The sequence below is a fragment of the Chenopodium album genome, chromosome 2 (genome assembly GCF_948465745.1).
Source record: "Chenopodium album chromosome 2, dcCheAlbu1.1, whole genome shotgun sequence".
Lineage (NCBI taxonomy): Eukaryota > Viridiplantae > Streptophyta > Magnoliopsida > Caryophyllales > Amaranthaceae > Chenopodium > Chenopodium album.
In genome coordinates, this window is record NC_137835.1 from 30,727,643 (window position 1) to 30,799,731 (window position 72,089).

The 72,089-nt window shown below is 37.0% G+C and overlaps 1 non-coding gene across 1 annotated transcript; it reads left to right on the forward strand.

Moving 5' to 3' along the window:
• Positions 1-51,371: 51,371 nt before the first annotated feature.
• On the forward strand, positions 51,372-51,477 carry LOC145606958 (small nucleolar RNA R71). Its single transcript, XR_014105467.1, has one exon. It is a non-coding gene; the product is annotated as a small nucleolar RNA R71 (small nucleolar RNA).
• Positions 51,478-72,089: the final 20,612 nt, after the last annotated feature.

The window sequence follows — 72,089 nt, forward strand, 5'->3', positions numbered from 1 at the left end:
GAAGGGGAAGCCTTCTTATACTTTTGAGATTAACCGTCAAGGTGAAGTTCAACCACCTCACCCTTCACCACAACCTCACCAATCTCCTCAAGACCATTCCCCCCATCACCATTCACCACACTACCCACCACCTCCACCCTTCACCTTTGGCGTACCCACTTCCTCGGCCGACTATAACGTCGACCCCAATGCCCCTTATGAATTTTTGGCTTTTAGGAGCCAATTGGACCGTATCGAGATGGGGAAAGGGAGAGTTGAGGGTATGATGCAAAACCTAGATTCTAGGTTAAGCACCTTGGATGGTCGGGTAGGACACATAGAGAGGAACCTCGGGAGGGGTCTATACCCCATGTACGATGATTATGCACGCCGAGGGGCTATTCCCCCCAAGGAATTAGTTCCTAATTGGTTCCAATACCCCCAAGGAGGGTATTCTCACCCCAGTGCATATGGTACTTATGTGGACTACTCTTCAGTCCATGGATATGGGGGTGACGCTCCTTTTGGGGGTATGGGGGGAAATGTGAACCCTAACTACTTTGCAGATGATTTGGGTTATGGTGGTGCTGGACCGAGCCAGGGTGGTGCCGGCTCGAGCTATGGAGGAGGATATGAGAGGATGGATGACGATGAGGAGTAGCTTCTCCTAGCTACCCTCCCAAGTCAATGAGGGCATTGCTTGATTTAACTTGTGGGGAGATTTCTTGTATATATTGTAACTTTCTTTCTCTCTTCTTTATTTATTGCTTTCCTAGTGTAGTTTTTATTGCTTTCCCTTATGAAAAAATACAAAAAAAATTTGAAAAATAAAAAAATCCGAAAATACGTTCCAATGAATTATAATTCATGCTTCCGTGTGTCCTGTACTTAGAAAATATTGTTTTGATTCTTGGTATATGATAATGAGCTTTGTGAATTTGTTGATCATGATTTGAAGTTTTATGGTTTGGATTCCTAAACATGCGTCAATTTTGCCAACTATTTGTGAATATAGTGCTTGACTAGTTGATTTGGTTAGGAATGTGTGATAGTTCCATAGTTCCTGGTATGTCAATGAATTTGAGTATTGGTTTGCAACTATTAGTAATGTTTATATAGCTCAATATTATGCACATTGAGGAGGACGAAGGCATTTGTTCTCTTAGGAAGCCTTCAGACGTTATTAGATACATTTGTTCCCATCTTGTTACCCATGTTGTTGCTTGTGCCCTTTCATTGTTTATTTAGCCACATTACAAGCCTATATGAGCCCCATTGGTTACTAGTCCCAAGCTTGGCTTGGGGGAGCTATTAGTTGGTGAGGTGAGGGAGTTGTGGTGTGCACATTATTTGCACAATGTGGGAATAAAAGAAGAGTGATTGTTCTTTGATTTTATGATTGGAAAATATTGATATGTTGTGTTACAAAGTTGAAATTTCCAATATGAGTTAAAAAGAAAAAAAAGAGCAAAAGGGAAACTTTTTTAATGTTCAAATGTTCTATTTGAAGGTTGTTCAAGAAGAAGAAAAAAAAAGAAAAAAAATTCAAGTTTGAAAAGAAAGAAAAGAAAAAAAAAGAGTTCAAAGTTTGTATTTCACTCAAGTTCTACATTATCATATTTTTATGAGTGAAATTTGTAAGTGTTGGGATTGTTTATATTGTTTGGAGTTGTATTTTGTGGATTCTTGTTGGAGTTAGTTAAGTTGATGGAGATGTATGATCATCATTTATTTTGATCATGGGTTTGTTAGGATTTGGCTCCCTTAATGCATAGTTTTTCTCTCACATATTCCCAAATTTATCCTACCCTTTACCCTAGCCTTACATTACAAGCTTTAAAGACCTTCCGACCTTTGTGTATAGAGTTGTGTGAATGTGAAAGTGTTGTTTATCAATGCAAGTTATGATTTGACATATTTCGAGTCGACTAGTAGGTTGAGCGTTCATTGTTTTAAACACACGAGAGTGTGAGATGGGTGGGCATTGTTCACAAATAAAAGGGGTTGGTTGGAGAGCGATCGAGTACATATTTTACTTGCCACATAAATGAGAGTTGAGTGCGTGAGCACTAGTTTTGATTTCTATATGCTCATGTGGTTTGCTTTACTTGACAATTGTTGGGGATGAATGATAATTAGATGTATGAGATTGATTGACATTGAAGCATGTTCATTAGATTTATCTTGAATCGTTTGTGCTTGATTTTGTTTATTGGGATGAGGCATGTTTTATATGTTCATTGATGAGCTCTTTGCTTAGGGCAAACAAAGGTTTGGCTTGGGGGAGTTTGATATGTCCAATTTATATAGCGTTTTACCCCCGTCCCGCGGTCATAATTAGTAGTGTTTTTGGCTCCTTAGAGCCACTTTTATTACTAATTTGTGTTTTCTAGTGTTTTCGTAGTTTTAGTTGTATTTTACAGGAAATTGCACTTTTGAAGCATTTTCCCGGGTTTTTATGGATCAACTACGGAAGCTAGAAAGACACGGCCACTTTTGAAGCCCAAGATTGGTGAGAGCCGATGATTAAGGGCTCGGTATGAGATATCGGGGCTATTGGATCGATTAATCAAGACCCGATGAGGAAAATTAGATTGGGCCGAGGAATTGGGCTCAATCAAAATCCAAGCCTCGAAGAAGAAGACCGGGCCTGATCGGGCAAGCATACGCCCGATCAGGCGGCTGCGCGCATAAGGATCCTCAAGGAAGAGGCGCGCCCGATCGGGTGAGAGTAAGCTCGATTGGGCGCGGCACACTAGTATCGGGCAAGGCAAAAAGGCGGGCCCGATCAGGCGGCCCTTCGCCCGATCGGGCGCGTTTTTTTCTCAGAGCTGATTAGATTAGTTTTAATTTTTGTTTTGAGGAATGTTTAAGTACGAATTATGTACGTAATTTTGGATTACCTTCTTCTTTAGATTTTCTCTCTCTACTTAGGATTTTTCTCTCTCTTAAATTCTCTCTCAACTTTTGTTCCTAATTACTTTCATTAATCCAGATTTCTTTTGGTAACAATTTCTTCTCTTTTAATTTCAGCTATTTTATTTATTTCTTTGATTATGTTTTGCATTATTTATTTGATTAGTTTAGTTATGATGATGCTTGAGTAGTTTTATTTCTAGGGTTTATGGGGATCTAATAAATGATATGAAGGGGTAATTTTGTGATTGTTAATTATCAATGCTTGGTTAATTTCCTATTGATTGATTTAATGCTATGCAATTAGGTTTGGCCAGATTTAATTAGATGATTTTAGCAATATTAATTCGAGATTCGATAGATGAGAATTGATGTTTAGGCTTCGTTTCAATAGGCGGATTAATTTATAAATGGTTAAATCGAGATTCGACAGATGAGATTTAATACCTGTAGACACCCATTTGAGTCTCCCCAAAACCAAACCCAGTGATGAGTACCTTTCACGTCGAATCATAATCGAATGAAGTGAAAGTGTGGAAAGTTAAGTGTTGCGAATAGTTTTAATTCTTTTCTCTTCTCTCTGTTTTTGAAAACTTATTTTAAGAAAATAGTCAATCCAGTTTGGTTGGTCCATGATAAGGATCCAATAATGGTGTAGTTGGATGGGGTTTGAAAAGACCTTTCCAACGATATACTATAAGCCCAATTCCGATGAATATCGAGGAAGTTATGGCCAAAATACTAAACTGGGCCCGATTTGGTTTTTATATGCGGCCCAATGATCTAGAGGAGGGCCTATTATTAATTATCATTCCTAAAGCTATTAGGATTGATTATAGTCTTTTAGAATACTCTAGAAGGTTCTTTTAAATCCTAATGGAGTTAGGATTGATAATTATGTTTCAAAGAGTTTGAAATTGAATAAAACTACTCCTTGTAAGAATCCTTGTTTTGTACGAAGTGGAATATATTCAGATTTTATTTTCGTGCCTCATAATATTTATCCAAATTTTATATGGTTGGATAGATCTTGAAATTATCTTTCCAATGATATATTATAATATTAAATCCGAGTTATAACGAAAAAGATATGAATGAGACATGAAACTTTATCCAAAACTGACACCCTTCCACTATTTTGGCAATATCTTTTTATCTACAAAATATTTTAATCTTATTCTAATTGGGTTGGAAATTAGACTTTAAGAGATTTCTAACGACATATTATATGCCTTATTTGGACTTCCGGATCAAAATATATGATAAAAACAAAAACGCGTGAATTTCTGAAATCAGCGCCACACGCCAGCCATTGGCGCCTGGTGCCAATTAGCGGGTGCTGGCGCCAGCTCTGTTTTAGGTGCGCCAATCTCGTTTTGCGTGCGCCAAGTGCTCTGTTTTAATATTTTATCTTTTTGGCTGATTTCTTTATAAATAACGTATTAAAAACTCCGTTTTCATTCACCTACAATAAGTTTTCATTCGCAATCATTAATTCTCTAATTCTCTCTTAATCATTCACCAACTCTCATCAAGATTTTCTTGATTATTCTCTCTCTCTTTTTTTTTTTTCTAAACTAGCCTTTTCTCAAATACAAAATTCCGCATTCGCAAGACTTAGATACACCTAGCCATATTCGAAGTTGCCTTCGCCCTAGACGTGAAAGGTTTAATTTCTGAGGGTTTGGTCCCAACTCTCTCTTTCAATTATTTAATTTAAGGAAAAATTGAAAAGAATAATCCTACCTTTCGCCAATCTGCTCAAAATAATCCCACCTTTTCGAATTCCAGAAATAATCCCATCTTAACACCCCATCTGCTCAAAATGAACCTTTTTACTTACAACCGTTTAAACAGGTAAATTAAAAAAAATAAAAAAATCCCAAACACCCTAACCCAGCCCACCCCACCATTGGCACCGCCCCCATGACCACCCCCTTCATCGCCACCATCACCACCATCACAACTCCCAGCCGGTAGAACAGCCGGACCAATCCCCCTTCTCCGATTCCCTCCCCTTTTCCGTTCCCCTTCCACTTCCCCTTCTCCGATTCCCTCCCCTTCTCCCTTCCACTTCCACTTCCTCGATTCCTTCCCCTTCCACTTCCCCTTCCCCTTCCCTGATTCCCTCCTCTTGGTGTGTGAAGTAATTTGTCGTCGGCCCAGAAACTCCGATTCGAGTTCGACGCCAACAATCACGAAATAATCCCACAAATCAACGCCTTCAATATGAAAAAAATTAGCGCCGAAATTTGCTGCCTAAATCGGGGGTGGAGGTGGTTTTCGTGGGTTGGGTGGGGAGGAGGTTGTTTTGCTGTAGATCCACACGCCGGCCGACTTCTATTTCTTCCAGTTCAAGTGGGGATTTCGAGTCGGGGTTTCGGGTTGTGATGGTGGTAAGGGACGGCAACAGGGGTTGTGATGGAGGTGATGGTGGTGATAAAGGGGTGGCGGCAGGGGTTGTGATGGTGGTGATGATGGGGTGGTCGTGGGGTTGGGAGAATTTTTTTTATTTTTAATTGTTTTGTTTTTTTTTAATTATTTAAAATTAGGACAACCAATTAAAAGGTGACAAGTGTCAAGTCACCTTCTAAAACAGGTTACTAATTTCATAATCCGGTAAAAGGTTCATTTTGGGAAGATGGGGTGTTAAGGTGGGATTATTTCTAGAATTCGAAAAGGTGGGATTATTTTGAGCAGATGGACGAAAGGTGGGATTATTCTAGTCAATTTTTCCTTAATTTAATTGCTTGTTTATTATTTTCCTTGAAGTTACTAACGTGTGTATTTTGTTATTAGAAAGAGGTACGAGACATCAAAGTAAGTGCTTTAATGGTTTTAATTGATATTATGATGTAGAAATCATGTTTACATTGTTATTATGATATTCCTAGTAACATGTCTAGGGTAATTTTAATATTAAATATGATTGTTACGATGCTTCCTATGTTCTTCCTAATATTTATGATTGTTAGTATCATGTTAGGGTTAAAGATTTGATTTTTAATGCTTAGTGACATGCTAGGGTTTGTTATTAATATTGTTAGTATCATGCCTAGGATCTTGCTATTTTTATTATGCTTTAATATTAACATGAACATAATTATGATTATAATTGTTATAATTTATGATTATTATTATTTTGATGATGATTATTTTATTATGATTATAATTTTGTTATCGCTATAATAATTATTATTATGATTAATATGGGTGTTATCATGATGATTATTCTTAATTATATCTGTGATGATTATTTTACTTATGATGATTATTATTATTATAATTTTATTGTTATGATATTTATTATTATCATGTTGCTTGATATTTATTATTTATCGCTTTATCACACCTTTTATGTATGTTTAAAGGGAATTTTTGTACTTGTAATCACGCTTAATGAGATAATTAATAATCTTGTTTAGGGTTAATTTGATTATAATTAAACTGATCGCCAATAATAGATTTATTTGTGCATTAATATTCAACCAACATAGATTAAACAGGTTTAGGGTTAAACCTATTGATTGCATGTTAATCAAAAAGCGCACATGAATACGATCAGAATAAAGTAGAGGCCTATTATTAGGGCAGGTTCAATCTCTTTTAGGTTGGATTTGTACCTTCATCCCCGAACCCTTATTTGGTTCTAGACCTTATGGAGTTGACGATCTCTTGGATCATTAAGGGGTGTAACCTTCATCCTGTGAACGGTTTACAAGTTCCTAAAAAAACTTGTTGGCGACTCTTTTGCTCTATCTTCTTCCTTTTTGGACGCCACCGTACTTTAGTGTATTATCACAGTGGGGCTCAAGATAGGGGTTTAACGCTTGAAATTATTCCCTACAATACCTATAAATTAACTCTGTGATTATAATACGTAGCGAAAGCCCTTTATAATCTGATTAATCAATGCTTGATGATTGCTTATTATGATTTGCCCTGGAATATTGTTTATTAGTGAACCTATGCTCTAGGTCTTTTAATATTTGATTTTCCCCTACTTTATTTCTTTCGACCTTATTCTTCGTAGTATAGAATTTATTCCCAAAAATATTGGTTACTTAGATAATTTAGATTATAATAATTAATTAGGAGTAGAAAGACTTGTTTCCCTGTGGAGTTCGACCCTACTTCCCTATCTACTTTAGTTAGAGGACTTAGGTAATTATTTTTTATTAGGGTATACGACTTTACCCTGTCAACGCCTGGTAGCCAGTCGGACGCTTAGAAGTCTAACAAACTAAAAGAAAGCCATTCTGCTCAGCCGGCAAAAAAGAAAGAAGAGAGCAAGAAGAGAAAAGAAGTATGGGCGATTAGTGATTCTGACCAGCCATCCCAGAAGAAAAAGAGAGAGTTTAAACCGTAAGTCCCTAGGTACGAGTTTAACAAGGACTGCAACTCCATCTTCATGGAGATAAAGGACCGGCTGACTATTGAGAAGCCGAATCCTATGAAGAGTTCTGTCCAGTAACGAAACAAGAACAAATTCTGCCAATACCGTGAGGAAGTTGGCCATGACACCAACGAGTGCTTCAGTCTTCAACAGGCGTTGGACCGTCTGGCTGACAAAGGGATGTTAAAGTCCTACATTTCTAAGTCCAAAGGGACTAATAAGAAGAACAAGGGGCAGTCGTCCAAGACACCTCAGCCTACTAGTATTTCGGACACCGACAAGGAGCCGGTCTACACCATAACAGGCGGGTTCTCATGTGGTGGCCCTACCATCCGGGTCACCAAGAGCCATCTTTGAAATATGGACAAGGATGATGATGAGCAGGCGTTAGCTAGCTTCTCCTTCCCAGACGTTCTGATCATTGAGAAGGACAGGGGCAGCTTCCGCCGTCCGCATGACGACCCGGTCTTCATTGAATGTAAGGTCGCCAACCAGCTGGTTGGGCGAATCCTTATTGACATCGGGAGTTCGTTGGACATCATCAGTATTTGGTGCCTGCAAAAAATGAAATACAAAATCAGCAGCATGCATCCGGTTACCCACCCCTTGGTTGGTTTTGGGGGTGGGATGGTTTACCCAGTCGGTAGGATCGACTTACCTATCCGGCTTGGAGAAAAAGGAAAAGGACAACACCTGGTCGTCAAATTCTTGGACGTTGAGGAGCTGATCGCCTATAACATCATCTTAGGTCGTCCAACCCTCAATGAAACCAAGGCTATAATCATCCCTTCTCTTATGCTCATTAAGTATGAGAGGGATGATGGCTCTGTTGGTTCCCTGAACGGGGACCAGAAGACGGCCCGGGAGTGCTACCTCTCAGACGTCAACGATACTGTGGCCCAGACGGCCAGGGGCAGAAGCCAATAGACCTTGATAATGTCAAGGATGCCAACCCAGCCCCATTAGCAGCCGGTATGAAAAGAAAAGCCGCTCAGCTGGTGGAGGTGAAGAAAGAGAAAAAATAGCAATCACTGACCGGAGAGCGGTCAGACGAGCTCCGTCCCCAGCCAGCCGGAGAGCACATTGATCTCGCTCCGGATGAAATCCGTCCAAAGAGAATTGTTAAGGTGGGGACGACTGCTTATGCTAAGATGGGTGCAGACTTGCACCTTATACTGAAAGAGTTCAAAGACATTTTTGCCTTTGAAGTGGAAGAGATGCCAGGCGTCAGCCCAAATCTTGCCGTCCACAAGCTCGCCGTTGATCCAAAAAATAATCCTATTCGGCAAAAGAAAAGAAATCACGGCGAGGAAAGAAGTCAGGCGGCAGCTGCCGAAGTCAGAAAGCTGCTAGACGTTGGGTTCATTCGGCCATGTAATTTCCCCGACTGGGTGGCCAATGTTGTGCTTGTAAAGAAGTCGAATGGTACCTGGCGTATATGTGTGTTGATCACACAGACCTCAACAAGGCGTGTCCTAAGGATAGTTATCCTCTTCCAAAGATCGACAATCTGCTCGATTCTACAGCCGGCCACGCCTTGATGAGCTTCATGGATGCCTATTCCGGCTTCCATCATATACCTCTGTGGAAAAAAAGATCAAGAGAAGACGGCCTTCGTCACTGATCAGGGGTTATTCTGTTATACGGTGATGCCGTTTGGCTTGAAGAATGTGCCTGCAACTTTCCAACGGATGATTAATACGGTCTCCATTAATCAAATTGGAAGGAATGTGGAGGCGTACATTGATGACATGATAGTCAAATCCAAGCTACAAACGGATCATCTTGCTGATCTTCAAGAAACGTTCACCACCCTCAGGCGGCATAAGGTCATGTTAAATCCTAAGAAATGCATCTTTGATGTTGAGTCTGGGAAGTTTCTTGGATTCTTGATTGATCAAAGGGGGATAGAGGCTAACCTCGAAAAGATGCAGGCGGTAATTGACATGAAGTCACTCCGTACTGTCAAGGAAGTTTAAAGATTAATTGGTTGTCTGGCGGCATTGGGGAGATTCCTCAGCCGGTCAGGTGACAAATGCCTTTACTTCTTCCAAGCAATCAGGAAGAAGACTAGATTTGAATGGTGGATGATGCTAAGGTGGCCTTTCAAAAACTGAAAGAGCACTTGCACTCCTTGCCGAGGCTCGCTAGTGCTCTGCCTAGAAAGACGCTGTACATGTACTTAGCCGTCTCAGATTATGCTCTCAGTGCCGTTCTCCTTGCTGAACGAGACGACGTCCAGCTCCTGGTCTATTTCATTAGCCATGTACTAAAAAATGCTGAATTCCGGTACCCAATGGTTGAAAAATTTGGTCTTGCTCTTTATATGGCATTCAAGAAGTTGAAGCCTTATTATTTGGCACATCCGGTGGTGATCTACACCGACCAGCCACTCAAGTGGCCTATGTCCACCTTGGAGTCATCCGGAAGAATGGTAAAATGGGCTATTGAAATGCAAAGTCTTGAAATCACTTACAAACCGAGAAAGGCAATGAAAGGTCAGGCGTTTGTCGACTTCATTGTATAAATGACCCGTCCGGTGGCTCCGGATAATCTTGACCAGATTTGGAAAGTGTATGTAGATGGGAGCTCTACAAAAGAAGGTTGTGGTGCAGGCGTAATCTATGAATCTCCGGAAGGAGACAAATATGAGTATGCACTACGGTTCAAGTTTCAGGCCTCAAATAATGAGGCGGAGTACGAATCCCTGCTAGCCGGAATCCGCATGTGTAAGGCAGTAGGGGCAACAAAAATTGACGCGTACTCTGATTCTCAATTGGTCGTTAGCTAGTACGAAGGTCCATATGAAGCTACCCATCCGATAATGATCAAATATCTTCAGGCGGTCAAGGAAGAGGCTGGGACACTTGAAAGGTTCACTTTGAGCCAAGTGCCCAGGTCCGACAACGACCAGGCGGATGCCTTGTCCAAATTGGCATCCTTCGCCTGTTGTGATACGCCTCGGTTAGTCTTTTGGGAAGTTGTTGAAAAAAGAAGCATATATGAAGAGCCCATTGGAATTCTGGACCGAAGCTCTACCTAGATGGATGACATCCGGGCTTTCTTAACAGACGTCACGTTCCCTGATTCGCCACAGGAGGCAGCCGTCATGAAGAAGCGAGCGGCGAGTTTCGAGATGAGAAACGGAGAACTCTTCAAGGCGGAGTTTCTGAAGCCTCTTTGAAGTGTGTTACCCCAAAAAGGGGAAGGAAGTTCTCAAAGATTTTCATGCGGGATACTGCGCCTCCCATATAGGCGACATATCCCTAGCCGTCAGAGCCAGGCGACATTATTTTTGGCCTACTCTTGAGGCAGACGCCAAAAAGCTAGTGAAGAAATGTGACAAATGTCAGAAATTTGGCAAACTTATTCACCGCCTGGCTACTGATCTGACGGCAATCCAGAGCCCAGTCCCGTTTGCTAAATGGGGCATGGACATTCTAAATCCTTACACGCCTGCACCAGGCGGAAAATGCTACATACTAGTGGCTGCGGAAAATGCTACATACTAGTGACAAGGGATGCCATCTCTTTCATTTGGAAGAACATCATCACCCAGTTTGGGGTGCCTATGTCTATGGTGTTTGATAATGGCCCTCAGTTTGAGACGCCTTAGCTCAAGACTTGGTTGGGAGATCAAGGGATCTCAAATTGTTTCGCATCAGTCGGCCGACCCCAAGCAAACGGCCAAGTTGAAGCCTTCAACAAACTCATCTCATACGACATTAAGAAGAAGATTGAAAGAGCCGGTGGTTTATGGGCAGAAGAATTAATTCATGTCTTATGGGCCATCCGGACAACAGCAAAAGGGGCAAGCGGTGAAACCCCATTTCTCATGGTTTACGGTGCCGAAGCCGTCTTGCCCATTGAACATTAAAAACCGACTCTCAGAGTCATGCTTTATGATGAAGAGGCAAATAGGGAGGCCATGGGTCTGACATTAGACTCACTCCCAGAACGCAGGGGCAATGTCGCCTTGCGTCATGAGATATACCGTCTGAGAATGAGAAGAGCCTACAACAAGAAAGTGCACAAGCGCCCTTTGAAAGTTGGTGACTTTGTGTTACGGAAAATGGAGGCAACCGGTAAGGCCAATGAGCTTGGAAAGCTGAATCCTAATTGGGAAGGCCCCTACCGGATCTATGAGGAAGTTAGAGACGGCACCTACTGCCTAGAAACTCCAGACGACAGACGCCTGCCAATAACTTGGAATGTAGACAATCTGAAAATGTATTACTTCTGAGTTGTAAATTTTTGTAAACAAGAAGTCTATTAATGCAAAATCGCCTTTTGTTTTCAATTATGTTATTTCCTTTTTTAATTTTAAAAACCGTTTGGGAAATGCTCAGATGGTCTAATTGTTGAACCGTCTAAGTTTGAAACTTAGTAGAAAATTCAATGTCCAAGTGACACGAGGCCACTGGCTAGTTAAATAAACTAGGCACAAAAACGCTTAGTGGCTATATAGCCGGTCTCAACCTAGACTAGAGGCCAATGGCCGAATGGTTGTCTATTTCATAAAATCGCCTGTCCCAACATGGACAATGGCGTCTGGCGACACCCCTTAGGGTGCGATCGTCGCAGAGAGCAGCCTACTTGTTTGCTCTACGTACTTATGCAGACGACAAAGATTGAACGACCAAATTGGTCAACTCATAGTCGTTTGACCAGAATAGTCTAAAGAACGACTAAGTTTTCGGAACACCGAATGTCTTAAGACACCAGTCAGTGACCGATTGAAGTTCTTACTTAGGCTTTTCATTCCAAATTTGCACACTCTGCTATTGGGGCACAAAGAGTTGTGCAATGGCTATACAACCGTCTTGAAAAAGACATGAGGCCAATGGCCGGATGGTTGTACATTTTCATAAATTCGCCTGCTCCAATGAGATATATGGCATTCGGAGACTCCCCTCTGGGTTCAATTAACGCAGAAAGAACTCTATCGTTTGCCTTGCGTACGCATGCAGGCGACAAAAATTGAACGACCTCATTGGTCAACTCATAGCCACCTGACCTGGGTAATCTAGAGAAAGACCAAGTCTTTGGGAACCGGATGTCTAAAAGACATCAGTCGGTGACCGACCGAAGTTCTAATCTAGGTTACCTTCTAAAATTATACAAGTTCTCCCAATGGGGTAAAAGGACATTAAAAGTGTAATTGGATTACAAACACCCCAGGCGGCCACCTGCCTCATGTCATATGAAGAGACAGGCTGCTATTCGCCTCTTGTAATCATCTCAAACGGTCTTTTTCGTCTGGTTAGAAGGCTGGAATGCCTGTAGTTTAGACAGCTGTGCACTTGGTTTGGGGCAATCACTACTGTGATTAATTGGCTTGCAAACATATCATGCTCTTTAAAGAATCAGATGTTCCCTAGCCAATCAATCGACTTAAAGTTGAAACAAACCACACAGCCGCCCAGGGGCAAGAACAACCGAATTATCAATTGCCGCATGCTTTTCATAAGTTAGGCAAATTGCAAAATTCAAACGCAAAATGATAAAATGATCAAAACCGACTCAGTCGGCACATTCATTAAAATCTACCCAACCAAATGGTTGTGGTAGAGCAATGTTAACCGGACCCCGTCCGAGAAATTGAAGCAAATTGTCAATTAACCGGGCTCCTCAGCCAGTAAAAACAAGAAATAATCGGTACGCAGGTCGGAAAGAAAGTTGATTTGGCATACAGCCGCTGAACTAGAAAAAATTAAAAATGGCATACTACCGTAGAAATCATGGTTGAGCCATAGACGGGTCCTCCTAGTCATTCTTCTCTTCATCCTCTTCTTCAGAGGGAATCTTATGCGCTTGACCATGGACGGGATGCTCAGGCTCTGGAAGCTCAGTATTGGCCCAAACTTCGAAGGACTACGACTCCGGCTCGCCCTTCTCTCTCAGGTATAAAACCTCCTCAGCATGCTTGTGAGCCAGTGCCCAGACGCCGTACTCCTTCTTTGGGTAGAAGGCGTTCCAGGCAATCCTCATTTGGGCATCATTATCAGCCTCACTTTCGGTAACCAGGCGCTCTTGTTCCGCCTGTAGGGTCGCCGCAAAGTTCAGCTGCGGCTGAGCAGCCGCTTCCTCTAGCTTTTTCACATGGACCTTGAGATCTATGTTCTCTTGGGAAACACCCTTAAGCTTGATTAAATCCGCCTGAGCCTTGCCTAGGTCCTCCTGAGTCTTTTTGAGCGATGTCTCTGCGTCGCTGGCCTTCTGCTAAGCTGCCCCCCAAGTCCGTCTTTAGCTGCTTAATCCTCGCCGCCTATGTCATTATCGTGGCTTTAGTCTTAAGTTCATTTATGGTACAGGAGTATAGAGCAACGTTGTCAGCGTCTCTAGCTGACTTATTGGCTCTCTTTACCTCATCCTGCTTGCGGGATTAAAGACGTTTGAGACCGTCTACCCGTAACAGAGCCTGCAAATACAAATCATGTCAGATATGCAGGCGCAATAAAACTTGGAATTTATCTTCTTTATATCTCACCTCAGCCAGAAGGGACAAAATGCGTTCAAGAGTGAACGTCTCTATCCCAGGGATAACGTGTTTGTCCCTCTTGCGGACGACATCAAGCATAGCCTTGGCATGCTTCTGGACATCTGGCCAGTGGAGAGATTGATCTACACCACAATCAACATTTGATGAGTGTGAAATATAAGCAGCACCAATCTGTTGTCGACCGTCTGAGGAAGAAGTCTGTTGCGAGTGGGATTTCACTCGCAAAGACCACCCTAACTCAGGCGGGGACTCAAATGGGTTTGCCTTACCTTCAAAGGCGGCGTGGTGAGAGCCATTCACAGGCGCTGTAAAACCTCCGCCTGCGGACAGAGGGTTGGCAAGGTCAAGACCAAGGCTTCCGCCTATAACCTTAGTCTTCCCCCCAATGCGCATTTAAGTCTTCCCGGCTTTGGCTCCAGGAGCCACTGTGGAGGCAGACTTCTTGGACTTGTTGGGGGTAGAGGCGGAGTCCTCCCTTGCCCGTTTAAGGCTATTCTCAAACGTTTTCGGGATCTCTCCTCTCTGCAAAAAGAACCTGTTAGATATACATCTGGTAAAACAACTTACAAAGTTAATTACAGGAAAAAGAGTCAGGCGCCTTACCTTAGCCCTAATCTCGGCTGCCTGTTTCTCCGCAATCTCTCTGCGGATGGTGGCTGAGGACCGTTTGGGTGTTTTCTCATCTGAGAGCATTGCTAAAGCTTCTTCTGCAAAAAGAACAAGGAAATCAGTACTTACACAACAGCTCTGACATAGAGATAGTACGTACGGTCATGATGCTTAAGCGCATACGTTTGGTAAACATGGTGCTGAGTCCACAGGCGGACAAATAGCAGTCGTCTCTGAACCAGGCGTTCTTAGGAATCCAGTTCTTTTTAACTTTTATTGATTCCCCGATTGAGAGGGTAGCAGTCTCAAGACCAAAAAAGTTGGTCTATATTATTTTGTCATAATCTTCATCCGGAATCCGGGGAAGACATCATTTCTGGCCTAACAGGTCGGGCTTCTTATTGTACCGGCGGAGCTCAAAATTCTCTCGCCGACTGGGGGCAGACAGAAAATAGAAGCGGTGCTTCTAGCCATCAAACTTGGACACCTTGTCCAGAGTCATCATATATTGAGGATGCGTGGTCAAAGTATACCACGCCCTCAAGCCGCCTGGGTTGCGGCTAAGATAGTGCATATGGGCAAAGGCCTCCCAGCCGGGATGCATCCCTTGAAATTCGCAGGCAGCAACGTACCCCAAAATATTGGCCCAAGAATTGGGGGTTAGTTGCCACACTCCAAGGCCGTAGCCTCTCAAAATTGCCTTCACCGCCTCGTGAAGAGGAAACCTTAGCCCGGCCAGGAACGCCGCCTCATAACAACCAAAGTACGCGTTGGAATTCCTATCATAATCCTTCCAGGAGACGGTGCCCTCCTCAGGCGGCACCCGGATGCTATATTCGCCTCCCAGCGGGCGCATGAGTTTAAACTTCTCCAAGTCTTTTTCCATATTCGCCCTATCTTTGGCAGAGACATGGATTTTGAAGGGATCGTCCTTCTCACTCCATTTTTTCCTCTCCTCCACCTCGCTATCCTCAAGCGGTGACATAGGTTCGTCACTGCTCTCGGAGCTGGAGGCAGAGCTCTCTCCGGACGACTCCTCATCCTGCGAGCAGGGCATAGAGACAGCTTCCTCACCGTCTCCCTGATCGCATTCGTTAAGGAATGAATCCCCAGGGGTTGAAGGGGCACGCGAAGGGGACCTCTCAGCAGCCGTCAGGTTTTCCCTACCTGACGTCTCCCCCTCAGGTGGCTAGCCGCCTGAGCCCTCACTTTTGTAATCAGGATCTGGGGCCTTCTGCATTATCCGAGCCATTGTGTCCTACACAGACACGTAGACAGTCGGATTCCAAGCATAAGGGTAGTCCCAACACCCCGAGGCGACACTCCCAGTCCTAGACTTAGCCGTACCCGGAGACCGGCTGGACTCTAACCTAGGCTGTGCCGTGTGTGTTGGTGATGCATCCATTTATTGCAAGAAATATTTACAAACGGGAAAAAATGAAAAGATTTGAGAGAGACAGAGATGGTACCTTGAGATTTGATATCTGAAGGTAAGACGGAACCGGCTGTGGCAGACGGGAACGAGCTTAATTACTTGCGCTTGACATAGATGGAAGGCAAACTCTCTCTCTAAGTTTATCTCTCTTGAAAATTTTTGTAAACGTACAAAATAATGAGGGGTAAACGGCTATATATAGGGGGTAAATCCGGGGGCATCTCCGTAATTCCCTCAAAAGGTGAACAATAAAAAAACTGGCGGTAAAATCACCCCCAATGGAAGAGTGACGCGTGTCACAGATGCCACGTGGGATGCCACATCACATCTGTGAGGGGAAAATATTTGGGGTAATTTTACCCCGCCACGTGGTCCAATAAGAGAGTGACACGTGTTAGCCTAGGGTTAGTCCAAAATGGACCAACCCCTACTTGACACGTGACATTCCAAAGAAATGGGAAAAAGGCGGCCTTCATGGCCCAAATCACGAGAAATCCGCAATGCGGCGCAGCCCACCAATGATTAGGGATCGATGACCTAATCAGGGGCACAAGTCCCGAGGACCCTATAAATAGGGAGATTCCCTCCATTCAGGGGACACGCTTGACCATTTATTACACAATTACTCTTCGATAGAGACATCTTAAGCTTGGAATCCGAGCAGATACCCAACTATATTTTCGCACCTTTTTACTCCTATTCAAGTTACTAACTTGATCATCGGAGGCGGAGCTCCAACCAACCGGAGTCTCCGTTGTTTTGCAAGTACAGGTCACGCCGGACCAGACTTTGTGACGTAACTCTCCCGAGGGACAAAACACCCAAAACACAAGACATGCCACGAAAAGTGCCAGTTGACCTTGTCATAGGCTTTGTTCATATCCAGCTTCAAAGCAGCCGACATATTACGACCCCGGGATCTATCCATATAAGGAAGTAATTCATGAGGAATGAGACTGTTATCAGACATGAGCCGACCCGGAACAAAAGTGTTCTGAAAGTCCGAAACAATGGAAGGTAAAACTTTCCAAAGGTAGAAAAAAATATATTTAGCTATGCATTTGTAAAGAACGTTACATAATCCAATCGGGCGAAATTGAGCCGGTTGTTCTGGATAATCCACCTTGGGAAGGAGAATAATAAAGGTACGATTCAATTCACGAAGCATATGACCATGAAAAAAGAAATATTATACTGCAGAAATGACCGATGGGCCAACGACAGACCAATGGGATTTAAAAAAACGCAGAAGTGAAGCCATCGGGACCTGAAGTTTTAGATTCATCAATAATGAACATGGCACGCCTGATTTCTTCCGACGAAAATAAAACCATAAGGTTAAGCTTATCACAATCTGAGAGCTGAGGGAGATTCAGATCGGTCTAATCAAGTATAGGAAGATTGTTCGCATCCTAAGAGGCAAAAAAAAGCTGCGAATAATAATCTAAAATTTTTTTGCGAATACCATCCTGATCATGAACCCAACTACCATATGAATCCAAAAGTCCCTGGATTTTATTTTTCCAAAGTCGAGTTTGAACATAGGAGAAGAGAAGTTGAGAATGACAATCCCCCAATGTATCCCATTTAACTTTAGCCCGCCGCTTCCAGTACATATAAGCAATCTGAGATTGAGCTATCTTTTCATCCCGCAAGGAAAGAAACAAGTAACGATGCAGTTTAGAATCTAGACTTTGAGCCAGGGGGGAAAGTGAACAATGTAATTCCTTCCAATTGATGCCCCCAAACCTCTTGTGATTAACACACCATGACAGCAATTTGCTACGCAAATTCTCCAATTTTCGAGAAATGGCATACATAGGAGAACTAGAATAGTTCAAAGCCCAAGTTAAAGAAATGATATCCGCCACTTCCTTTGATAAAAGACACCAATTATCAATCCTATAAGGATGGCAAGATAAGGTAGTAGGTTTCTCCTGTAAAATAATAGCAGCATGATCCGAAAGCAGAATAGGTTGATGAAGAAGAAAAGCTTTCGGATGATCTAACAACTACTGCTGAGTAGCAAAAGCTTTATCTAGTCGTTCAAAAGTGGGATCTCCATTATTATGACCATTAGTCCAAGCAAATGAGGGTCCTGTTAATGGAATATCTAGCAAGTCATTACCAATTTTCCTTTCTTGAAATTCCATTTTCCCTGCAATTTTTGCTGACTCACAAACCTTATCTCTGCTATATTTCACCTGATTGAAATCCCCTATTAACACCACCTTCAAATACTTCTGTAAAAGTTGGGAAATTTATACCAAATAGAAGGCCGACGCGATAAATGAGGCGATCCATACACAAACATTATATATTTCATTTCATTAGTTTGAGTACAAACTTCACGCAACACTACATTTGCAAAAACCAAAATAGGTACTACCCGAAGCGAGGCAAACCAAAAAACGACCCACCCGCCACTGAGACCCTGAGAGTCTACACCACAAAACCCATCAAACCTTAAGGGAGCTAATTTTTGTACAACGTGATTAACATTGACAAAGGTTTCCTGTATAAACATGATATCTAAAGAAAAGGAGCGGACTAGAGAAGACAGGTACAAAAATTTAGGGAAGTCCGCCATTCCAAGGCCCCTACAGTTCCAAGCTTCAACATTCATGACCCCGAGGGTGGCCCTTGAAGGTGAGCCACAGAACCCTGATATGAAAAAGTAGAGGTAGACGAATAAAAAGCTAACTGACCAAGAGGTCCTTTGCACTTTGTTAAGAGTTTAAAATAGGAAAGACACCTAGGTGAAGCTTCGGTCGGAGGAATGTCTAGATCCAAAAGTGAAGTTGTTCTCTTTCATGGGCAAGATTGTTTAACCCAATGCCATAATTTACTCGAACCTCTAGCCATTTTGAGACGTAGAAGAGAGGAATTCATGGTAGCTTTACCGTCGGAGAGTAGGGGTGGTGTCGAATTTTTCACCGGACTCGACGGTGGAGATTGTGGCGACCAATCCATGGGTGTGGCTTCATCGGTTTTTGTTGAAAAATTCACCAGAGATGAATGTACAGACGGTGGAGAGTTAGAGAAATTAAAGTCTGCAGAAGATGAATCTGGTTAATGTTCTGAATTGTCTTGTAACATCCTTGGGAATGACGAAGCCACCACCAGCGAAGGAGAAGCTATAAGTTGCTGAGAACCATGAGAGGAAACATGAAGTTGTGTATTCCGGTTGCTTGGTCCTACTCCATACGGATCAGTGTAAACTGGCCCAGACGATCCAAGAATAGGAGAGGAGAAAGTAGAGACCAGATTCATTGTGGGTTTGTCCAAATCTTGAAATAAAATCCCACTGTAATGAGGTTCAGTGTGTAACCCAGAAAGAGTAGGCCCTCGAATAGAAGATGGCCTCACGTAAGGATTCGGGCATTTAAAAATAGGCAAAGGAGGCCCAGTTTGAGGTGGGATAATATTGACACTCGATCCTTGATTGTGGATAGTAACCTAACCATGATAAATTTGATGGGGTAGTATAAGTATGGCACGTGTAGGGATGGCAATAGGGCGGGTCGGATGCGGATGATAGTACCTCCATACCCATACCCGCCTAAAAATATTATACCCATCCCCGCCCCACCACCCGTGGCGGGTACAATATCCACATCCATACCCGCCCCACCGGGTACAAGATATGATCCATCCCCGCCCCATCACCCACTTGGATATTCATACCCACCTCATACTCGCCCCAAAATCGTCCCAAACCCTTTGCCATGATGCTCTATTGTATCACATTAATGTTGATTATTTCAAATTAGGTTAAGAAAATTGGGACTTTCACTATTCAAGCTTATTGGGTCTTAGGGGGTATCAAGTTTCATAAATTCTTAACTCTTCTAAAAGAAATATAGTGCGGGTATAAGGTGGGTATGGGGCGGAGCGGATATGGGGCAAGTCTACTCTAAAATCCATACCCGCCACATCACCCATGGCGGGTACACATTTTATACCCATCCCTGCCCCATCACCCGCCAAACCTCCCTTCATCCTCGCCCCACTTGGGCGGGGATGGGGTGGGTCTCCCATTTAACCCGACCCACTGCCATCCCTAGGCACGTGACTTTGAGGGGATAGAATTATGAAGAGGTTCATGAATATCCCTTTGTATAGGTGTTGAATTTTGCTAATTACCCATATAAGTTTCAAGGAGATGAAGATTGTGTGCATGGCTCTCACGTGTTTTAGAAGGAGGAGGTGGCTCATCAATTTCTAGATCCTCCCTGATGCACCAATTGATACCCAAATCTCGCCGTCGAACCTCGTCCCTACTGTTTTGAAAGCCACTCTACGGTGGTCCGAGGAACAAACTCAGAAAGAAGCAGGAGGAGGTGGAGACGGAGTAAAATTAACTGATCCCATAGAGAGGCTGTCAATAGCATCGCCCAACTCATCCCAATCCGATGGATGAGAATATGCCCGGTATTCAAATGGGTCGTCCTCATCATTATCACCAAACCATAACTCCGCAGTCCAATTATCTGGATTAGGGTTTATTCCCCGAATGGAATTATAATATAAAGAAACATCCGTGGGACCAAATAAAACACGTGCGCCACTTTTGTGTATCTTACGAAAGCGGCGTTCTAACAAGTACTTACTATATATTCATATGATTTTGGACAAGTTTCACGATCGTGTCCGACAAAACCACACTTTTTATAAAAGAGAAAAATGCCTTCTTATTTAAAATGGACCTAAGTAACATGATTGGCATATGTTGGAAAGAAACAACCAGAAATCAATGGTAACGACAAATCTACTAAAATTTTAACTCTAGGTTTTGGTATAGGAAACTAACAATTATGTGCTTCTTTCATAAGTAAGTCACCTAAAGACACTTCAGGAACTGAGAAACGAATCAGAATTCCTTGTACTGGTACCCATATCGGAATTAAATTAAGATTCATATTCTCCAGGAAATCATGGCCGCGTGCGTTGTATTACCATAAGACTTCCCTTGAAGTGCACCCAGCCACGACGATCTAGATTGTTCGCGTTGTGTTCATTCTCACAGTAGAATATAAATTCAGAGCCATAAGGGTATATATTTACCTGACCATGCAGATGCCAGAACCTAAAAACTAATCGTTGAACAAAAGTAATTGAAAATTTACGAGCATCCCATAATTTACCTATAACACTAGTTTTCCAATTAATAACACTTTCTTGAAAGGTGGGTGGAGGGTATTCATAACTACCTAAAACATGAGGATAAAAAAAGGTTCTAGGATAGCTTCTGTCATATATGGTTAGGAAAAAAAGTAGAAAGTTAGAAACAAAGGATGAGTTAGAACGAAGGTAGAGAGATTCTCTCACTAGGTGTAGACACCTAAATATGTCTCCCCAAAATCAAACCCAGTGATGAATACCTTTCATGTCATTTGATTTACGAACGAAGTGAAAGTGTGGAAAGTCTAATGATTCTCTCACAGAACGTTTTGAATCATTCTCCGTCCCTATTGCTACTTTGACTTTCGTTTTCGAAACATAAGTTTCTCCAAACTCAGTCAAAGTGGGGGCTTCTGTAGACACCCACATGTGTCTACCTAAAACCAAACCCAGTGATGAATACCTTTTGCGTCGAATCATAATCGAATGAAGTGAAAGTGTGGAAAGTCTAATGTTGTGGTTAGTTTTTATTTAAAAATCTTTCTTTCGGTTTTCAAAAACCTACTCTATTTTATGAAAATAACCAATCCAGTTTAGTTTGGTCCATGAAAAGGGTCCAACAATAGTGTAGTTGGATGAGGCTTGAAAAAATCTTTCCAACGATATATTATAATCCCAATTCCGATGAATAATGAGGAAGTTATGGCCAAAATACTAAACTGGGCCTGGTTTGGTTCATACATACGGCCCAATGATCTAGAGGAGGGCCTATTATTAATTATCATTCCTAAATATATTAGGGTTGATTACAGTCTTCTAGAATACTCTAGAAGGTTCTATTAAATCCTAATGGAGTTAGGATTGATAATTATGTTTCAAAGAGTTTGAAATTGAATAAAACTACTCCTTTGGAGAATCCTTGTTTTGTACAAAATGAAATATATTAAGATATTATTTTCGTGCCTCATAATAATAATCCAAATTTTTTATGGTTGGATAGATATTGAAATTATCTTTCTAATGATATATTATAATATTAAATCCGAGCTATAACGAAATTGATATGAATGGAATATGAAACTCTATCCAAAACTGACACCCTTCCACTATCTCGGCCATATCTTTTTAACTACAAAATATTTTAATCTAATTCTAATTGTGTTGGAAATAAGACTTCAAGAGCTTTCCAACGACATATTATATGACTTATTTGGACTTCTGGATCAAAAGATATGATAAAAACAAAATCTGCAACAATTGTCTTGCATCGCCAAACATATTATATGAATTGTGTTTGTAAAAGGCTAGACTAGAAAGAGGGAGAGAGAGAATAAGCTTTAGCTTAGAGAGAGAAGATAATTAGAGCATTCTGGTTATTGAAAAACAGAGCTCCAAGGACTCTATTTATAAGAAAATAGGCCGGAATCGATAGAAACGAATCAGAGTTCGAAAAGGAATAAAACACGCTTCTGTCGCCAACAACAGAGCTTGTCGCTAGGCGACAAACCCTTCCACTATCTCGGCCATATCTTTTTATATACAAAATATTTTAATCTTATTCTAATTGGGTTGGAAATTAGACTTCAAGAACTTTCCAACGACATATTATATGACTTATTTGGACTTTTGGATCAAAAGATATGATAAAAACAAAATCCACAAAAACTGCCTTGCATCGCTAAACGACAGGTTTGTCGCTTGGCGACAAGCTCTGTTGTTGGCGATAGAAGCGTGTTTTATTCCTTTTCGAACTCTAATTCGTTTCTATCGATTCCGGCCTATTTTCTTATAAATAGGGTCCCTGGACCTCCGTTTTTCAATAACCAGAATTCTCTAATTCTCTTCTCTCTCTAAGCTAAAGCTTATTCTCTCTCTCCCTCTTTCTAGCCTAGTCTTTTACAAACACAATTCCTCATACATTAGCACTAGACACACCTAGCCAAGTTCGAAGTTGCCTTCGCCCTAGACGTTAAAGGTTTGGTATTTCTGAGGGTTTGGTCCCAAATCCCTATTTCAATTATTTAATTTAATTATTTGTTTATATTTTCCTTGAAGTTACTAAGCGTGTATTTTGTTATTAGAAAGAGGTACAAGGCATCCAAGTAAGTGCTTTAATTGATTCATTGTTATTATGATATAGAAATCATGCTTAGATTGTTATTTTGATTCCTAGTATCATCTTAGGATGTTTTAATCTTCCTAATATCATGTTTAGGGTTAATTAAATTTCTTATATCAATTATGATTTCTATGATGCCTCTTATTTTCTTTTCTAATAGCATGTTAGTATCATGTTATGGTTAAATCTTTGATCTTTATTGCTTAGTGACATGCTAGGGTTTGTTATTAATCTTGTTACTATCATGCCTAAGATCTTGCTATTATTATGCTTTAACATGATTATTTTTTATTATCATGATTATTTTTAATTGTTATGATTATTATTATTATTATGATGATGATGATTATTATTATTATGTTGCTTCATGTTTATTATTTGTTGTTATTGCTTGATCACACCTTTTATGCATGTTTAAAGGGAATTTGTACTTGTAATCACGCTTAATAAGATAATTAATAATCTTGTTTAGGGTTAATTTGATTATAATTCAAGTGATCGCCTATAATAGATTTATTTGTGCATTAATATTCAATCAACATAGATAAACAGGTTTAGGGTTAATCTATTGATTGCATGTTAGTCACAAAGCGCACATGAATACGAGTAGAATAAAGTAGAGGCCTTTTATTAGGGCAGGTTCAGTCTCTTTTAGGTTGGATTTGTACCCACATCCCCGAACTTCCAGTCATGGTTCCAGACCTATTGGAGTTAATGATCTCATGGATCGTTAAGGGGTGTAACCTTCACCCTGTGAACGGTTTACAAGTTCCTAAAACTTGTTGGCAACTCTTTTGCTCCAGCTTTGTTCCCTTTGGACGCCACCATGCTTAAGTGTATGATCACAGTGGGGTTCAAGTTTGGGGTAATGGCTTGAAATATTCCCTACACTAGGCTTTCTCTCACTAGAGAGTCTTTGGTTGTTGTATACTTGTATATTTAACATGAGTATAGTTCTTCAGTTGATGTCTGTGTATCCTTGCTTGTATATACTCACTTGTGTCAAGTGGTAAGTCAGCCAAAAACTCTTATATTATTTAACTAGTTCTTTACCCGAACAACGGTGGGATATTCACAGGAAAATAAATTATATTATTATTATTATTATTATAAGTTTGTATTTGTTTATATATAGTGTATATATTTAATATTTTATTTATTTAAAGTTATTGCTCTATTTTGTAGGCTACATATTCTCTTTTTTTTCATCAGTTATCTTATTATTGTTTAAGGAAAAAAAAGTTCTTGACGGAAATTTTTGTAATGTAGACGTGACATGTATACTTCTAGAATATTCATGATGATTACTTTAGTATATAGTATTAATTAGTTATCAAGGGCGAAGGGAAGGGGGGCTGGTGGAGGCTCGGCCTCCCCGGCCAGATTTGCTGCCCATTTATTATAGTTTATGGCCCCCCTTAAAATTAGTATATATAATATTTACGACATAATTATAACAATAAATATACCTTGTCATGTTGGTTGGGTAATGTTTTATTTTTCCAAGTGGGTTGGGTTCGAATCCCATCTCCTACATATATTTTTTTAATTAAAACTTCTTATTCAATGTGGGTTTCTAGCAAAATCAGTTTAATTTTTTTGAAAGGGGGTGATTAATTGTTTAATTGCTTAATAGGTTTATTTACTCAATAATTTTGGGTAATTTTTAATTTTTTGAATTACATTTAGGACCAAATTTTAGGGTTATATTCTACTAGATTTGAGAATTGTAGTTTTTGTATTGATATAGATTAAATCATGAAATAAAAACACTAGATTTTTATTTACAAAAAAAGTTAATAATCAACAAGAGGAGGGTTCCACTTCAAAGGCAAATTTTTTTTACAAAAAGTTAATATTCAACAAGAAGAGGGTCTTTTCTGCAATGAATATCGTCAAAATTCAACTAAGGAGTAAAAATGAAGATGATTTTCTTAGAGATGTTTTGGTTGTATACATAGAAAAAGGGATTGTCGTAGATTTTAGTGTTAAATCTTTGATTGATGATTTTGCTACTATAAAAAATCATCGAGTACGATTTAACAAATGTTTTTTTGGTGACAATAAAATATTAGTACACTTCAATTTTTTCCATCAATCTTTTGTCTAATAAGTTCGGCCCCTGGGACATGAAAATCCTAGCTTCGCCCCTGTTAGTTATGTAAGCCGTACGAAGCACAGTTTTAGTTATTATGATATATGGATCACAATGATTTTTAATACCACATTAATTATTTACATGCAAAATCATTTTATATTTATTAAGAATCCTGAAAGATAGTTTTTTTTTTCTAAAAATAAAATAAAATAATACACAGTAGTATTTGATTAATTTAATTCAAAGTTGTAATTTTTTTTTCATTTATATTTATAGATAAACCATTATTGTTTATAATTTGACTAATTTAAAATTTCATTAGTTATTTTGCTATATTTTAATTCTAAATTAAATTGTAATCCTTTTAATTAATTTGAAATTTGTATATTTCTTATAAATCTCATTTGTCGAATTTTTAGACAAATTTTCTAATATCATAACATAATTGATAAACTTTTATTAATTTAAACAAACACTGAAGTTATCTTTTATTTTTATATTTATATATTACATGGCACTTGAATTTAAAATCTCAAACCTTATTTGTTGATATTGCTTATATTGGTGATTGAATTTATTAATTCAAAAATAAATCACAAATCTCTTTTTCTATTGGTTGAAATAAGTCTCTTGCTTACGCGGCGACCAACTACTTCCGAAATATGGTTACTTTATTTATATATAATTTGAGATTTTGTATATTTCTTATGAATATCATTCGTCAAATATTTAGTTAAAATTCCTAATATCATTACTACCGCGAAATAAAGCCACTTTGAAAATTACTACCGCAAATCAAAACTTGTGACTACTACCATAAAAACTTTTAAAAATTTTATTTTATTACCAACCTCTACTTCAGTCCTTAATGACGCCACTAACTCACATTTAACCCTTGGTCAAGCAATTTAACAACAAAAAAAGAAACAAATAATCTAATCTACCCATGGTTAACCCCCTAACTAAATTAACCAAACCTCCCCCTTTCCTTTATTTCTCCTTCTTTAGAATCTTCACCATTTGTGAAATCTATGAAATTATAGTTTGTTAGTTGAGACGATTAATACAAGAGGGGGGGGGGTGAATTGTATTGAGTTCCTAATGACTACTTTTTGCGGATTAATAAACAATGCATATAGGAACTTGCTAGAACACACAGATTTTACGAGGAAACCTTCCAGGGCCAAAATGGAAGTAAAACCTCGACCCTGCCTTAAGGATTTCAAACACACAAACTTCACTGTAATAGGGCAAACACCAAGTTACAATCTATTAGACACGAACCTTTATTTTCACAAGATCCTCACTGGACTTGCTACTTGATAGGACCCTATTCTACCCAACCTAAGTACCACAGTTAGATTCACTCGTACCACCAAAGTACTACACGTACTGCCAAAGTACAAACTGCTTGCACCACCTAAGTACAGAACTCCCAGCCTCACCTAAAGGCTTACAAAACTGTATGTAAAGTAAACAATAAACTCACCCAAATAACCCAACCCAATACAAGTGTGCGACACCTAGTATGATAGGTAAGCAATGCACGAAATTCGAAACTAATATGACAAGTTAGAAGCTTGGTAAACTTACACAATTATAGCACAGTGATTTCTCCACGCATAAACTCACCAAAACCTAAAGCCATTTTGCTCTCTACTATTTATACAAGTATCACTCGTATAAAAAGTAGGTTTTCTAAAAGATAAATAAGTTAACTTAACTTATCTTTAAACACGGTTTTATGTAAATCAAGTGGAATAAAAGCTTTTTTGGAAAATACAATTAAAAAGATATTTGTTAAAAAGATTTATCTTTTTAACAAACTGATTTAAATAAAATAATCTTTTTAGAAAATCTTTTCTTAAAATCTATCTTTTATAATTTCCATATTATTTTATTTACCAAGCCAACTTGTCACGCTTCTAATAAATTCCGTGCAATAACCTACTTATCATATTAACAATAATCTAGAAGATAAAAACCTTAACTAAATATAATTGCTGCGCCGCGCTTTTGTTCAGGTAGGTTACTTGGGCTCCAAGCTTATTAAGTTCCACCAAAGAACTTAAGCTTGCTGTCTTCAAGTTCATGTTAGGGAACTCAGTTCTTGTTAGAGAACTCTTCTTCTGATTTGTTTAACTCCTTCAATAAAGATCTTTTCATGTCTTCTTAGTTCCAGCTACTTCTTCCATCACCACGATCAATTTCACCTAAACTAATCAAACACTTGAAAACCTTTATTAGTTGAGTTTGCTTTAGTTTAAGTTCCTCATCATCAAAACCTTTATGCTTCAACATAGTTGTTTCTTTAAATCGATCACTAATTATTCCAATCTATACTAAAATCGATCCAATGATCAATTTGTTTAATTTTCCTATCAAAAATTTGGTGTAACCGTTTTCGAATCTAGGGTTTAATGTATTTTTGGGAATTTTCAATTTAGGGTTTTTCATTTGCAATTTTGGTTGATTAGTTTAGGGCTATTGTATTTTTTCTTTGGATTAAACTACGATTTAAACATTATAAGTGGTGCAAGGTTTTTATTTATTTATTTATTTATTTTACTATAAATGTGAGTTTGTGACTGGGAAATGTTTAGAGAGGCAAGGTTAGTGAGTTAGAAATGCAAGTGTCCGTTGAGGGCTTCAATCATGAAGTCTGGACAAAAGAAAACCTAGGTAGGAGATTTATAGCTTGTCCAAATTTTGATGCGGAAAACAATAAGGGGATGCACATAATTTGTTTGGTATGATGAAGAAATGAGAATTTGGCAAAGGGATTAAATTTCGAGGCTACTAGAAGAGAAGAAATCTATTAGCTTGGAGAATGACATTCAAAGTCAGAGTAAAGAAGAGAGAGGGAGAGAGAGAGAGCGTATGAGAGGGAAAGAGGAAGCACAATTGGGTTTGGTTAGGAGGGTAATCATGTGTTAGTTTTTTTTTTTTTTTTTTTTTTTTTTTTTTTTTGTGGTTAAATGTGACTTAGTGACGCCATAATTGAGTTAAAGTAAAGCTTGGTAGTAAAATAAAATTTTGAAAAGTTTTTATGGTAGTAAGTCACAATTTTTTTTATTTTTTATTTTGTGGTAGTTTTTTTCAAAGTGGATTTAATACGTGGTAGTAATTGGAAAGTTTTCCTAATTTAGATTCAAAATCTCAAAACCTTATTCGTTGACTTTGCTTATGTGGCGATTAAATTTTAAAATTCAAAAAAAAAAGATTTACAAATCTCTTTTTCTATTGGCTGAAATAAATCTCTTGCTTATTGTGATAGAATGATGCCCAGATTGTTGACAAAATTTTAGGATGGTAAATAATACGATCATATAATCTCTTTTGATAATGCAGTATATTTAGACATACGATATCATATAACATATTTAAATAATAACTTTTTGTAGTTTTGTTTGTAAATGGATATCCGTGTTTTTATTAACATGAATTTTTTTTATTAAACTTAAATTGTTTTTATTGAGCTAAAAGTATTTTTACCAAACTAAAATTATTTATACTGATTAAAACTTATTTTATTAATTAAATATATTACAAGTTATTTTATTTAAAAGAACTTTTAAAAACAAATTTTATGATGGAAAGAGAGCTGAGCTATAGGATAGTTATTAAAAGTTATGATTAATCTGTATATACGAAATATTAGATGTATATCGATAATAAAATTGTATACAAAATTTTTATCTGACGACAATCTATTAAAAATTCGATTACTTAGCATCATATGTTTATGCTCCAAAAAGATCGGATGCTTCTTTTATGGTGCCCTTTTTCAACTTCCTAGTGGAATTTCTTACTAGTAAATAGTAACCAGTTAGCAATTCTGGTTCTTGCATCATTTGTAAGCTCGCTTTTCTCTCTAAAAATGCACATGATCACTAATTGCAACAAAGTGTAAATTGAAGAAGAAAACTTAAGACATTTTTTCACTTAGCAAACAATAACATTCAAATTTCAAATTTACCCCAAACTCCCCAACCCCCCTCCCCCATATTTTTTCTCCATTAGTTCTTTACTCTCTCTTTGCTTTTTTTGTTGGTAATCTACATGTGAAGATGAAAGAAAGAAGAAGTGTTTATTATGGTTCAATATATAAAGGCCATAGTTTGGCCGGAAGCTCCAAATTAAAAAAGGGGACGTGTACAAAAATTATTTGAATGTTCACCAAAAACAATCAAGAGGGAACATTATAAAGTTAATTATGATCTTTTATTTTTGGTAAAAAGTTGTGTACACTATATTGATTTACCCCCAAAATTTTGGTGGGATCAAATGTTGGCGGTAAAATAAAGTGAATTTTGTTGAAATTTTTAGTTTTAATTTTTTGTATTTTGGTGTAATGAAAAAGTTAGCGGTGGAATGAAATCCACTATGGGGTTTGCCGGCAAAAATAATAAAAGGGATTAGTTTTTGTTCGAATTCACATGTCTTTTTTATTTAGATGCAGGTGTATCCAACAACACCCCCTCCAAAAAAAATTGCTATGGCCCACTTTCACTAGCTATAATAAAAAAAATATCCACTAACAACTTACATACTTTAAAATAAAGAAGTCAATTACTTTGCATAAAACCTAGCGCCAGTCAAACCATTGCAACTAAACCAGGACGGAGGGAGTATCACTCTAGTGCTAATCATCCACTTTGGAGGGAGGGGTTTATGAAATTAAAATATGTGATCTTGTCACATTGACTTTTGATACCATGTCAAACAACAAACTCAACTACATATAATCCCACATGTTCAAAGTCATTTTTTTAGGCTTTTGAGCATCAACCTCCATCAAAACTATTGCGTGTTCCTTCAACCTTATCTCACCTTTTTTTTTTTCATCCGTAAAAGAAACCCTATCCCTTTTTAACACTTGTTGGAAGCTTCTCAACCACTAGATGTTCCAAATCAAAGGTGTTCTTGACAACGAGATTAATTATAGCCAATTACAGAGTATGAGCTATTCGACCTTAATTAATTAGCAAATGATTGGATCTCCATATGATAGATTATATAAATCAATCTTAGGTTCTAATCACTAGTTTAAATTTCAGACTGTAATACCCATATATTTTGTGATTATAAAGTATGTGCAAATAAAAGCTTTATAATTTGAATTGTATTTCTGATTTGATAAAATTATATTAAATATATATGTTTATTTGATTATCTATTTTCTTATCAATTTATAAATATCTTTGAAACCTCAAAATTCTTTTTATTATAATAATAAATAAATGTGCAACCGTGTGTTTGATTTTTATTGTTATTAATATTGATTTGTTCCTAGCGGTTGTGGGTGAAAGTCTATTCATTCATACTTCCACCAATTTATGCACATAACATCATCATTATATATTATGATCAAATATTGTTTTTAATCTTTGCCAAGAAATAATAATTGGCATGAGTCGAATACTTTGACACCACAAAATTGGCGTCCTTTAATATTTTGGTATCCCAAGGTAATCACACGAAACTTTGGACATATTTGATATTTCATATTATTATGTGTGATATGATTTATTATTTACACTTTGTATTATTATTATGTGTTAATTTTATAATTGTAATTCGTGTGATCAAGTTTGTATATGTATATGATTGATTATTGGTATTATCATTTGATTAGATATGAGTATCATATTACTTTTATTGTTTATGATTGATTATGTTTTGTTGTAGGGTTCTAATGTTGTTTATATAGGGAGTATTTTATCGAGGTTTTAGGGTTATAAATGCAGAGTATTATTTTGGGTTGAGAATTAATTATTTTTGGGTGCTAGTATTATTTCCCTAAGAGGTGAGATGTTTTTGAATCGAATTGTTACATTATTTGGGAACATGTGCCATTCTTGAGATATTATAAATTATTAGTGAATGATTATTTGATCGCGTATGAGATCAAAAGGTTGAGATTATTATTTTGTTCTTGGTTTGAGGCTCGGTGTTATATAACTAAGTCCTTGGCATGTTGGTAAGAGGATGATAATCATGAGTTAAGAATCAGGTACAATCTTTATTTATTTTTCTATGGTTCCCTACAGTGGGATTTGGCCCGTATATGGTCTGGTTCAACGTGTTTTATGGTTATTGGGAGTATTCAAGTTTAAACTTGTTGGTTTATTTATTCGAATTACTCATGTCCAAGGCTAGGTATAGAACAAAGAGCATGGCACACTTATTGGTTATGACTTAATTGAGTGAAGGATTATATTATTCACAAGGGAATAAACGCGTTGTCAATTGTCTATCCCTAGATCAAATACAATTGTACAACCTAAACAAACCTAATACGAGTATAAGGCAAGCATAGGGGTCGAACCACAGGGAACGAATAAACACCACCAAATGTTATCGACAATTAAGCTAGTCCGGAATAGGAGATAAATAAACTAAAGTCTAAATATGCTAAAACAAGAAATAAAACACTAAGAGAAATGGTTTAGGTATAACATTCACTTGAACATAAACAAAGGCATAGAAATTGAATTAATTATGAACTAAACATGCTCGAATATTGAAGTAAAGGATCCAATCTAGCCACCTTTCGGGGTTAATTGGTTTCTCCTAACATAGCCTCTATGTTTCCACACTAGAACCATATATTGGGAGGTGCAATCAAAGAACAATCGATAGTAATGAACCTTAACTAAGTCAACTTCCGTTCCTTGTTAGCAAAGATTCACCTTTAATCAACCAACAATGTGCACTTGCAAGAAGATCAAAGAATATCAAGCAAATAAAGACTTTAATCACAAATAAATCAATTCCAAACCCTAGAACATGTTCAAGATCCAACTACATCACAACCATCCCCTTAATGGGGGGAATTACTCACTAATCATGATAATAACAAGATTAATTAACAAATTATCAAGAATAAACATGATTAATAAGCAATAATAACAACTAAAACAATAATCAAAAGAAAGCAAATAAAATAGAGGAGAGAGAGTTAGAGATTCTCATTAATTGAATGTGAAAATCTACAAGCAAGATGATCAATCTTCCTTTTCAATATTCAAGCTCAACAATGGTAAAACCCTCACTTTCTCACTCTAAACTACTCTAATCCTAAGCTAAACCTAGAGAGAGAAGCTCTCCTAAAAACTAATTAGAGAATAGAACAATTGTTAATTGTTTATTGTTAATTCTAATTACCCCAAAATTGGGTATTTATACTACTAAGCTTGGAAAAATAGAAAAATAAAAGAAGGAAAAATAGAGTAAAAAAGGAAAAAATAAATAAGAAAAGAAAGTAAAAAGAAAAGAAAGGAAAAAAGAGTACAAAAAAAAATAAAAGAAAAATAAAATTAGAAAAAAGCCACCAATCCCCCCCCCCCCACAAAACTAATCACACCCTTTTCCATACTCTAATTCGATGTTGGCTGCTCTAAAATGGGGGAATGATCCCATGCTTCACATCCCATAAAACGAAAATAAGCAATCATCACTTTTCAATCAATGCCGCTTCGGCATCAAGCAAACACCATCTTTCGATCTTCATTAAAAACCATGTATGAAGCTCTTGGAGTGGTTCGGTCGAACCATGGGTTGGTGTGGCCGAACTACGGGTGTGTTCGATCAAACCATGGGTGTGTTCAACCACACCTCTTCAATTTAGAAAAACTTCCAATGTTTCTGACTCTTTTGGCACTTCAACCGAACTCCTCAACGGTTTGCCCAAACCCGATCAATTTGCGATTTGCTTGTGCAAATCGGTGATTTGTTGTGGCGTTATGCTGCTGCTGTAATTGATGTTGGGTGCTTGCGATTGGTGGATGATTTGTTGCTGTAAATTGGTGCGGTGTTGGCTGCAATGATGCGGTGATGATGGTGTGGGCTGGTGGTTTGTCGCAGCGGTGTGCAGCGCGGCTGCAAGGGAATTGAGTTAGGGCTGGTGTTAGGTGCGGTTGTGCTTTAGTGTTGCGGGGTTGCTGTGAGGAGCTGATGCGGGCTGTGATTGGAGGTTAGTGGTGGATGCTATGTTGACGGTGGTCAGGTGTTGATTGGAGATGCAGGGTTAGTTGCGGTTTGTGGGGATGTGAGAAGATGGAGCAGGAGCTGCTGTGTGGGCTGATTTGGTTTGGTTGTCTGTGGGAGCAGGGGCTGGTGGTGGTTAGGTGCGTGGTGTGGAGGAGGTAGCAGCAGTGTTACTGTTTTTGTGTGGTAAAGGGTAAGAAAGATTAGAGGGGGAGAGAGTGGTGTAAGATTCTGGTGGCAGCAGTCAGCCGCTAGCAAAGAAATGGTACACTTTGACTTTATCCTCGAGCTCCGAACTCACTTGACATGAAACCCGAACACCTACACACAAAACCGAGAAAAGAATTGGGACGAAGAATAAAATAAAATGAAAATAAATAAAGTAAACTAAAATAAAAGATGACACAAAAGTAAAACTAAAAATAATTAAAACTACGCAAGAAAATAAAATAAAATAAAAGAAGAAAATAAACTTAAAACTAATAAAATCATTAAAAGAACTAAAATATGCCAAAATAACAAAATTAACAAGAAACATTATTAAAGAGAAAACAAGAGAATAAAAGGGAAAAATACGAGAAAACAAGCATGAAAATAACCTAAACACTACCCATAGGAGTGACATAAATGTCACTCATCAAATTCCCCCAAGCTAAACCTTTGCTCGTCCTCGAGCAAAGCTAAATTAAACCCAAGGAAAGATGATGACATTATTCAAGCAATTAAAGAAACAAGAAGAATTAGAGAAGATGGTAATATACACTAACTCACTTTCGTAGGAATCACGGTCAATTTTAGCAACTAAAGACAAGCCATTTAAACCCCTAGATCGCCCTAGAGGACAAGTGATGCTCTCGTAAGGGTTTCCTAAGAGCTTAACTCACAACTCTTGACAAAAACCAAGGCAGGGCATAAAAGGAAAAGAAAAAGAAACATGAAAAGAAAAGGCAAAACACAAGCTCGTATATGGACAAGAGATAGGGACAAGTACTAATGAATGCAAACCTTTCTAAATAGACAAATGTATGCACGTTCCAAGATGTCAATGGTTGATTAAAACATAACACATGCTAAGCATAGAGAACTACTTAGGACTTAATCCACCCTAGCCCCAACCAATCGGGCCACGTTCTCTAAAGTAGCTTCAAATCAACCCTTAAGCTAGTTTCTCAAGATTCCACGAAGGAACCGGAAAAAGATAAGAAATGAAAAACTTTGAGAAGGTAATCCCGACGTCTCAACTATGCAAACTCTTTCAATAGGTTTGAAGTCTATCTCCCTCTAGCGTTCTTTTGACCTAACCCACTAGAGTCTAAGGGTCTTTTTATTAGTTGTAACGTAAGGCTAAGGGTTAAAGCAGGGTTTAAAATTTGATATTTGGTGATATTTCCTAAGTGAATCAAAAAGTGTGGCCAACACTCAAAAACAAATCTCAAGAAGTCACTAAATATCAAACAAAAATACCAATAATGCCTTTCCCCCAAGCTTATTCAACACCAATACACAATATATACAAAATGAAGGAACGATCCCCCCAAGCTTGAACAAAGCATTGTCCCCAATGCTTAAACTAGGGAAGAAAACGAAACTATCAAAAATATTTTTGTTGTTCTTGTTTCTTTCCAATTTTTGTTTTTTTTTTTTTCGAAAATTTTATTCGATGTCCTTGCCATTTTTTAACTAAGGACGGCTTTTTCTTCCAACATCATTTGATTTTCTTGAATTGCATCTTTCTTTTGAATCATTTCTTGCATGTCATTACAAGCTCAACCTTAACCAATCTCAAACTACTTCTTGTTTATGATCAACAACTCAAAACTCAAACCTCACATGCCAATGCTTCACTAACTAAAAAGGTTGGTAAACATATGCCATTAGGTTTGTAATGTGGTTTAAACAAGAATAGGAAACATAAGGCTTAAATTGGTTAGCAAGTAGGTTTATGCAAAATAGAAGATCAAATTTGTAACAAAACAAAAAGAAAATAAAGAAAAATGAGAAAGAGTGCCCTTTTCCTCCCCTAAAGTGCTTCGATCACGATCTTGGGAGCTATAAGTCAAAACAAGGATCAATACATGCATAGCTAAGGATCCAAATGTACCACACAATAATTAAAGTGATGAAGGCTAGAACAATGTTACCTCACACGGGATTATAACTAGCAAAAACTAACTAAGGGTGCCAAATCCACTATGGAGAGCAACACCCTCTTACCACATACCAGTGAACTAGGGCTTCATGGATTCCTAAAAGTTTTTAACCCGGCTACCTTAGCATGTAATATCCTAGAGTCAACCAATGACACTCTCAAATCGTGCATACATTAACCACTTAGAAAAAAAGGCATTCAAGAGTAAACAAATCCACAAGGTATAATGTCCAATCCAAGTTAAAACAAAGACACAACAACTAATTGCCTTGATTAAAACGAAAATCTTTTTGTATTTTCCAAAAGCCCAAAAAAATATGAAAATGCATATACTCAAGCGCAAGGCATATATGAATCAACATCCCACCAAACATGATAGAATACCCTCCCCAATTAAGATTAAATGAGGCACCAAACTCAAACATAGACCAAATAATCCATGGGAGGGGAAAAGGAAGAGATCAAACCACAAACCAACACATGTCCAACAAGGCATCAACCATTAGAGAAAGAGCAAGGAAAGATGTTACCGCATATTAGGTGGGTGTAAATACCCACAAATGACCTAAATGAACCTTTCAAAACTAAATTTCTCTAGAATCGAATCTCGCCTTCCATATGCTAGCAATTGTGGTGCCAATCTTCCTTGATTCTTGATCCAAACCAATGCACCAAAGTATATCAAGTCATGTACATGCCCTATTGCGTACATCCTTAGCGAACCATACAAAAAAGCTCCAAGAACTATGAACCGTTAATGCTTGAAATTCACCATTAAACTTGCTTTCAACTTCATATCTCATTTGTTCATTCATGCCATAATAACAAATCTCACAAGCTTCACGAGGATTACAACCATTATAGTTTAAAAAACCTACAAGTATATGGAAGTAGACATAAAAAGACTCATCATCATACTGAGAAAAAGAAAAACGTGCCATATTTCAACAACAAAAACAAAACAAAGAGAAAAAAACAAATAAAGAGAAAATTATATACAATGGATTAGTCTCAATAAGATAACACAATGGTAATGGAAGCAGTTCTCCGGCAATGGCACTAATTTGACAAGGGAATAAACACGTCGTCAATTGTCTATCCCTAGATCAAATGCAATTTTACAACCTAAACATACCTAATACGAGTATAAGGCAAGCATAAAGGTCGAACCACAGGGAACGAATAAACACCAACAAATGTTATCGACAATTAAGATAGTCCGGAATAGGAGATAAATAAACTTAAGTCTAAAGATGCTTAAACAAGAGTTAAAAAACACTAAGAGAAATGGTTAAGGTATATCATTCACTTAAACATAAATAAAGGCATAGAAATTGAATTAATTAAGAACTAAACATGCTCGAATATCAAAGTAAAGGATCCAATCTAGCCGCCTTTCGGGGTTAATTGGCTTCTCCTAACATAGCCTCTATGTTTCCACACTAGAACCATATATTGGGAGGTGCAATCAAAGAACAATCGATAGTAATGAACCCTAACTAAGTCAACTTCCGTTCCTTGTTAGCAAAGATTCATCTTTAATCAACCAACAATGTGCACTTGCAAGAAGATCAAAGAATATCAAGCAAATAAAGACTTTAATCACAAATAAATCAATTCCAAACCCTAGAACATGCTCACGATCCAACTACATCACAACCATCCCCTTAATGGGGGAATTACTCACTAATCATGATAATAACAAGATTAATTAACAAATTATCAAGAATAAACATGATTAATAAGCAATAATAACAACTAAAACAATAATCAAAAGAAAGCAAATAAAATAGAGGAGAGAGAGTTAGAGATTCTCATTAATTGAATGTGAAAATCTACAAGCAAGATGATCAATCTTCCTTTTCAATATTCAAGCTCAACAATGGTGAAACCCTCACTTTCTCTCTCTAAACTACTCTAATCCTAAGCTAAACCTAGAGAGAGAAGCTCTCCTAAAAACTAATTAGAGAATAGAATAAGTGTTAATTGTTTATTGTTAATTTTAATTACCCCAAAATTGGGTATATATACTAAGCTAGGAAAAATAGAAAAATAAAAGAAGGAAAAATAGAGTAAAAAGGGAAAAAATAAATAAGAAAAGAAAGAAAAAAGAAAAGAAAGGAAAAAAAGAGTACAAAAAAAAAAAAGAAAAATAAAATTAGAAAAAAGCCACCAACCCCCCCCCCCCCCCCCACAAAACTAATCAGACCCTTTTCCATACTCTAATTCGATGTTGGCTGCTCTAAGATGGGGGAATGATCCCGTGCTTCACATCCCATAAAACGAAAATCAGCAATTATCACTCTTTAATCAATGCCGCTCATTATCATCAAGAATCGGCATCAAGCAAACACCACCTTTCGATCTTCATTAAAAACCATGTGTGATGCTCGTGGAGTGGTTCGGTCGAACCATGGGTTGGTGTCGCCGAACTACGGGTGTGTTCGATCGAACCATGGGTGTGTTCAACCACACCTCTTCAATTTAGAAAACTTCCAATGTTTCTGACTCTTGTGGCACTTCGACCGAACTCCTCAACGGTTTGCCTGAACCCGATCAATTTGCGATTTTCTCTGATTATGGTCGTTGCTTGTGCAAATTGGTGATTTGTTGTGGCGTAATTGCTACTTCTGTAATTGATGTTGGGTGCTTGTCATTGGTGGATGATTTTTTGCTGTAATTTGGTGCGGTGTTGGTTGCAATGATGCTGTGATGATGGTGCGGGCTGGTGGTTTGTCGTTGCGGTGTGCAGCGCGGCTGCAGGGGAAGTGAGTTAGGGCTGGTGTTAGGTGCAGTTGTGCTTTGGTGTTGCGGGGTTGCTGTGAGGAGCTGATGCGGGCTGTGATTGGAGGTTGGTGGTGGATGCTCTGTTGACGGTGGTCAGGTGTTGATTGGAGATGCGGGGTTGGTTGCGGTTTGTGGGGTTGTGAGAAGATGGAGCAGGAGCTGCTGTGTGCGCCGATTTGGGTTGGTTGTCTGTGAGAGCAGGGGCTACTAGTGGTTTGGTGCGTGGTGTGGAGGAGGCAGCAGCAGTGTTGTTGTTTTGGTGTGGTGAAGGGTAAGAAAGATTAGAGGGAAAGAGAGTGGTGTAGGATAAGAGGTGGCAACAGTTAGCAGCTAGCAAAGACATGTGTATACTTTGACTCGTCCTCGAGCTCCAAACTCACTTGACATTTAACCCGAACACCTACACACAAAACTGAGAAATGAATTGGGACAAAGAATAAGATAAAATGAAAATAAATAAAGTAAACTAAAATAAAAGACGACACAAAACTAAAACTAAAAATAATTAAAACTACGCAAGCAAATAAAATAAAATAAAATAAAATAAGAGATAAACTTAAAACTAATAAAATTATGAAAAGAACTAAAACATGCCAAAATAACGAAATAAACAAGAAGCGTTATTAAAGAGAAAATAAGAGAATAAAAGAAAAAAATATGAGAAAACAAGCATGAAAATAACCTAAACACTACCCCTAGGAGTGACATAAATGTCACTCATCAATTATTATTTGAGGTTGGATTTAACAAAAGTTAGTTCTAGAGTACAATGTGTAATGTAGTTTTAGTCTACATTACTTAATTGAGCTAGTAATGTTGATTATCCTATTATACTCTGTATTCTGATATGCGGTGATTACTTAGATTTTTGCTGACGTGTGTTTGTTTGTTATGCTACTTGTATTTTCGGCCATGTTTTTTTCTTATGGTGGCCCTGTGACGATCTATTTTGGAATTTGTCCTTAATGGTGAGTAGTCAAGATTTTTTAAGAAGGTTAAGCAAATGATTGTATCTAAAGGAGCTCAAGTGTTTCGATTGGTATGCTATAATGAGTTTATAAAGTTATATAAATAGCTCACCTAGTTTATTGGGTTGTAATTATTGGGATTCTGTAAGCCTTAACACTGGACAGTTTGTCGAGTGTGGCAGTAATACCACTGATTTAGGTGTATGCTTCCGCAATTATATTCAAAGGTTGTTTATTTTTCCTTTAAATCTTGTTTATCATTTATAGTAAATCAAGGGTGTTACACAGACTGTGTTGGTAATCAAACATAACACAGGAGATAATTCTAATATATTATAAGATAGTCATAAATTTAAAACTCACCTCCTTTCAAATGCAATGTTTTAACATTATTAATGAGAAGACAAATATTGCATCTTCAAGTCCGAAGGACTCTTATGTGAGGGAGCGTGATAAATCACAGTTTAAAAATCAATCCTAAACTTCGATCATTAGCCTAATATTCTAGTAGAGTTGGTCTTCTTACACCATAATTGATTTAATTTACATTCTATCACTTTGAAGTGGTTCTTTACTTGTTTTTTTTTTCTTGAATAATTATTAGTAGGGTGTGCAAAAAAAAAAAAAAAAAAAAACCGTGACCGTTTACCATAACCGTTAATCGGCATAATCGACAAATTTAATAGGATAGTTAATCGAATTGTAAAAAATAAATATTTATGGTTAACCAAACCGTTAAATATAGCGGTTAACGGTTATGGTTGCGGTTACCATTTTGAGTAAACGGTTAACCGATGGTTAACCGTTTTTTTTAGGAAAACATACATATAATTATGTAAGTTTCTTCTAAAAGAATCTTTATCAGTTTGTATTCATCTAATTGGAACTTATTATTGTTTATATTTACTTATTTTTTAAGCTTGGAACTATTAAAAGATCGAGAAAAAATGTATTGTTTTATAATTTTATTAATGGTTAGCAGTTAACCGGTAACTGTACCGTTAAGAAACGGGTTAACCGTTCCTTGAAGGTTACGATTACGGTTCGTGTTTTTTAATAACCGCTCTAACGGTTAACCGTACTGTTAAGAATTAACGGTACTGTAGGGAATATTTCATGCATTACCCCAAACTTGAACCCCACCGTGATCATACATTAAAGTACGGTGGCGTCCAAAGGGAAGGAAGCTAGAGCAAAAGAGTCGCCAACAAGTTTTAGGAACTTGTTAACCGTTCACAGGGTGAAGGTTACACCCCTTAACGATCCAAGAGATTGTTAACTCCAATAGGTCTGGAACCATGACTGGAAGTTCGGGGATGAAGGTACAAATCCAATCTAAAAGAGACTGAACCTGCCCTAATAATAAGCCTTTACTTTATTCTTCTCGTACTCATGTGCGCTTTCTGACTAACATGCAATCAATAGGTTTACCCTAAACCTGCTTAATCTATGTTGGTTGAATATTAATCACAAACAAAACTATTATTGGCGATCACTTGAATTATAATCAAATTAACCCTAAACAAGATTATTAATTATCTTATTAAGCGTGATTACAAGTACAAATTTCCTTTAAACATGCATAAAAGGTGTGATCAAGCAATAACAATAAATATAAAATATCAAGCAACATAACAATAATAATCATAAATAATTATTATCATAAAATTATAATCATAATAATCATAAATCATGTTAAAGCATAATATCAATAGCAAGATCCTAGGCATGATACTAACAAGATTAATAACAAACCCTAGCATGTCACTAAACAATAAAGATCAAATATATAGCCCTAACATGATACTAACATGCATATTAAGAAAGAAAATAGGAAGCATCGTAGGAATCATAATGAGCATATTTGATATTATAACCTTTTCCCTAAACATGATACTAGGAATCATCGTTATCATTCAAATCATCAAGCATCCTAATATGATACTAGGAATCATAATAACAACCTAGACATGATTTCTATATCATAATAACAATGCAAATAATTAAAGCACTTACTTGGATGCCTCGTACCTCTTTCTAAGAACAAAATACACACGTTAGTAACTTCAAGGAAAATAATAAAATCAAAGAATTCAATTAAATAATTGAAATAGAGATTTGGGACCATACCCTCAGATTTTAAAACCTTTCATGTCTAGGGCGAAGGCAACTTCGAATTTGGATAGGTGTGTCTAGATCTTGTGAATGTGGAATTTTGTATAAGAAAAGGCTAGTTTAGAAAAGAGAGATAGAGAATAATCAAGAATTTCTTGATGAGAGTTGGATGAGAAGAATTGAGAATTAATCCTTTAAAACAGAGGTTTTAGGAGGCTATTTATAGAGAAAACCAGCCGGATATGATAAAAAACAAATTAGAGTTTCAAAAAGAATAAAACACGCACCTATCGCCAAACACGCACCTGTCGCCAAACGACAAGGCTGTCTCCAGACGCTGCGCGTGTCGCCAGACGCCAGGTCTGTCGCCAGGCGACAAACATGTCGTACAGTCCTGGCGAGGGTCGAGACTAGGTCGTTGAAAATAACCCCTACCCGAGGCCAAACAAAATTTGTAAACACTCAACACACCCCTACACAAGTATAATGGTAAGTTGAGGGTCGAACCCAAAGGAATGGTGGGCCATTATATATTGTCTATGGTCAAGCTATTCCGAAATGTAATGATTGGGTGTGAATGTTATGCTAGGACAAAGACGACTAATAAACGAGAAGAAATCAAATGTAATAAACACTAGGGCTAGGATCCACATGCAATCGTAACGGATTCAACTAATTGGGAGGTCAAAGTGACTAAGTCAAGCAATGTGAGGAAAGACCAATCATGCAACCAAAAGAGCATATCAAGCTATTCTCCTAGAGGTCTAACTAGCGTCAACTACGATAAACTCTAGCTAGGAAACATCACAAGACACCTCAATCGTTAAATGCAAGCCACAAATCAATGATACGTATCAATGAAAACTTACAATGCAATCTAGTGCAACAATCAAAGTTAGCTACTCTTTAATTAATCACACACATGCACATGATCATCAACCAATTTAATCACATAGTCAACTCCATCAATTTTCCCCAATTAGCTTTAATCCATTACTCATACATGCTTCACCATTACCCTAGCAAGCTCTCTACTCACTAGTCATTGAAATCAAGATCAAAACAAGGCTAATCAACAAATTCATCATGATCAAATCAAACAAGCTAAAATCAAACACAAATCAATCAAACTTCAACCAAACTTGAACATTCAACAAAACAATTGAAATCAAACTAAAGATCAAACTAAATATTGCATTAAAGAAAGGAAAATCCTTACAAACTTGATCAAAAATCAAATAAAATGGAGAAATCTTCAATCATCAACAATCCACCATAAAATTCTCTCTCTAAAAATCTAGAGTTTCTCTCTCTAATTTTTTTTTTATCTAAAACTGATTCTAATTCTATTCTAATTCTCCTCTCCTCTAAAAAAAATAGAAGGAAAAAATATATATAGGAAAGATACAAAAGAAGAGTTAGTTAGATTGTCCCAAAAGAAACCCTGGAAGGCGCGGTCGCATCAGAGGAGAGGCGCGGCCGCGGGAAAAAGGGTACGGAATAGGGGCCCTGGCAGGCGCGCCCACACCCTCACTAGGCACGCCCGCGCCACCCAGGTGAGCGGCCGCACCACCCTCGTGCGCGGCAGCACCACCCTCGTGCGCGCCCACATCTGGCAGCAGGGGAGCCCCCCTCTTCTTCGTCCAAGCTCATCCTCGTGGGCTCGTCTTTATGATGATGATGAACACCAAGGAAGGCAGTCTTGAAAGGGCCATTTTAGTGGGTTCATGGCAAAGATGACGCCCCCACCGAATACGTGCATCGATCTCTTGACTTGCTCTTTGCGTTCCTACAAACTTGAAGCTCCGAAAGGAAAACATGAGGCATCCAAATTGATGAGAAACATGAGAGGAAGGCTCGGGAATCCTTGGAAACACGATCATCACCTAAAAACAAACGAAAACAAACAAATAAAAAGGAAAAAGAACAAATAAACAAAGAAATGTACAAAACAAGGAAACTAACTATGGAAAGCACAAACTAACGAAATAAAGAGCAAAAATAAGGAAGAACTAAGGAGAAGGGCTATAAAATAGCATGAAAATCATCCTAAAAGAGGCCAAATGAGTGCCATAAATGACACTCATCAAATTCCCCCAAGCTAAACTTTTGCTCGTCCTCGAGCAAAACAAGGTAAGAAAGAATAAGGATGAAAGACTTATTCAAAAAGAAAAAGAAAGCCTCAAGATGAGAATATACACTAAGACTCACTGTCGTAGGAATCACGGTTGTTTTTAGCTACAACAAGCCATTTTAAACCTCTAGATCGCCCTAGAGGACGAGTAATGCTCTCGTAAGGGTATCCTAAGAGTTTACCCATAACTCTCCCCCAACATCCAAGAGGCAAAACCATAGAAAGAAAAGAAAAAGGGAAAAGGGAAAACAAAACCTTTGCGAAATGGACTTACAAAGAGACTACAATGCAAATGAATAAAAATTTTTCTCAAGTAGTCAAGGTATGCACGTTCCAAGATATCCAACGTTGATTGAAACATAAGGTATGCTAAGCATAGGAACTAGACATCACAATCCACGTTCATCCCAATCGATCTTACCGCGTTCTCCCCACTAGTCTCAAATCTCCCCTTGGCGAGCATCCCAATGATTCCTCGAAGGAACCGGAAAAAGAGATTTATTTAGGTTACTCGACAATCTTGACTATGCATCCCCTTTCCTTAGGCAATGACCCATGATTCCCTCCCCCGAATAGTGACTCAACTTCTAGGTCAAAAGGGCTTTCCCAAAGGTTGTAACGTAAGGCATAAAGGGTGAAGGTAGGCTAAAATTTAAAAATTTGGCGGTTTTCCTAAATAGTGAAGCAAAAGGGTGATAAATCCTCAACATCACGATCAAGAAATCACCAAACAAAAACGACAACACCCCCAAGCTTATTCAAAGCTATACTCACAAGAATATGTACAAAAAGCGTAAACGCTTCTTCCCCAAGCTTAAATGAAGCATTGTCCTCAATGCTTAGAAGGAGAAAAGAATACATCAAAATGTTTTTGAATTTTTCACTTTTCCAAATTTTATGGTTATTTTTTTTATTATTGTTTTTTTTGTAAAGCTTTGCTTTGTCCTTGCCTTTTTCTAAATTCGGACGGCTTTGTTTTTTTTTTTATTTTTTTATTTTATAGATTGCACTTATTTGTCCATGCCTTTTATAATGTAGGATGGCTTTTACTCATACTCATTTGCCATTATTCACAAAGAAGATGAAATAACAAGCTTGCATCAATTTAACCACATATCCCAACTATATCACCACAAGCTCCATCAAGAATGATTAATTGTTTCACAAAAACAAGAAAGGAAAATGAAGCAAAAGGCTAAAGATCTAAAGATGTGGCTTGAAAAGAAGGAAATAGGGTCAAATGGTTGCAAGAAGGAAAATGTAAACCCAAAAACAAATATTAAACAAACTATCCTAAAAATGAAAAATACCACAACGAAAAAGGTGCCTTTGTCCTCCCTAGATAGCTTGATATCGGGTTTAAGAATCATAAATCAAGCTTTATTGATTAGGTTTGCAATAGTCAAGGATCCACGCCGCTCATAGAAAATAGGTTGAAGGCTTGAAAAACGATGAACCTCACATGGATGTAGCAAAAACTCACTAGTGGTGTCAAATAGACTATAGGGAGCAACTACCAAGATGCCACAAACAAGTAGAATCCGGCTTCATGATCCTCCTAGTTCAAACCAACTACCCTAGCATACACCTATCCTAGAGTCAACCAAGCATAGTCTTAAGCCGTGCATACCTTTACTACCTGGGAAGAAATTCATGCAAAAGACAAAGTCTAATGTACAAAGTCCAATTCATAAGGAAAACAAAAATGAAAAAATAAGCCTCAAAAGCAAACCATATACCAAGACAAGAACAAAGTAAAAATAAGGGAAAAGAAAAATAAAAGGAAAAGAAAAGAAAAGGAGAGACATAGATAAAGAAAGAATAGGAAAAATTGAGAAAGGAACTAGAAAGCAAGTTAAACACATATATCCCAATCGACATACAAGTGATCGAATGACAACATCGTCAACAATCCCAAACACATTAAGTGTTAACAAGCAATCATCCTCGAACCGTTCAACTTCCCCTAAACTAAACCTAATCTATGCATCCAAAGAAAATAGAGATAAAAATTAGAAAGGTCTCACAGGGCTATCCATGCTTAGCATAATAAACAAAGGTGATAGAAAGAACCACCATCGTTGCGTTCCAAAATCGTAAGCATCATCAAAAAGCCATGTGAGAACAAGAAAAGTAAAAGAAGCTATAAACAAAGAAAAAGGTTAGTAACTTCAAAACAAAAGAAAAAGTAAAACTAAACAAAGATAACAAAAACACTAAACAACTGAGTAAAACTAGGCTAACAAAAACCAAAACGGAAAGTAAAGAAAAACTAAGTAAACAACTAAACAACTAACTAAAAGGTACTAAACTACAAGATTTGGATTCAAAGGGATTTGGATACAAGGGTTTTGGATATAAAGGATCAAGAAACAATCAACATCATCACAAGGAAATCATCACAACAACAATAGCAAAACAAAATCATGGGACTAGCAACAAGCAACAACAAGACTAGAGACCAGGATAAGGAAACCATCATGCAAGAGGCAAATAAAATTCAAGGTATGCAACAACAACAAATATAGGCAACTGAGATACAAAGAATTTCCCCCAAGCTAAACATGAATACATCTCAACATCCCATCAATACAAATCAAGCACATAAACATAAGGGATGGAGGTAAGAGGCACAAAAGAGAGGGAACTAAGACTCATCATTACCACCACCACTTGGCCCAGCCTCATTAGAATTATTGTTACCCATGTAGTCATCGAAGGTTGGGGGTGAGTAAGGAGCCATACCTCCGGTGAATCCCTCGGGCCAACCATAATGCCCCTTGAAGTTATCTTGTTGCCAAGGGCCAAGAGGTGTGAATTGCTCGGGCAAGGTGAGCTCAAATGGATGGTTAGGGTGCACATAGGGGTAATTAGGGTCACCCCTATAGTCACACCCTCCGGGAGCACGGTAATCGTAGTTACCACGCTCGTCCGGGTAAGAACGGGGCTCGGTACCGGGCTCTAAAGGCCCTTGCCAATAAGGATGCCCATGCAAAGGTATAGGACCTTGCTGGGGCGGAAAGTAAGGATAGTTAACTGGGGGAGTGATGTTCCCTCGGTTAACCTCCGCATCATAAAGTTGTTGTTGAATGAACATACCTTGTAGCATTCCGGAAATACCTCGTATTTGGGAGTAGAGGGCCTCAAAATCTTAGTCATTCATGCCCTCCAAGCAGATTTGTAACCCACTCATTTGGTTACTAAGGGCCTCCAAGTCGAAGCTAGCAAATTGAGGTTGTTGCGTTTGCCCTTGATGTTGTTGTTGTTGACGTTGTTGTTGTTGATGTTGTTCTTCCTCATCTTCTTCTTCTTCTTCTTCTTCCTCATCGGAGTCAAAGAATGGGCGAAGGAAGCTCTTGGGGACATGCCACACATTAGGGGTGTCCGTCCGGTGGAGTATGTCAAAGATGGGTTAGGAAGGTAGCACCAATGCTTGTTATCCCAAAGCCACTCATAATGCCCCTCCTCAAAATTCTTGGAGATAAATTGAATTTGCCCCAATTGTTTTATATCAAGGTACACGGAGTCGGCATGTCCAACCAGCTTACAATAAGGAAAATGATGATCAAGGTGGAGGTTGGTCAAGAGCCTAGTGACCATTCCCCCACAAGGAATCTCCCCGGTCTCCTGGTCTTGCAAGGCTACACAATAGGTGGCAAAGATGTACCCCAAGTTCAACCGGCCACAATATTCTCCTCTAGTGTCCAACCATAGAATTTTGAGCTCCAATTTGCTCATTTTCCCAACTCTTGCTTGGGGAAAAACGAGTACCCCAGAAGACGGTGAACAACCCGAAGACAAGGTTGGTAGACATTGCTAATCTTGGCCCACTTGGTGACAAACTCACCACCTCCGGAGATATCGTCCCACCAAGAATCCTGATCATACTCCCCAAAAATATAAGGCTCTAGATCCAAGATGTCACCATGAGGATTAAAATCTAGAGCGGCATTGAATTGCTCTAAGGAGAGGTCGAAAAAGTTGTTGAAAATTTGGAATTGAACCCTATATTGACCCTCTACGGGAACTATCTTAACCGAAGCAAAGAATTTAAGAGTGGGCTCAACATAGGTGCGGTAGCTACGGGAGATGAATGTGCCCATTCGTAGGTTGATCAACAACTCCCTTACATCCTCATCAATCCCCAATGCGGACATGTCGGATTGGAAGTAGTGTCTTTTGGGTTTAAGGGAGCGGTTTTCTTTTAAATTATGGTACCGGTTCTTGTGTTTTTTATCGTGGAATTTTCTTTTGGGTGGTGGAGTAGGGTTGCGTGTTTGGGAGGTGGATGTGATTGTGGTAGGTTCATCAGTGGAGGTGTTTGTTTTGCGTTTCTTAACAAGGTTTTTGAGGACTCTCGACATGATGAATTTCAAGTGCAAGGAACACACAAAACCAATCACAAAATTCCCACAACAATCCGCAAAATCACCAACCAAGAACTTCAATATCCACAAATCACAATTCCAATCCAAATTACCAAACAACACCAAACATCCAACAATTTCTTCCCACACAATCAACAATCACAAGAAGAACCACCAGTACCACAATAGCACCTTACTACCCACACTACCAAAATTCAAATTCCAAAATTCTCAACAAAATTGCTCACAAATGCTACAAAATCAACAAACAAAACAATTTGAGGTCAAACCAAACGACAAACAACTCAAATAATCAACCAAAAACCAATATTAATCATCAAAATCATCAAAGTTGGTACTACCACTATTCATGCTCATGAACAAATCAAAACTTGCAAATATATGACATAATTGAGCAATTAAAAGCTAGAGAAGATGATTATACCATATATGAAGCAAGATTGAACCACTTTTAACCACCAATTTCCACCAAATAGAAAAACCCCAAATTATACCCAAGTATGGATGAGAGAGATTGGAGGTTTAATTTGATGAAAGTAGTATGAATTTGATGATTTGAATGAAAATATAGAAGGTTTTAGTGAATTTGGAGTGAAAATTTGAGTGATTTGAGTTGATATTTTGATGAGTTGTTGAAGATGAGTGGTGCGGTCTCTAGGGTTTGAGGATGATAGGGGTCGAAGCTATGAAGGAGAAATAAGGGGAAATGAAAGAAGAAAGGAAGGAAGGAAGATAAAGGAGAGACTCGGGCTGATGCGCGCCGGCACCAGCCAGGTGCGCATGCGCGCCCGCATGTGAGCCCAGCCTAGCTCTCTCTTATTCTTTTTTTTTTAAGTTCTTGGTGCGTTCATTGGTGGGTACACGAATAATGATGATGATAAACACCAACATAGGCAGTAGCAAAGTCCCGTTTTAGTGGGTTTAAAACTAGAATTTCATGAACCCACCATAAGAACCCACCAAGTGAAAACTTCCTTCAACTTTAAAGCACAAAATCCCTAACTTACCTCACCAAGATTCTTACCCTTTTACTTCAAATTTTGATAAAATTAAGTATAGTCACATCAAAAACCACAAAGCACCTTCTCATTCTTCATGCTCACTTAATGAAATCCAATCCAAAAAATACACGCTACAAATCCAATTAAGTATAAAGGTGAAAGAAAGAAAATAAAAGAAGGAAAAATAAGAGAAATTCAAAAATCAAAAAGAAAAGTTATAAACCTACGGGTTGCCTCCCGGGAAGCGCTTTCTTATGGTCCTAAGCTCGACCCTTCCTCCAAGTCATGGAGGGTCAAAGAACACCACCTTCCTCAAGGTAGCGGAAATAGCAAATTCTTTTTTAACTTCTAGCAACCTCTTGTTGTTGCTTGATGAAACTTCCTTCAAAGACTTTTCAATTGCAAATTTTTCTTTCCGTAACTTTTTTCTCCCTCTCTTCTTCTTAGAATCACGAGCTTTTTTCTTAGGCTTGTTGCTTATTGTAGATGGTTCCTCACCATCTATACTCATGGGAACATCCCTTCCATCTTGAGGATAGAGCTTAAACCAATGAGGGATTTCAACTTCCTCCTCGTCCGTAAGCTTTGGAATCATCATTTTCTCTTCACTAACCTTCTTGCCATCAAAACTTGATAGAACATCATAACAATTCTCAAGAACATCGTTAGTTGAAGAATTAATCATGCACATATTATCAATAGAGCGAGGGGAATTAGCACACATAATTCCATGCACAAGAAACAAAGACTCATCATGCATTGGTTTCAACTCAAAGCTTTCGTCTTTCTTACCAATTCTCAAGGTAATACGACCTCCTTTCACATCTATTAAGGCTCCCGAAGTGGCTAAGAAAAGTCTTCCTAAAATGATAGGGATATGGTCATCTTCCGCAATCTCAAGCACAATGAAATCAACGGGAATAATGAACCCTCCTATCTTAAGAGGAACATCCTCAACTCTCTCCTTTGGAATCATAATAGTACGATCGGCCAATTGAAAGGTTATGTTAGATTGGAGTAGCTCACCTAGCTTGAGTTTCTTGAAAATGGAATAAGGCATGACGCTCACACTAGCTCCAAGATCACAAAAAGCATTATTAAACATTTTCCTTTTGATCTCACATGGAATAGAGAAGTTTCCCGGATCCTCCATCTTCTTGGGCAACTCATTATGAATCAAAGCACTACAACAACTCCCAACTTCAACCGAATCAACTTCATTGCACATTCTCTTCCCACTCAAAATCTCCTTAAGGAACTTCGAGTACCTAGGCATTTGGGTAATTGCATCGATGAAGGGGATAGGAAGGTGAACTTCCTTGAGCATAGCAATAAATTTTCCAAATTGCTCATCAATTTTGGGCCTCAAGAGTTTTTGTGGGTATGGGAGGTCGGGTCTCTGCACTTCCTCACGCTCTTTCTCATAAATCCTTTTTCCTCTTGCACATCCTCATAACTCACACTCTTAGACTCAACCTTCTCAAATTTCACTCTTGGGTCACTCCTCTCCTCATCCTCCTCAATGGACCTAGAAGCTCCTTCATTAAGAACTCTCCCATTCCTAGTGGTGATAGAATAAACAAGTTTCTTAGGTTCCACTCCTTGAGAAGGCAAAGAGGATGGACTAGCATAATCCTTTAGAGTGTTGGCTAATTGGGGTATTTGTGTCTCAAGCATTTTGTTATGAGTCATAATCTCATTAAATTTTTTGTCATTCACCGCCATATATGTGTTGATGATCTTGGTTTGGTTATCAATCATTTCTTCCAAATTTGTCTTAAATGATGATGGTTGGAAAAAAGAATTTTCACCATTGCCTTGAGGCTTTGGAGCAAAATCGGGTGGGGGTTCCCTTTAGTTGTTATTTTGAAAACTTCCTCGATTTTGGTTGTTGTTCCTATTGCCACGGCCTTGACTATTGCCACCATTATGGTAATGATTACCAAAGCCTTGAGATTGACTTTGTTTACCATACCCATGGCTTGGGTTTTGATTACTATAGCCTTGGTTGTTATAGTTACCTCGAAAACCTTGGTTTCCTTGGTTCCTGTAGCCTCCATTGTTGTAGTTATCGAAACCACCTTGGGGGTGAGAATTCCTATTACTAAAATTATTAGGTCCATCAAACCTTTGACCACCATTGGAACTAGACACAAAGTTCACATGTTCACATTCACTAATTTCAACATCATCACATCCATCAACAAAAGTTTGAGAACACATGGAAGAATCATGATCATAAGATCCACAAGAATCACAAAATAGACAACCACTTGGCATGTTATTAGAAGTAGAAGGAGAAGAGTTAGAAAATGTACCTCTCCCTTTAGATTGGGAGGGAAGACTCAATGAATTCGTCGAAACACTCTCAAGCTTTGCTTTGATCGACGTCACTTCCTTCCCTAGATTTGAAATTTGGGAGGACAAGTTGTTAATTGCGTTGAGATGATCCACCGAATAAACCGTCGAGCCACTATTGCTTGTGGACTCCCTCTCTCCTTCTTGCCAATCTCTATAGTATCTCACCACATCCTCAATTATGTCAAATACCTCTTCTTCTGTCCTATTCATTATAGGAACTCCGGCTCCTCCATCTAGGCATGACTTGCCTTGAGCACTCAAGCCTCCATAGAAAATTTGTATCACTTGATAGGAAGGAATTCCATGATGTGGACACTCTCTTTGGTAGTCCTTGTACCTCTCCCATGCTTCATAAAGATTCTCATTAGGCCTTTGTTTGAATCCTTGGATCAAGGCTCTAGCCTCCGCCGTCTTCTTTTGTTGATAAAAGCGAGACAAGAAAGCTTTGGTGACCTCATCCCATGTCCTAAGGGAATTTGGCTTAACCTCTTTATCCAACCACCCTAAGGCACGACCAATAAGAGAAAAGGGAAACAACTTTAGCCGAATGAACTTTTGAGAAATGTCGTTCACCTTGATAGTATTACAATACTTCTCAAATTCCTTTAGATGATTCAACGGGCTCTCACTCTTGGCTCCACTAAATTGCCTTCTTTCTATCAAAGTAATCATGGCCGATCTAATTTCAAAATCGTTCGCCGGTGTTGTAGGTGGAGCAATGCCACTCTCAAACCTATAAGCACCAGGAATTCCCAACTCTTTCAAAGCTACTCTTGGATTCTCTCCCATGGCTTGCTCTTCTTCTTCTTCCTCAAACTCTTCTTCACTTGAGGAACCTAGGCTCAAAGACCGGTTGGCTACCCTTCTTCGTGAAATAGTTCTTTCAATTTCCGGATCCAAAGGAACTAAGGTCCTAACACGAGTTCTACTATGCACGAAAAAGCTCAAAAGAAATTGTTAGTAACACGGCTACAAGTGTAGCCTAAAAGAAAGAAGAAAAATCTTTTTGTATTTTTGAATAAGATGTAATAGACTCAACAACAATACACAATCACAAAACCACTCCCTGGAAACGGCGCCATTTTGGCGAGGGTCGAGACTAGGTCGTTGTAACTAACCCCTACCCGAGGCCAAACAAAATTTGTAAACACTTAACACACCCCTACACAAGTATAATGATAAGTTGAGGGTCGAACCCAAAGGAACGGGGGGCGATTTTCTATTGTCTATGGTCAAGCTATTCCGAAATGTAATGATTGGGTGTGAATGTTATGCTAGAACAAAGACGACAAGTAAACGAGAAGAAATCAAATGTAATAAACACTAGGGCTAGGATCCACATGCAATCGTAACGGATTCAACTAATTGGGAGGTCAAAGTGACTAAGTCAAGCAATGTGAGGGAAGACCAATCATGCAACCAAAAGTGCATATCAAGCTATTTTCCTAGAGGTCTAACCCAGGTGCGCGGCCGCACCACCCTCGTGCGCGCCCGCACTTGGCAGTAGGGGAGCCCCCCCTCTTCTTCGTCCAAGCTCATCCTCGTTGGCTCGTCTTTATGATGATGATGAACACCAAGGAAGGAAGTCTTGAAAGGGCAATTTTAGTGGGTTCATGGCAAAGATGACGCCCCCACCGCATACGTGCACCGATCTCTTGACTTGCTCTTTGCGTTCCTACAAACTTGAAGCTCCGAAAGGCGAACATGAGGTATCCAAATTGATGAGAAATATGAGAGGAAGGCTCGGGAATCCTTGGAAACACGATCATAACCTAAAAACAAACGAAAACACACAAATAAAAGGGAAAAAGAACAAATAAACAAAGAAATGCACAAAACAAGGAAACTAACTATGGAAAGCACAAACTAACAAAATAAAGAACAAAACTAAGGAAAAACTAAGGAGAAGGGCTATAAAATAGCATGAAAATCATCCTAAAAGAGGCCAAATGAGTGCCATAAATGACACTCATCAGGTCCTGCAATCTATTTTCCACGCGTTTTCTTATTTTGATAAAATTTAAGCGTACGAGAGGGTAAAACTGTAATTTCCTTAAAACAGTTCTTTTATTGTAATTAAAACTCCTAAAAGTCAATTTATCAATGCTAATTAAACTAGGATTCAAAAGAACCTTCTATAACATTCTAGAAGACTATAATCAATCCTAATCGTATTAGGAATGATAAATCATGATAGGCCCTCCTCTAGATCATTAGGCCGCATATAAATATCAAACCGGGCCCAGTTTAGTATTTTGGCCATAACTTCCTCATTATTCATCAGAATTGGGCTTATAATATATCGTTGGAAAGCTCTTTTCGAACCCGACCCAACTACACCATTATTGGAATATTGCCATAGACCAAATCAAATTGGATTGGCTGTTTTCTTAAAAGAGGTTTTCAAAAATAGAGAGAAAGAAAAGAAATAAAAAACTAACCGCAACACTAGACTTTCCACACTTTCACTTCATTCGAATATAATTCGACATGAAAGGTACTCATCACTGGGTTTTGTTTTGGGGAGACACAAATGGGTGTCTACAGGTTCGGTACCTAATGTGAACAGTACAACCCTACATATTGCATGTCATATATATTGTTGAGAAATAGGTGTTGTATTTGATTTGTCTGGAACACTAGTCAATAAAAAAATAAAAGTAAGAAAATAATAAAGAATATAATGTAACACCCTAATAATTCTCTCTTTAAACCTGTGAGTACCCTGAACAAAATCCAAGAGAATTACTGGCGTGCTACCGCCTGATCCGTGCCATTTATGGCACCTTTAGGCTATGTTTTCTTTATATTTCTATGCTCCTTTGTAGTCGTTTATGTCGTGTTTTTAGAGAATAATGCTCGATTCGCGTGTTTTTGTGTTAGTTTAGAGAAATGCATGCTTTTAATGGCTTTCTTATCATTTTATTCATTTCTCGGCTATTTCTCTTGCTTCTCCGTTTCTTTGTCTTGTTTTGTAGGTACGTTGCGGGCTATATGCATGGGAATTGAAAATCGCACCCACTAGGATCAATATGCACTTTTCGGAATTGAATTTGAGTTTGAAACAAAGGAAAACGAAGGATTGCAAAGTATCAAATAGGACCTTTGTGCATTGTTTTAGTCATATATAAAGTTCTACAGATTGGATTAGGGTGATTCAAGTTGGGTTGGAAACTAGACTTGAAGAGCTTTCCAATGATAGGTCGCACGCCTTCATAAGATTCTTAGATCGGAAGTTACAGCCTTCTGAAGTTGGCCCTGGAAAACTGCCGCGGGCGCGGGCTACAGTACCCGCGGGCGCGGGGTTGCTACAGCTCCAAAACTGCCGTATTTGGGCAGTAAGCACCCGCGGTTGTCCCGAGGGCTCCCCGAGGGCGCGGGCCTTGGCCCCGCGGGTGCGGGCTTGGGCCGCGGGCGCGGCTATCGAGGTGTCCGTTCCCCTCCGCGGGCGCGGCCGATTTCTCCGCGGGCGCGGGTTTCTGGGTCTTTTACGATTTTAAGCTTCTTTTCTCCTTTTGTTTATATAGTTTTTGGTTTTCTTTATTCTTCATTCATGTAATTCTTTAGTTTTAGAATAGTTTTCTCTCTCTTAGGTTGAGAGCTTCTCTCTCTAGATTAGGCTAGATTAGGAGTAGTTTTAGAGAGAGAAAGTGAGGAATTTCAATGGTGATTGAGAGATTGAAGATGCAAGTGTGACAATTGTGTTGGAGATCTTCTTAATTATCAATGAGCATTTCTAAACTCTATCTCATTCAATTGCTTTGTTTAATTTGATGTTTGTTTGGTTTGATTTTGATATTTGATGTTTGATTAGAGTAATTGTTCTTGATATTTTGTTGATTCTTGTTCTCTATAGTTGATAGTTGATTTGATGATGTTGTTTGAGTAGTTGTTGGCTAGGAATTGGGTGAAACTTGTATGATTGATTAATTGTGATTAATTTTGGAATTGTGTTGATTAATTGTTGAGATTAAAGTGATTAGTGAAGGATTGCATGTGTGTAATTCAATTTGGCCTTGAGAATTATGCTAGATTGCATTGTAATTGATAATGACATGAACAATTGATTTTGGAATTGCAATTATCAATTGGTTTTGATTGTGATTCTCTTAGTTTGTTATTCATAGTGAACCCTAGCTTAACAATTAGGATATAGCTCTTTGATTCCTATTGATTGCTCTTATCATTTAGTCCTCACAACCTTTGATTGGCATGCTCTTCCCAAGTTGTTGCAATTGACATGATTACTTGTTGATCCCCGTTCCTAGTGTTTTATTTCCTTGGTTACTTGTTTTGTTAGTTGTTAGTATTCTCTCTTACCTTCGTCTTCGACCTAGATTAGGCGCATAATTGAAAGTGCTTGAACATTACCGTTCCTTTGGGTTCGACCCTTGACTTGCCTCTATACTCGTATTTAGGTTTGTTAAGTGTTTATAAATTTAGTTTGACCGAGGGAAGATTAGATAACGACCTAGTTTTCCCCTCGTCACCGCCACATGTTCAAACATTAAGGCTATATCAGAAATAAGCAGCGGGAAATTTAAATCAGTTATATAAATAAGTTTCAAAACCAATAACCAAAAACCAAACTAAATCTTACAACTTGGAACCATTAAGGCCCTTATTCAAAACTCAAACCAATAGAAGTAGTATGAATGTAAAATTGAGTTTAAATAACTTCAAAAGAAATTAACAATAAAAATAAGAAAAGCAACCAACACTCCACTCAAGATCCCACCATCTAGAAACAAATGTTGCATGTGTAAGAACCTGTGGTTAATCTGCTCCCCAATATTACAAATGTAAAAATTAGATTGTCATAAGATCATTGAAATGCGAAGGCCATGACCAAAGAAAGACACACAAAGCACGCAATCAGTAAAGCTGAGTACATACAAGCTGCAAAACATAAAAGAAATCCCTAACATGTTACTAATAATCAATCATCACGCATCATTAGTTTATAGACTTGACACATGACTCAACTATTTATATTACTAAGACTCCATTAATTAATAGGTAAATCATTATTTTTATTCATTGGATTAAGAAATAGACAAGGTTGTCCAACCCATGCTCCATTTGGAACATCAAAAAAGAAAACCCCATGCCTCGTTTCGGAAACATCAATAAACATCCAACGACCACGGGCGCGACTCCGTGACCGTAGTTAGTATGAGATCTCACCTAACTCCTAGTTTTGAAAAATATTTGAAATAAGAGACTCGTAGATCAGACGACCTCGAGAAAATTACACGGCTAATACCCCGTGTACCCCAACCCCTGATTGTCATTACTCTAGAAGTGCACCAATCCAGAGTTTTATTGCTCATCCATCTTGCACTTTACGTGATTTACAGGTTAAGACTTGGTGATGACTCATATGCAAATAATACAATCAATCCAATCAAGTAAAACAACTTTCCAATTTCAATTCTTGATTTATTAGTGACAAGCAACATTTATTATTTATTCCTTTAACTACCTCTGTGTATAAACACCTTGAGTGCATAAGGCACCCTAAATCCTTAACCTCGTCTTATAAGACTTGAATCCTTCCTTTACTCATCCTATTTCAATAATCATGAATGAGTAATAAATTAATCATTACACCAATCACATACCTTTGCCTCTAAGCACACCTTTCATAATTAGAGCACAAATAATACTTGCACTATAAAATAGTGCACGTCATACGAATTTTACAATGTATAACCAAACAATTTAACCCAGTCATCCCTATACATGATACTAAGTTCTCGATCCGTCCTTAAACGTGCACTTAAAAGCAAGGTTTCGTAACTCGTACATACCTTGAATAAACGAATTGGAATGCCACTTTACTATCTAGAAATCACCTTCAATAAAATCCTCTCCTAGACAAAACAATAACATCTCAATCCATACCCAATCAATCAAATTTACAGCAATACTAACTTACTTTAAAACCTTCAAAATCCAAATCAAACAACACTTTCAAACTTTCCCTTTAGTTAAAATTAAAGGCTTATATATAGTTCTTTAAATTTCCTTCATAAAAACCTTAAAATACATCTTTATATATGAAGTTACAACATGTTTAAGCTACTAACCAAATCTGAAAATTTAGTTTATACGCGTCCTTTGCAAATTAAACAACCCATATTTGGAATAATGGAATAATAGCTTAAAATATATGTAGAAACATCAAAGCCTATTATTATTTTTTTATACCAAAACAATAAATTTTAGATTACAAAAAAAACTTGAAAAATTAATTTAAACCTTAAACTTGATACATTAATAATCTATTAACATAAATTAATCATAATGGTCATATAGTGTATAGAAAACTCTAAGAAACATGATTTAGAATGCTTTAAATTCCCAAATCAATATTTTTAATAATTAGAAAATTAGTTTTAATCACTAAAAATATAATTTTAACATAACATAAACACTATATACTTAAGAAACTTGACTAACACGTTTTAAGTCCTAAAATCATGAAAAATCAAGGTTTTAGACTTAAAATTCTTTGTTAAAGAAATCTGAAAATTAGTTCTATACTTTAAAGATCATAAAAGTTATAAATTTTCAATCTTTTACGGTCCAAACTCATAATCAAACTATGATAACCAAAAATCATGAAATAGATAATATAAAGATTGAATCTTTGAAATTAAAACAAGAACTTATAAAAAAAAGAGAAAGAAAGAAGAGGAAAGAGATTAAGAGGGGGGTGCAAAATGGCGGTTTGGCTGGGCGGCAGTGGGCGGTGTGGTCGCCGGAGGCAGCAGGGCGGCAGCGGCGGTGGGCTGGTGGCGCGGCAACAACGTGCAGAATATTTTTTTTCTTTTTGTGTGAGAGTCGTGAATAGTAGAGAAGGAGGAAGGAGAAGTGAATGAATTTTATGTGAAAGGAGAAAAAAGTGTGGGGGTTTACGGAGGTTTTATTTGGGCCTTTGGTTTTCTAATTAGATCAGGAGTAAAACTTGTGGTTTTGGGCTATTAAGCTAAAAAAATTTTAAATTAGTCTAAAACATATTAGTTTACTTAAATCTTTTCACAAAAATAATTTATTCAATGAAATTGACATAAAAATATTTGTATGAATACTAAATAAATATATTATAATTAAGTTGAAAATATGGGGGATTACAGATAATCAAACAACACAAGTGTTTACGTATGTGGTTTGATATACTAGGTAAAGCGTTTAAGAGCTTCTATTTATTACATTGGGGAAAGATATATATACAAGGAATAATAATGCTTAAAGTCTTAATCCAAATTAAACGATTACCCAATAGTTTTTATTTTTATAACAAAAATGAAGCAATAAATTATTCATAAAGTAAATTCTTACAATAGCCGTCATGTGAAGAAATATAAACTGATAAAATATTCCATAAACCGCAAAGACGTGAAACCGCAAATCGAGACACGTGAAAATAGTATTTTGTGCAACCGTCAAGGTCAACGGAAACTGTGCGAGCAAGATGGTCTCCTCGTACGAATGCCTCTTTTTTGCGTTTATGTCTACGCTGAAAATTCTAAGGTGATCAAAGAAACTTTTATCACCTTAAGCTATCTTAGGTGGTAAATTTTACACCACAATTTAAAAAAATATGGACCCCTTATTTTTTTTTACCAAAATTCATTTTAATGATTTTAGAAAATATGGAAAATATTTTTAAAAATAGAAATTAAGAAAAAAAATAGCTGGAAAAATAATGAGCAGGAATTGCAGTCCCCCATCACCGACGTCGGCAACCATCAACCAGAGTCCTCCATCCATTGCCGGCGACATCATTCCTTCCCCAGCCAATCGACCGACCGCCCTCCCCCGTCGGCGTCAGTTCACCCACTCCTTTTTACCGCTTTTCGCCGTCTACCTTTCACCGGCGAACCTCAAATCATCTCTAAAGCTAAAATCTTCCCCACCCTCTCCTCCCCCCCACCGCAAAACGACATCCCTGGCATGGTGTAGGGAATATTTCAAGCGTTAACCCAAGCTTGAACCCCACTGTGATCATACACTAAAGTACGGTGGCGTCCAAAAGGGAAGAAGATAGAGCAAAAGAGTCGCCAACAAGTTTTAGGAACTTGTAAACCGTTCACAGGGTGAAGGTTACACCCCTTAACGATCCAAGAGATCGTAAACTCCATAAGGTCTAGAACCAAATAAGGGTTCGGGGATGAAGGTACAAATCTAACCTAAAAGAGATTGAACCTGCCCTAATAATAGGCCTCTACTTTATTCTAATCGTATTCATGTACGCTTTTTAATTAACATACAATCAATAGGTTTAACCCTAAACCTTTTCATCTATGTTGGTTGAATTTAATGCACAAACAAATTTATTATTGGCGATCACTTGAATTATAATCAAATTAACCCTAAAAAGATTATTAATTATCTTTTTAAGCGTGATTACAAGTACAAATTCCCTTTAACATGCATAAAAGGCGTGATCAATCAATAAAAATAAATATCAAGCAACATAATAAATAATCAATCATTAGAATAAACATGAATAATAATAATCATCATCAAAATAATAATAATAATAATAATAATAATAATAATAATAATAATAATAATAATAATAATAATAATCATCGTGAATTATAACAATTATAATAATTATCATGTTCATGTTAATATTAAGGCATAATAATAGCAAGATCCTAGGCATGATACTAACAAGATTAATAACAAACCCTAGCATGTCACTAAGCAATAAAAATCAAATCTTTAGCCCTAACATGATACTAACAATCATAAATATTAGGAAGAGAATAAAAGACATCATAGCAATCATATTTAATATTAAATTTACCCTAGACATGATGCTAGGAATATCATAATAACAATGTAAACATGATTTCTACATCATAATATCAATTGAAAACCATTAAAACACTTACTTTGATGCCTCGTACCTCTTTCTAATAACAAAATACACACGTTAGTAACTTCAAGGAAAATAATAATCAAAACAATTAAATTAAATAATTGAAAGAGAGATTTAGGACCAAACCCTCAGAAATTAAACCTTTCACGTCTAGGGCGAAGGCAACTTCGAATATGGCTAGGTGTTTCTAGATCTTGCGAATGCGGAATTTTGTATGTGAAAACAAAGTTTAGAGAAGAGAAAGAATTGATGAATGATTAAGAGAATGAGAGAATTAATTGAATGAAAAGTGATTGTAGGCGAATGCTAATTAAAACTGATTGTTGATGATAACTGGTGAATGAAAACAGAGTTTTTAATACGTTATTTATAGAGAAAATCAACCAAAAAGATAAATTAACAAAACAGAGCACTTGGCGCACGTAAAACAGGATTAGCGCACCTAAAACAGAGCTGGCGCTAGCACCAACTAATTGGCGTCAGGCGCCAATGGCTAGCACCAGGCGCCAATGGCTAGCGCCAGGCGCCAGGCCTGGTTCCAGGCGCCAATGCCTGGAGTCAGGCGCCAGGCCTGTTTTTTACGCGTTTTCAAAAATTAGATAAGTTTTGCCGTATAGGAGGATAAAATCGTATCTTTTCCTCAAAAATGCTCTTTGATTTTAATTAAAACTCTAAAAGTCAACAAAAGTCAATTTTCAATGCTAATTGAATTAGTAATGAAAAGAACCTTCTAGAAGAATCTAGAAGACTAAAACCATCCTAATTGCATTAAGAATGATAAATCATTTTAGGCCCTCCCCTAGATCATTGGGCCGTATATAAGGCTCAAACCGGGCCCAGTTTAGTAAATTGGCCATAACTTCCTCAAAATTCATCGGAATTGGGCTTATAATATATCGTTGGAAAGCTCTTGTCAAGCCCCATCCAACTACACTACTATTGGACCCATATCATGGACCAACCAAACTAGATTGGTTGTTTTCATAAAATAAGTTTTTAAAAAACAGAGAAAAGAGAAAAGAAATTTAAACTATCCGCAACACTAGCTTTTCTACACTTTCGCTTCATTCGATTATGATTCGACGTGAAAGGTACTCATCACTGGGTTTGGTTTTGGGGAGACACATTTGGGTGTCTACACATGGTAAGCATCAGATCTAGGTGAAGCTAGCTGTGACATCAGTATGAGTTGGTCGATTCGAGGTGGGGAGGAAGAGGGGAAGCGGCGGGGTTTGGGTGTAGCTAGGGAGGTGTTGGGGGTTGCGACGGCCGAGGAAGGTGGGTGTTGTAGACCGCCGGGATTTTTACCGGTATGTTGTCGGGGGGTCAGGGGGAGGGGGAGGTGGAGGTGGCTGTGCGGTGTGGGTGAAGGTGGTTTTTTTTAATTATTAATCTTTATTTAAGATATTAATTCAAAGATTATCCTAATTAAATTTTAATGTAAATTATGTAATTAATTGAAACATAAATATGTCTTGCCTTTTGAATTTATAGTACTAACATTAATTTGAAATTGTTATGTATAATATTTTTTTAGGAAAACTTGATTTAAGTTTATACATTTTCCTTATTCGTTGATTTTCGTAGAAATTTTATAAATTATTGAGCAAATCAATGTTTATGAATTGAGTACTATTCAACAAATCAATGTTTATTCGTTGATTAGTAGAATTTTTATAAACTATTAAGTATTATTGAGAAAATTTATATATTCGTTGATTAGTAGAAAAAGAAAAATAAATTATTAAGTATTATTGAGCAAATTAATGTTTATAAATGTATACTAATTGAATTGAGAAAATCGAGATCGATTTGGCCTAACTCGACTCGAGTTGTCTCATCTCAAACTCATAACCTTAATGAGAACGAGTTGAGCAAGCTATAACTCAACTCGCCTAGATATTTTTTTTTTGTTAATGAATGTTTTGGTGTTCCGACTCGAGTTGTGTACACTTGAGTTGAGCAAGCTATAAATCGGCTTAATAAACTCATGAGTAACTAGTGAGCCGTTAGATGGAGTGCGATTAAAGGTTGAGATTAGTATTCCGTTCTCCGTACATAGTTATTGATTGATTGATTAGTAGTAGTAGTAGTAGTAGTAGACCTAGTAGTACGTGTTGTGGTTGTTGTTGTTGTTGTTCTTCTTCTTCTTCTTCTTCTTCTTATTATTATTATTATTATTATTATTATTATTATTATTATTATTATTATTATTATTATTATTATTATTATTATTATTATTATTATTATTATTTTTATTATTATTTTATTATCATTATCATTATTAGTATTACTATTATTATTATTATTATTATTATTATTATTATTATTATTATTATTATTATTATTATTATTATTATTATTATTATTATTATTATTATTATTATTATTAAATTTTAATATCGAAATTGCATACACGTAGAGTCTTTGAGCAGGGAGCAAGCCACAAGAGACACTTGACTAAATCAACAGGAGTATGTTTCAATATAGTAAATTAATTATACAAAATTTAAATAAATAAAAAAAGAGTATCAATTTAAAGTAATGATAATTTATAAATTTTTGTAAAGCAACTAATATTATCACTAGAGGAGAAATAATGTAATAAGAAGATGAGACAGAAAAATGATGGATATTAACATCTAAAATTGGTTAACAAAGATTTTGGGATAACTATATATCAACTTAATTTAAATAATTATATACATTTTATTGTATAGATACCTCTATAGAGAGAAGCTATTACTTATTTTCACAACAAACACATTTTAAATTTAAAGTGAAATTAATTAAATGATGATGAAATATTTTTGTATAAGGTAGACAAGAATGATTAAGATTGAACAAATGAAACAATGTAATGGGATAAAGGAGGAAGAAAAACTATTCATATAGAGTAATTTTGTGTTCACAAAAGTCCCACATTGAAAGAAAATAGAAAGTATTGATATGGAGAGGTTATAAAAAAAGAAGCTTAGCCTCTCTTTCAATAGTAAAAAACTTCAATTAGCCTAAGGTGCACCACCTTAGATAGGTGTAACAGCGGTCCACGAGCTAAAAAAAGGTCCAAAGCAAAAAAAAAAAAAGGCCCTAAAACTAACTAAAAAACACGGTAACTACAATACACCCACCCACACTCAGTGTAACGTCACTTCCAAACTTAGAAATTGCTCTTCTTCTTCTTCTTATGATTTTCTCTCTCCTCTATTTCACTTTCTCTCCCCTCTATTTCATTTTCTATCACTAAAAAATTGCAAAAACATCAATGGACATTAGAAAAGAGATGCAAAATAAAAAAGATCCTCCCTAAAAAAAGGCAATTTATTTGTAAATTTCACTTAATTTTGTTTGAATTTATATGATTATCACTTAATTTTGTTTGAATATTGTTCGATACCCTATTGTTCGAAATTTTTTATTGGAATTGTAAAAAAAAAAATAGTGAAATCAAACGGATACCTTATGTTCACATTCCAAATGCATATTTTCATATTTTGAATTCTTATGTTCATATTTTGTATCCTTTTGTAAACTTTCTAAAATGCTTAAATTCACTTTCTTAATCCATATGTTCATATTTTTTATGTATATGTTCACCTTCTGAAATGCTTAATTATGTTCATACGCATTCAAAAATGAACCAATGCATACGTTCATATTTTGAATGCATATGTTTATATTTTTAATACTTATAATGCATATGTTTCATAATCATATTATTTTTTATTTATTCAATTTTCTATGTTTATAATTACATGCCTTATTTTCATAATAATATTTTATATGTTCTTAATGTAAATATTCATAGTAAATATTTGTTGTTCATAAATATTCTCATTAAGTTTGTTTATCATATGTTCTCTTTCTTAAAGGCATATGCTCATATTTTTTTACGCATATATTCATCTTTTAAATGGTTATATTCACTTTAAGGAAACCAATGCTTACGTTCATATTTTGAATTGTTATGTTTACTTTCTGAAATGCATATGTTCATATGTTTTATGTCTATGTTTACTTTCTAAAAAGCTAATGTTCACATTTAAGGAAACCTATGCATATGTTCATATTTTGCATGATTATGTTCATTGATTAAAAAAATGCAGAAAATCAGATGAAATTGATCGAAGCTAAAATAATTCAATTCATGTGAATTCAAAAAATTAGATAAACAACCAATTTCATATTGTAAGGAACAGATTCAATCATTAAGTAAAAAAAACGAGAAAAATAGAAGAAAAAAAAGAGGAAAAAGGAATTACAGGAGGAAAGAGAAAAAACAGAGTATTATTTGTGAATTTAAAGATTCATATAAACCTTAATCAATTGAAATTCACACAAAAATTCATACTTAATAACTACTTTCATGTTGTAAGAAATAAATTTAATAAAAAAAAAGTGTAAAAAAGGGATTAAAAAACAGAGAGGAGAGAGAAAATAAAAAATGGAAGGAGAAAAATAGAAGAGAAGAAAGGTAATGTTCATTATTTGAAAAGCTAATGTTCATATTGTGCTATTGTTACACCTATTTCTAGGTGCATGAGTGTGCACCTAAGAATATGCGAAGAAACTAAGAATAATCACGCTTTTATTTAAGTTTTGAATTATTCAAACAATGGGCCCAAGTTCATTTGGGCTTTAACTCCATGATGGTATATAGCTAAATTTTTTATTATGGCTATATATCAAGTTACGAAAAAAAATCCAGTTTTCTTGGTAATTACCAAGATTGTGGATGAACATTACCTAAACTTGGTTTTCTTGGTAATTACCAAGATTGTGGTTGGACATCACCCAAACCTAGTTTTTTGGGTCTAAACCCGATTCCAGTTTCTTATTATTACTATTATTATTAGTGTCATTGTTGTTGTTATTAATAATATTATTATTAAATTCACATTCTTCTCATATTATTATTATTATTATTATTGTTATTTTGCTCAAAGTAAATCAATGTTTATAAATATATACTCCGTACTAATTAACTTGAGCAAATTGAGATCCATTTGGTCAAAACTCAACTTGAGTTGTTTCGTTTTAAACTCATAACCTTGATGAGCACGAATTCCCTAAGATATAAGTAACTCACCTCGATAATTTTTACCAAAACTAATATTTTTACTAGGGGTTTTAATCGAGTTGTGTAATTCGAGAACAACTTGGTCAGTGCTCCGTCAAAACTCGACTCAAGTAGAGCATGTTATAACTCGGCTCAATAAGCTTGTGAGCACGTAGCTTGATGATTATTTTTATTAATTATGAAAAAATATCATAGTTAAAAAATAATACCTCTTTTCATGGATGAGTTTTCTGCCGTTAACGTTAATTTTGAGGTAAGAGAAGTTAGGGTTTGTTTTTGGTTATCGAATTCAAGAAAGAGAGTGGAACGAGAGTCTAAAATCAAGTAAGATAGTGGTGTCGCCGGTGGGGGTGTGGAGTGTAACAGTGGTGTCACCGGGATTGTGAATTAGAGTCGGAGGTTGGTGTTAGTTGTGGGAGGTCCAAATCGTCGGTGTTGGCCAATTTCCACTTGTGTTTGCGAGCTCCAAATCGTGATTTTTGAAGGTAAGTTGTTGATGTACCTGTGTTGGTGTTATTTGATTTGATGAGTAACCTCATATGTTAAAGTGTTTAGTTAATTTGATCAAATTGATATGGTTCTGTAATCTAGATTTGGTATAGTGTTCATTTTCTGCGATTTATCAATGTTATGAATGTGTTATTGTTATTTTTTATATTTGTATACTGCGATTTATCAATGTTATGAATGTGTTATTGTTATTTTTTATATTTGTATACTGCGATTTATCAATGTTATGAATGTGTTATTGTTATTTTTTATATTTGTTTAATGTAGTGAAAATTGAAATGTGTATGGTTAATACATATAGTTATTAAGTTCATTCATTACCTGAATTTGTAAATTTGTAAATTGTTGGCCATTGAAGACCTAAAGTGTTTTGTTGCCATTGAAGATGGAATATGCCTATCAGTGGTGATAGGGTTGTGTTCATTGATTCTTTGTGATAGATTGCTGAATACCCTTTGATAGGTTGTTGAATACCCTTTGGTAGGTTGTTGAATGCTGTGGTGATGAAGGATCGACACCCATTGGTCCCTAAAATGTTTCAGGTTTCTTAAATATTGTGTGAAAGCTTGGTAATTGTTTTTGATACATTAGGAATTGTTTCTCATATAAGCATGCATTATTATTAACAGGATGATAATTCGATAATTGGTTGAGTTGTAAAACGCAAAGGCAAAGTTCTTAAGGAATTAACTAAGCCTGGGAGGAGGGTAAGAAAGTTGTTTGATCCTTTTTTATGTTGTAATGAGTATGGTGATGCAACCTAAGGTTGATGTTTTTTAAATAGGCACCTAATATCAATTGTCGTGTTGAGAGTTTTGGACGGATATGTTAAACATTTGATGAGCAACGACAGCGGTGGGTTAGGGAAATGGGGTTCGGGAGCCTATTTAATCTTGTTGAGATGTATCTGCCTAGGCAGTTGGGATACTGGCTAATGACACGAATTGATCCGTTTGGTAAGGTACTAATTGCTCTTGATGGGTTGCGTATGAAGTTGTCTCCTAATCAAGTTCATTGGGTTCTGGGGATTCCCAACGGTGGGAAGGAAATACCAACTTGGAAAACATTAAATAAAGAAATGAAGGACAAGGTGATGCAAATTCAAAAACAGTATGGGAAGACATGGGTGACTAAATCAAACCATGGTGGTAGGTTGTACACATTAAATGGTATTCCAGTGACTTCAAAAGTATTGGAGCGGTTAGAAGGGCGGTGGGAGGTACACGAGGAGGAAGAGTTCAAGACGTTGTTTCTGTTAGTTGTTTTGAAGATGATATTAACTCTAACGCAGTCTCCTCGGTTGGCTTCTGATCTGGTTCCTGTGCTTTGTTGTGCTGTACAAGCTGTTGAGTATGATTGGTGTGAATTAGTGCTAGAAAAGCTGATGGCTAGTGTTATGTCATTTGCACGTCGGTTTTACCGTGAAGGCTATGCTGGTGGATGTGGCGGATGTGTAATTTTTATAGTGGTAACTCTCGTAATTTAACTTTTAAGTTTATTTTTTGGTTGATGATAACAGTATTGGTTGATACTAACGATAGTGAAATTGCATCTTGAATAGGTTTTCTACCTTGACAGGCTGCGTAGGGAGCCGGTTAGGTGGGGTGTGTTCCCTAGATTGAAGGTGTGGAACATGAAACAGATATGAGTTGCTAGCAAGCTAGATTGGCCAAATACGGTGGGAGACTTTGGACATATAGGGGTAGGTGATATTCAATTTGGGTGGTGCTTAATATAATTTGGGTGGTGCTTAATATTCAAAATGTTTGTATCTTAATTTGGGAATGTGCTTAATATTTAAAATGTTTGTAAAGTGTTAGTACTCTTGAGAATGTCTTCTGTTCATGCCGCACAGGTGTTGGATGTCGTATATGGTGAGACTCATCCAAAAGATGCCAGAGATAGCACTGGACCAGGAATCCAGGATGCTTCTTCTCTGTATGTGCCGTATGTTCCGAAACGTAGAGCACGACGTAGATACACAAAGAAGAAGAAAGTTGAAAAGGAATCCACACCTAATTTTTGCAACTTGGATGGAGATGAACCTAGTTTGGTGGACACCAGAGTAGTGAAGAAATGCTGCATCACTAGAAATAACAATGATATTAACTCTGACCACATTTCTGGAACACCAAAAGAGGGTCATACATCTAAGGCTCATACATCTGAGGATTCAGGGAAGTATCATGAAAACGGTGGAACACAACCTAGTCCCCTAATGGATGTGTTTGTTAGGTTTGATCTTGGTTCTCAACATTGTACGCAAACGGTTAAATTGTTGAACTTCTTTCTTTCCGACCCCTTGTTCTGCCCTTGTTCTCAACAGGTGGATTTCAACAAATTCTCTGTCCATGCTAACATCCTTGGTATGTATATATGTAATAATGCTTATCATTGTAATTTTTTTTCATCCTTTAATGATAACTTTGACTCTATATGTAAGCTTTCTAAATGGACAACTGGTTCTTGTAATTGGCACCAACGAGAGTTCCTTCCAGGACTTGTACAGGTGAAGCAGTTAGGTATCGTACTTCCCCTTTTACATTGAAGCTCCTTCCAGATGTCATTGTTTTTTTTTCGTTGACCTTTTCCAGCGAGAAGTCGTATCTTTCATTGGAGGGAGTGAATCAGTGTCAGAGACGCAGTCATCCATAATGCGTTTTATTGAGGAGAAAGGGTCCCTTGTCCTTGTGGTTGTATCCGAGGTATATTTTTGTATTCTTTACTTAAATTTTGTTTTAGAGTTCTGGAGGAGTTTTTAGTGTGGATTTAATTTTATTTTGGTTGTATTCTCAGCTGCATCGCGAACTAGTTGTTGGTGCTGATGCATTGGGTCAAAATCTTTCTCAACCCATACTGTTTAGGATTTGTGTTGTTTGTAAAGCAGTCCCGTCTTCTGAGTACTTGTTCACAGTGTTAGTTTCTGTGTCAGCAAGCTCCTTCCAGAAGTCAAAGACGGTGAGTTATAGATTGTAGAAGTAGTCTTCTGATTTTGTCAATTGTGAGTATTGAAATGTTGTTGTTCTTGCAGATTCATCTCTCGACACATATGGAGGATGAAATCCACAAAAGTTGTATGAAAGGCTTAACTTTTTGCCAATTAACGAGAAACCTCATTCTTCTATGTAACAATAACTTATAGGTGAATCCATATGGACAATAATGATTTAAACAAAATCTTAAAACATTATGTGACGAGTGTTAGAAATTGTAAATATTATGTTGTTGTATAATACAGATTAGGGCCTAACCCAACCAATTTGTGTTATATTAATTTTATGGTGTACATTAAGGGCCTTGTTTGTTTGCAAACCTTGTATCATTACTATCTGGCCCAATTTAGAATAAGGCCCAATTTAGCATGTGACAAATCCTTTGGCCTAGTTTAGCATAATTGCCGAGTTAAGCTAATGGGGCCAATTTAGCATAAGGGCCCAGTTTAGAATACGGGCCTTGTTTGATAAACTTTGTTCCTTTGGCCCAGTTTAGTTTCTCTATAGTAGTACATAATCATTTTTAATAATTTTTGTAAGGATTTGATAATTAAAGATTTGTTTCGACGAAAACATTTTTTAAAATTGAATTTTTTTTGTAAGGATAACAATTTAAAAGTTGAATTATTATTGTAACGATAATAACAATTTTTTTTTAACAGGTTATTTAAGTAGTTCATAATTTACCCTTACATAAATAAAAGAAGATAAGGACCACAAAATATCTGATCAATTCTCCTTACATCAATAGTATATATTACATGACTGAAAGTTAGATTAAGGAGAACAAAGTTGTGCAACCAAAAATTCTCAAAAGTCTAGTCAGGCTTAACATAGTCTTGAACATAAAATAAAACAAAAGTCCAACAACGATAATCTACGAATACACATGATTAATCAAAGGTTTAAAACCCTAAAATACTACGAATTCTACCCGCATTCATCAAAGATCATATATCAACTGAAGATAATGACTTGGAACAGGGGATCCATCATTTCTAACTCAATCACTGCTTTCTCACCTTCTTCAATCTTCTTCCCGTCAATCAGTTTCCGAATCCCTTTCTTGATCACACATTTGGTGATAATTTTGTTCTTCTTGTTGTTGTTGTACTTAATTCTCATTTTGGCATCCCAATGTCGATTATTTAAATACAACACAACAGGAGACTGTTTTTAAGACCATGAAAATGTTTTCTAGCGAAGTCCAAAGGAACGTTCGGCATATCAACAACTTTTGGTTAGACGCGAAGTGTTTGTTAAAGAAATACAACAACTTGTGGTGGCCTTAAATATAGTTCGTTTATACACTTGGGAAATTTAACGTCCACAAATAGCATGTTAAGGAAAATATCAAAAGATTGCAAACTTCAAAATATCAAAAGATTTGATTCCCACAATATTGAAGTCCAAAGGCTTATTGAAGCTGCATTGCTTGATGCAGTAGATTCAATATAGCCATACACCAAAACAAGACATGCTGGCAAATACTCTAAATTAATCAATAAATCATAAAACTTTCATGACAAGAAAATTTGACTCAGTTATCACACATAGCCCAACTCATGTAGCCCAACTCATAGCACACATAGCCCAATTTAAGGGTTTTAACCAAATTTGACTCAGTTTTCACACATAGCCCAACCTACATAGCCCAACTCATAGCACACATAGCCCAATTCAAGGGGTTTAACCAAATTTGGGTCGATTATCAAGTTAGGCTTCAAAATTCAGATCACATTCTTCTGGTTTAAGAATTTACACATATATAACACACATAGCCCACATATATAGCAAACATAGCCCAACTCATATCACACTTAGCCCAATTCATAAATCCATTAAAAAAAATTTAATAAACATAGCAAAAGCAGTAGCTCAACCAAAATTTGTGCTACAATTGTTATTATGATTTTGAGACAAAAATTCATATTCCATTAATTGTAATTGTAATTATAATTGTTTAAGTATTTAACATATACTTGGGAATAAAACTTTTATATAGCACAACTCCAAAAAATTAAAACACATAGATAGCACAACTCATAAGTCAACACTTTTTCTTTTAAGGGAAAAGGAAGAGTAATTATTTAAACGGATAATTAGACTTTACAAAAATTGGATCAAAAGGAACCATAATGCCATGACCCTTAAGACCATCATATCAAAGTTTTAATGATATAATTGTGATTAGATTGAAAAAAAATATATATTAGAATGAAAAAAAGATAGATTAGAATCGAAAACATACGATTGTGGGTTTGTCAATGTAGCCTTTGGTGAAGGTGAAATGGAAGAACGGATCTTTATAAAGAAGTTCGATGGGCACAAAATCGAAGGACTCGGCGTTACTAATAGACTGGTCGTGCTCTATCACAGTGTGTGGGTCAACATCTGTTATTTCTTCATCATCACGCCAATCCGAACCCGATACAACATTTCATTTTTCTCCTCTAGAAAAAATTGCACTCGGTCCCCAATTTGCAAGTTGTTTGAGCTAACAAACTCGCTCCACCCCTCAGACAGAACAGTTTGAACATTACCACTGCTCCTCATCCGTTCCGTCATCCTAACAGAGTATTTTCTATTCTCTGTACCTTGGTGAATGCGTTAAACGCCCGCTTCACCCTTCTCCTTAGTCCATACCTCCTTTACCTCCTTGGCCATACGCTTAGGAAGCGGTTGCAAACCAAAACAAAGCAATTAGAAGGAATTATTATTTTTTTGTAAAAAATTATGAAAACGGAAAAACCATAGCAACAATAACTTACAACTTTCTTAATAGACGATCACTGCCGATTATGAATTCATAGCGCCAAGCCGACATGCTTTACCTCCTTCACTTCACAACCAATAATGTGAACAATTATAAAGCGAATGTTGCCAAACTCAATGTAACAATTAAAAATATAAAAAATCCAATTTATTTATCAAGCATTTACTGCCAAACTCAATGTAAGAATTTTAAATATAAATAAACCAAATTATTTGTTGCTTAGTAAATAAGCCATTGTAGTTGATAAAACCATAGGTACATTACACTAAAAAAAGCAATAAACAGAGACAACAACAACCCATGTTTTATAGAGGCCTATAAAACCATAAATTCCCAAAAATGAACTTAAAGCTCTCCATAGTCTCTGTCCATAGAGGCAACACAACGTTACAACCACCATAAACTAACGCTTACACACTCTGTCCATAGCCTCTGTGCATGCATCTCAAAACCACTAACCATCCCAAATTAACCTAAAACATCTACATTTTTCACAGAATAAAACCATTTCTAACAATTACCATGAAAATACAAAACCACTAACGAGTTTTTGAAATCCATCCACATCAATTCAACATAAAACATAGCCTACTTGGAGAATTAAACCCTAAATTTATACAAATTACCACACTAGAAATGCTACTTATACCATAACGAGTAGAATCTTCATCATCAATGTCTAGAGAACCTTAAATTTATCATATATTACTTGTATGGGTCTAAGGTTAATAATGTAGAATCAATTTCCGTAATAAAGT